Source organism: Triturus cristatus, chromosome 1_1 (genome assembly GCF_964204655.1).
Source record: "Triturus cristatus chromosome 1_1, aTriCri1.1, whole genome shotgun sequence".
In the NCBI taxonomy this organism is placed as follows: Eukaryota; Metazoa; Chordata; class Amphibia; order Caudata; family Salamandridae; genus Triturus; species Triturus cristatus.
In genome coordinates, this window is record NC_140579.1 from 1,225,614,712 (window position 1) to 1,225,686,800 (window position 72,089).

A 72,089-nucleotide genomic window follows, 5' to 3' on the forward strand; every position below is an offset into this window, starting at 1 on the left:
TGTTGACAACCTACTCAGCAAACCCCACATTTGAAAGACTGTAATCTCTACTGATGACGGTTAAAGAACCAGAAACACGTGTCTAGAGATCAGCACTATCTGCGCCAACTGTGGCTAAACACTCTTGAAGCAAGAAAGTAACTGAAACTGCATTTACCACAATGTCAGGGGCGAACCGTGCTGGGAGGTGAAGCGGTGTGCTCCCACTCCTGTTCCTGCTTAATAGTAGTGCCGTGAGTCATTGAGCAGACAGGCTCGTGGATGAAGCACCCGCATGCCTGTGAGAGGTACCTGACCTGACAAAGATGTTGGCAGCCTACTCAGCAAACCCCCCATTTGAAAGACTGTAATCTCTACTGATGACGGTTAAAGAACCAGAAACACATGTCTAGAGATCAGCACTATCTGCGCCAACTGTGGCGAAACACTCGAACACTCTTGAAGCAAGCAAGTAACTGAAACTGCATTTACCACAATGGCAGGGGTGAACCTTGCTGGGAGGTGAAGCGGTGTGCTCACACCCCTGTTCCTGTTTAATAGTACTGCCGTGAGTCATTGAGCTGACGAGATCGTGAATGAAGCACCCACATGCCTGTGAGAGGTACCTGACCTGAGAATTATGTTGGCAGCATACTCAGCAAACCCCAAAATTGAAAGACTGTAATCTCTACTGATGACGGTTAAAGAACCAGAAACACGTGTCTAGAGATCAGCACTATCTGCGCCAACTGTGGCGAAACACTCAAACACTCTTGAAGCAAGCAAGTAACTGAAATTGCATTTACCACAATGCCAGGGTTGAAACTTGCTGGGAGGTGAAGCGGTGTGCTCCCACCCCTATTCCTGTTTAATAGTACTCCTGTGACTCATTGAGCCGACAAGCTCATGGATGAAGCACCCGCATGCCTGTGAGAGGTACCTGACCTGACAAAGATGTTGGCAGCCTACTCAGCAAACCCCACATTTGAAAGACTGTAATCTCTACTCATGACGGTTAAAGAACCAGAAACACGTGTCTAGAGATCAGCACTATCTGCGCCAACTGTGGCGAAACACTCGAACACTCTTGAAGCAAGCAAGTAACCGAAACTGCTTTTACCACAATGCCAGGGACGAACCTTGCTGGGAAGTGAAGCGGTGTGCTCCCACCCCTGTTCCTGTTTAATAGTACTCCCGTGAGTCACTGAGCTGGCGAGCTCGTGGATGAAGCACCCGCATGCCATTGAGAGGTACCTGACCTGAGAAAGATGTTGACAGCCTACTCAGCAAACCCCAAAATTGAAAGACTGTAATCTCTACTGATGACGGTTAAAGAACCAGAAACACGTGTCTAGAGATCAGCACTATCTGCGCCAACTGTGGCGAAACACACGAACACTCTTGAAGCAAGGAAGTAACCGAAACTGCATTTACCACAATGCCAGGGACGAACCTTGCTGGGAAGTGAAGCGGTGTGCTCCCACCCCTGTTCCTGCTTAATAGTAGTGCTGTGAGTCATTGCGCAGACAAGCTCATGCATGAAGCACCCACATGACTGTGAGAGGTACCTGACCTGAGAAAGATGTTGGCAGCCTACTCAGCAAACCCCAAATGTGAAAGACTGTAATCTCTACTGATGACGGTTAAAGAACCAGAAACTCGTGTCTAGAGATCAGCACTATCTGCGCCAACTGTGGCTAAACACTCTTGAAGCAAGAAAGTAACTGAAAGTGCATTTACCACAATGCCAGGGGCGAACCGTGCTGGGAGGTGAAGCGGTGTGCTCCCACTCCTGTTCCTGCTTAATAGTAGTGCTGTGAGTCATTGCGCAGACAAGCTCATGCATGAAGCACCCACATGACTGTGAGAGGTACCTGACCTGAGAAAGATGTTGGCAGCCTACTCAGCAAACCCCAAATGTGAAAGACTGTAATCTCTACTGATGACGGTTAAAGAACCAGAAACTCGTGTCTAGAGATCAGCACTATCTGCGCCAACTGTGGCAAAACACTCGAACACTCTTGAATCAAGCAAGTAACTGAATCTGCATTTACCACAATGCCAGGGGCAACCCTTGCTGTGAGGTAAAGCCGTGTGCTCCCACCCCTGTTCCTGATTAATAGTACTCCCGTGAATCATTGACTTGACGAGTTCGTGGATGAAGCACCCACATGCCTGTGAGAGGTACCTGACCTGACAAAGATGTTGGCAGCCTCCTCATCAAACCCCAAATTTCAAAGAGTGTAAACTCTACTGATGAGGGTTAAAGATCCAGAAACACATGTCTAGAGATCAGCATTATCTGCGCCAACTGTGGCGAAACACTCAAACACTGTTGAAGGAAGCAAGTAACTGAAAGTGCATTTACCGCAATGCCAGGGGAGAACCTTGCTGGGAGGTGAAGCGTTGTGCTCCCAACCCTGTTCCTGTTTAATAGTACTCCCGTGAGTCATTGAGCTGACAAGCTCGTGGATGAAGCACCCGCATGCCTGTGAGAGGTACCTGGCCTGAGAAAGATGTTGACAGCCTACTCAGAAAACCCCACATTTGAAAGACAGTAATCTCTACTTATGACGGTTAAAGAACCAGAAACACGTGTCCAGAGATCAGCAATATCTACGCGAACTGTGGCGAAACACTCGAACACTTTTGAAGCAAGCAAGTAACTGAAACTGCATTTACCACAATGCCAGGGGCGAACCTTGCTGGGAGGTGAAGTGGTGTGCTCCCACCCCTGTTCCTGCTTAATAGTGCTCTTGTGAGTCATTGAGCTGACGAGCTCGTGGATGAAGCACCCACATGCCTGTTAGAGGTACCTGACCTGAGAAAAATGTTGGCAGCCTACTCTGCAAACCCCAAATTTGAAAGACTGTAATCTCTACTGATGACGGTTAAAGAACAAGAAACACGTGTCTAGAGATCAGCACTATCTGCGCCAACTGTGGGGAAACACTCGAACACTCTTGAAGCAAGCAAGTAACTGAAACTGCATTTACCACAATGCCAGGGGCGAACCTTGCTGGGAGGTGAAGCGGTGTGCTCCCACCCCTGTTCCTGTTTAATAGTACTCCAGTGAATCATTGAGCTGACGAGCTCGTGGATGAAGCACCCGCATGCCCGAGAGAGGTACCTGACCTGACAAAGATGTTGGCAGCCTACTCAGCAAACCCCACATTTGAAAGACTGTAATCTCTACTGATGACGGTTAAAGAACCAGAAACACGTGTCTAGAGATCGTCACTATCTGCGCCAACTGTGGCGAAAGACTCGAACACTCTTGAAGCAAGCAAGTAACCGAAACTGCATTTACCACAATGCCAGGGGCGAACCTTGCTGGGATTTCAAGCGGTGTGCTCCCACCCCTGTTCCTGTTTAATAGTACTGCCGTGAGTCATTGAGCTGACGAGCTCGTGGATGAAGCACAAGCATGCCTGTGAGAGGTACCTCACCAGAGAAAGATGTTGGCAGCCTACTCATCAAACCCCAAATTTCAAAGACTGTAAAATCTACTGATAAGGGTTACAAAACCCAGAAACACATGTCTAGTGATCAGCACTATCTGCACCAACTGAGGCAAAACACTCGAACACTTTTGAAGGAAGCAAGTAACTGAAACTGAATTTACCACAATGCCAGGGGCGAACCTTGCTGGGAGGTGAAGTGGTGTGCTCCCACCCGTGTTCCTGCTTAATAATACTCTTGTGAGTCATTGAGCTGACGAGCTCGTGGATGAAGCACGCGCATGCCTGTGAGAGGTACGTGACCTGAGAAAGATGTTGGCAGCCCACTCAGCAAACCCCACATTTGAAAGACTGTAATCTCTACTGATGACGGTTAAAGAACCATAAACAGGTGTCTACAGATCAGCACTATCTGCGCCAACTGTCGCAAAACACTCGAACACTCTTGAAGCAAGCAAGTAACCGAAACTGCATTTACCACAAAGCCAAGGGCGAACCTTGTTGGGAGGTGAAGCGGTGTGCTCCCACCTCTGTTCCTGTTTAATAGTACTCCCGTGAGTCATTGAGCTGACAAGCTCGTGGATGAAGCACCCGCATGCCTGTGAGAGGTACCTGGCCTGAGAAAGATGTTGACAGCCTACTCAGCAAACCGCACATTTGAAACACTGTAAACTCTACTGATGACGGTTAAAGAACCAGAAACACGTGTCTAGAGATCAGCACTATCTGCGCCAACTGTGGCGAGACACTCGAACACTCTTGAAGCAAGCAAGAAACTGAAACTGCATTTACCACAATGCCAGGGGCGAACCTTGCTGGGAGGTGAAGCGGTGTGCTCCCACTCCTGTTCCTGCTTATTGAGCTGACAAGCTCGTGGATGAAGCACCCGCATGCCTGTGAGAGGTACCTGACCTGAGAAAGATGTTGGCAGCCTGCTCATCAAACCCCAAATTTCAAAGAGTGTAAACTCTACTGATGAGGGTTAAAGAACCAGAAACACATGTCTAGAGATCAGCAGTATTTGCGCCAACTGTGGCGAAACACTCAAACACTTTTGAAGGAAGCAAGTAACTGAAAGTGCATTTACCGCAATGCCAGGGGAGATCCTTGCTGGGAAGTGAAGCGTTGTGCTCCCAACCCTGTTCCTGTTTAATAGTACTCCTGTGAGTCATTGAGCTGACGAGCTTGTGGATGAAGCACCCGCATGTCTGTGAGAGGTACCCGACCTGAGAAAGATGTTGGCAGCCTACTCAGAAAACCCCACATTTGAAAGACTGTAATCTCTACTCATGACGGTTAAAGAACCAGAAACACGTGTCTAGAGATCAGCACTATCTGCGCCAACTGTGGCGAAACACTCGAATACTCTTGAAGCAAGCAAGTAAACGAAACTGCATTTACCACAAAGCCAGGGGCGAACCTTGCTGGGAGGTGAAGCGGTGTGCTCCCACCCCTGTTCCTGTTTAATAGTACTCTCGTGAGTCATTGAGCTGACAAGCTCGTGGATGAAGCACCCGCATGCCTGTGAGAGGTACCTGGCCTGAGAAAGATGTTGACAGCCTACTCAGAAAACCCCACATTTGAAAGACAGTAATCTCTACTGATGACGGTTAAAGAACCAGAAACACGTGTCTAGAGATCAGCAATATCTACGCGAACTGTGGCGAAACACTCGAACACTTTTGAAGCAAGCAAGTAACTGAAACTGCATTTACCACAATGCCAGGGGCGAACCTTGCTGGGAGGTGAAGCGGTGTGCTCCCACCCCTGTTCCTGTTTAATAGTAATCCAGTGAATCATTGAGCTGACGAGCTCGTGGATGAAGCACCCGCATGCCCGAGAGAGGTACCTGAACTGACAAAGATGTTGGCAGCCTACTCAGCATACCCCACATTTGAAAGACTGTAATCTGTACTGATGACGGTTAAAGAACCAGAAACACGTGTCTAGAGATCAGCACTATCTGTGCCAACTGTAGCGAAACACTCGAACACTCTTGAAGTAAGCAAGTAACTGAAAGTGCATTTACCACAATGCCAGTGGTGAACCTTGCTGGGAGGTGAAGCGGTGTTCTCCCACCCCTGTTCCTGTTTAATAGTACTCCCGTGAGCCATTGAGCTGACAAGCTCCTGGATGAAGCACAAGCATGCCTGTGAGAGGTACCTGACCTGAGAAAGATGTTGGCAGCCTACTCATCAAACCCCAAATTTCAAAGACTGTAAACTCTACTGATGAGGGTTAAAGAACCAGAAACACATGACTAGTGACCAGCACTATCTGCGCCAACTGTGGCAAAACACTCGAACACTTTTGAATGAAGCAAGTAACTGAAACTGCATTTACCACAATGCCAGGGGGGAACCTTGCTGGGAGGTGAAGCGGTGTTCTCCCACCCCTGTTCCTGTTTAATAGTACTCCTGTGAGTCATTGAGCTGACAAGCTCCTGGATGAAGCACAAGCATGCCTGTGAGAGGTACCTGGCCTGAGAAAGATGTTGACAGCCTACTCAGCAAACCCCACATTTGAAAGACTGTAATCTCTACTGATGACGGTTAAAGAACCAGAAACACTTGTCTAGAGATCAGCACTATCTGCGCCAACTGTGGGGAAACACTTGAACACTCTTGAAGCAAGCAAGTAACTGAAACTGCATTTACCACAATGCCAGGGGCGAACCTTGCTGGGAGGTGAAGCGGTGTGCTTCCACCCCTGTTCCTGTTTAATAGTACTCCAGTGAATCATTGAGCTGACGAGCTCCTGGATGAAGCACCCGCATGCCCGTGAGAGGCACCTGACCTGAGAAAGATGTTGGCAGCCTACTCAGCAAACCCCACATTTGAAAGACTGTAATCTCGACTGATGACGATTAAAGAACCAGAAACACTTGTCTAAAGATCAGCACTATCTGCGCCAACTGTGGCGAAACACTCGAACACTCTTGAAGCAAGCAAGTATCCCAAACTGCATTTACCACAATGCCAGGGGCGAACCTTGCTGGGATGTGAAGCGGTGAGCTCCCACTCCTGTTCCTGTTTAATAGTACTCCTATGGGTCATTGAGCTGACAAGCTCGTGGATGAAGCACCCGCATGCCTGTGAGAGGTACCTGGCCTGAGAAAGATGTTGACAGCCTTTCTCAGCAAACCCCACATTTGAAAGACTGTAATCTCTACTGATGATGATTAAAGAACCAGAAACACGTGTCTAAAGATCAGCACTATCTGCGCCAACTGTGGCGAAACACTCGAACACTCTTGAAGCAAGCAAGTATCCCAAACTGCATTTACCACAATGCCAGGGGCGAACCTTGCTGGGATGTGAAGCGGTGAGCTCCCACTCCTGTTCCTGTTTAATGGTACTCCTGTGAGTCATTGAGGTGACAAGCTCGTGGATGAAGCAACCGCATGCCTGTGAGAGGTACCTGGCCTGAGAAAGATGTTGACAGCCTACTCAGCAAACCCCACATTTGAAAGACTGTAATCTCTACTGATGACGATTAAAGAACCAGAAACACGTGTCTACAGATCAGCACTATCTGCGCCAACTGTGGCGAAACAGTCGAACACTCTTGAAGCAAGCAAGTGACTGAAACTGCATTTACCACAATGCCAGGGGCGGACCTTGCTAGGAGGTGAAGCGGTGTGCTCTCACCCCTGTTTCTGCTTAATAGTAGTGCCGTGAGTCATTGAGCAGACAAGCTCGTGGATGAAGCACCGGCATGCCCGTGAGAGGTACATGACCTGAGAAAGATGTTGGCAGCCTACTCAGCAAACCCCAAATTTGAAAGACTGTAATCTCTACTGATGACGGTTAAAGAACCAGAAACACGTGTCTAGAGATCAGCACTATTTGCGCCAACTGTGGCGAAACACTCGAACACTTTTGAAGGAAGCAAGTAACTGAAACTGCATTTACCGCAATGCCAGGGGAGAACCTTGCTGGGAGGTGAAGCGTTGTGCTCCCAACCCTGTTCCTGTTTAATAGTACTCCCGTGAGTCATTGAGCTGACGAGCTCGTGGATGAAGCACAAGCATGCCTGTGAGAGGTACCTGACCTGAGAAAGATGTTGCCAGCCTACTCATCAAACCCCAAATTTCAAAGACTGTAATCTCTACTGATGACGGTTAAAGAACCATAAACACGTGTCTAGAGATCAGCTCTATCTTCGTCAACTGTGGCTAAACACTCGAACACTCTTGAAGCAAGCAAGAAACTGAAACTGCATTTACCACAATGCCAGGGGCGAACCTTGCTGGGAGGTGAAGCGGTGTGCTCCCAACCCTGTTCCTGTTTAATAGTACTCCCATGAGTCATTGAGCTGACGAGCTCGTGGATGAAGCACAAGCATGCCTGTGAGAGGTACCTGACCTGAGAAAGATGTTGGCAGCCTACTCATCAAACCCCAAATTTAAAAGACTGTAAACTCTACTGATGAGGGTTAAAGAACCAGAAACACATGACTAGTGACCAGCACTATCTGCGCCAACTGTGGCAAAACACTCGAACACTTTTGAATGAAGCAAGTAACTGAAACTGCATTTACCACAATGCCAGGGGGGAACCTTGCTGGGAGGTGAAGCGGTGTTCTCCCACCCCTGTTCCTGTTTAATAGTACTCCTGTGAGTCATTGAGCTGACAAGCTCGTGGATGAAGCACCCACATGCCTGTGAGAGGTACCTTGCCTGAGAAAGATGTTGACAGCCTACTCAGCAAACCCCACATTTGAAAGACTGTAATCTCTACTGATGACGGTTAAAGAACCAGAAACACGTGTCTAGAGATCAGCACTATCTGCGCCAACTGTGGGGAAACACTCGAACACTCTTGAAGCAAGCAAGTAACTGAAACTGCATTTACCACAATGCCAGGGGCGAACCTTGCTGGGAGGTGAAGCGGTGTGCTCCCACCCCTGTTCCTGTTTAATAGTACTCCAGAGAATCATTGAGCTGACGAGCTCGTGGATGAAGCACCCGCATGCCCGAGAGAGGTACCTGACCTGACAAAGATGTTGGCAGCCTACTCAGCAAACTCCAAATTTGAAAGACTGTAATCTCTACTGATGACGGTTAAAGAACCAGAAACACGTGTCTAGAGATCAGCAATATCTGCGCCACTGTGGGGAAACACTCGAACACTCTTGAAGCAAGCAAGTAACTGAAACTGCATTTACCACAATGCCAGGGGCGAACCTTGCTGGGAGGTGAAGCGGTGTGCTCCCACCCCTGTTCCTGTTTAATAGTACTCCAGTGAATTATTGAGCTGACGAGCTCGTGGATGAAGCACCCACATGCCCGAGAGAGGTACCTGACCTGACAAAGATGTTGGCAGCCTACTCAGCAAACCCCACATTTGAAAGACTGTAATCTCTACTGATGACGGTTAAAGAACCAGAAACACGTGTCTAGAGATCAGCACTATCTGCGCCAACTGTGGCGAAACACTAGAACACTCTTGAAGCAAGCAAGTAACCGAAACTGCATTTACCACAATGCCAGGGGCGAACTTTGCTGGGAGGTGAAGTGGTGTGCTCCCACCCCTGTTCCTGTTTAATAGTACTGCCGTGAGTCATTAAGCTGACGAGCTCGCGGATGAAGCACCCACATGCCTGTTAGAGGTACCTGACCTGAGAAAAATGTTGGCAGCCTACTCAGCAAACCCCAGATTTGAAATACTGTAATCTCTACTGATGACGGTTAAAGAACCAGAAACACGTGTCTAGAGATCAGCACTATCTGCGCCAACTGTCGCAAAACACTCGAACACTCTTGAAGCAAGCAAGTAACCGAAACTGCATTTACCACAAAGCCAAGGGCGAACCTTGTTGGGAGGTGAAGCGGTGTGCTCCCACCTCTGTTCCTGTTTAATAGTACTCCCGTGAGTCATTGAGCTGACAAGCTCGTGGATGAAGCACCCGCATGCCTGTGAGAGGTACCTGGCCTGAGAAAGATGTTGACAGCCTACTCAGCAAACCGCACATTTGAAAGACTGTAAACTCTACTGATGACGGTTAAAGAACCAGAAACACGTGTCTAGAGATCAGCACTATCTGCGCCAACTGTGGCGAAACACTCGAACACTCTTGAAGCAAGCAAGTATCCGAAACTGCATTTACCACAATGCCAGGGGCGAACCTTGCTGGGATGTGAAGCGGTGTGCTCCCACTCCTGTTCCTGTTTAATAGTACTCCTGTGAGTCATTGAGCTGACAAGCTCGTGGATGAAGCACCCGCATGCCTGTGAGAGGAACCTGGCCTGAGAATGATGTTGGCAGCCTACTCAGCAAACCCCACATTTGAAAGACTGTAATCTCTACTGATGACGATTAAAAAACCAGAAACACGTGTCTAGAGATCAGCAATATCTACGCCAACTGTGGCGAAATACTCAAACACTTTTGAAGCAAGCAAGTAACTGAAACTGCATTTACCACAATGCCAGGGGCGACCCTTGCTGGGAGGTGAAGTGGTGTGCTCCCACCCCTGTTCCTGCTTAATAGTACTCTTGTGAGTCATTGAGCTGACGAGCTCATGGAAGAAGCACCCACATGCCTGTTAGAGGTACCTGACCTGAGAAAAATGTTGGCAGCCTACTCAGCAAACCCCAAATTTGAAAGACTGTAATCTCTACTGATGACGGTTAAAGAACCAGAAACACGTGTCTAGAGATCAGCACTATCTGCGCCAACTGTGGGGAAACACTCGAACACTCTTGAAGCAAGCAAGTAACTGAAACTGCATTTACCACAATGCCAGGGGCGAACCTTGCTGGGAGGTGAAGCGGTGCGCTCCCACTCCTGTTCCTGCTTAAGAGTACTGCCGTGAGTCATTGAGCTGACAAGTTCGTGGATGAAGCACCCACATGCCTGTTAGAGGTACCTGACCTGAGAAAGATGTTGGCAGCCTACTCAGCAAACCCTCAATTTGAAAGACTGTAATCTCTATTGATGACGGTTAAAGAACCAGAAACACGTGTCTAGAGATCAGCACTATCTGCGCCAACTGTGGCGAAACACTCAAACACTCTTGAAGCAAGCAAGTAGCTGAAACTGCATTTACAACAATGCCAGGGGCGAACCTTGCTGGGAGGTGAAGCGGTGTGCTCCCACCCCTGTTCCTGTTTAATAGTACTCCAGTGAATCATTGAGCTGACGAGCTCGTGGATGACGCACCCGCATGCCCGTGAGAGGTACCTGACCTGACAAAGATGTTGGCAGCCTACTCAGCATACCCCACATTTGAAAGACTGTAATCTGTACTGATGACGGTTAAAGAACCAGAAACACGTGTCTAGAGATCAGCACTATCTGCGCCAACTGTAGCGAAACACTCGAACACTCTTGAAGTAAGCAAGTAACTGAAAGTGCATTTACCACAATCCCTGTGGTGAACCTTGCTGGGAGGTGATGCGGTGTGCTCCCACCCCTGTTCCTGTTTAATAGTACTGCCGTGAGTCATTGAGCTGACGAGCTCGTGGATGAAGCACCCACATGCCTGTGAGAGGTACCTGACCTGAGAAAGATGTTGGCAGCCTACTCATCAAACCCCAAATTTCAAAAACTGTAAACTCTACTGATGAGGGTTAAAGAACCAGAAACACATGACTAGTGACCAGCACTATCTGCGCCAACTGTGGCAAAACACTCGAACACTTTTGAATGAAGCAAGTAACTGAAACGGCATTTACCACAATGCCAGGTGGGAACCTTGCTGGGAGGTGAAGCGATGTTCTCCCACCCTTGTTCCTGTTTAATAGTACTCCTGTGAGTCATTGAGCTGACAAGCTCGTGGATGAAGCACAAGCATGCCTGTGAGAGGTACCTGGCCTGAGAAAGATGTTGACAGCCTACTCAGCAAACCCCACATTTGAAAGACTGTAATCTCTACTGATGACGGTTAAAGAACCAGAAACACGTGTCTAGAGATCAGCACTATCTGAGCCAACTGTGGGGAAACACTCGAACACTCTTAAAGCAAGCAAGTTACTGAAACTGCATTTACCACAATGCCAGGGGCGAACCTTGCTGGGAGGTGAAGCGGTGAGCTCCCACTCCTGTTCCTGTTTAATAGTACTCCTGTGAGTCATTGAGCTGACAAGCTCGTGGATGAAGCACCCGCATGCCTGTGAGAGGTACCTGGCCTGAGAAAGATGTTGACAGCCTACTCAGCAAACCCCACATTTGAAAGACTGTAATCTCTACTGATGACGGTTAAAGAACCAGAAACACGTGTCTAGAGATCAGCACTATTTGCGCCAACTGTGGCGAAACACTCAAACACTTTTGAAGGAAGCAAGTAACTGAAACTGCATTTACCGCAATGCCAGGGGAGAACCTTGCCTGGGAGGTGAAGCGTTGTGCTCCCAGCCCTGTTCCTGTTTAATAGTACTCCCGTGAGTCATTGAGCTGACGAGCTCGTGGATGAAGCACAAGCATGCCTGTGAGAGGTACCTGACCTGAGAAAGATGTTGGCAGCCTACTCATCAAACCCCAAATTTCAAAGACTGTAAACTCTACTGATGAGGGTTAAAGAACCAGAAACACATGACTAGTGACCAGCACTATCTGCGCCAACTGTGGCAAAACACTCGAACACTTTTGAATGAAGCAAGTAACTGAAACTGCATTTACCACAATGCCAGGGGGGAACCTTGCTGGGAGGTGAAGCGGTGTTCTCCCACCCCTGTTCCTGTTTAATAGTACTCCAGTGAATCATTGAGCTGACGAGCTCGCGGATGAAGCACCCGCATGCCCGAGAGAGGTACCTGAACTGACAAAGATGTTGGCAGCCTACTCAGCAAACTCCAACTTTGAAAGACTGTAATCTCTACTGATGACGGTTAAAGAACCAGAAACACGTGTCTAGAGATCAGCAATATCTGCGCCAACTGTGGGGAAACACTCGAACACTCTTGAAGCAAGCAAGTAACTGAAACTGCATTTACCACAATGCCAGGGGCGAACCTTGCTGGGAGGTGAAGCGGTGTGCTCCCACCCCTGTTCCTGTTTAATAGTACTCCAGTGAATCATTGAGCTGACGAGCTCGTGGATGAAGCACCCACATGCCCGAGAGAGGTACCTGACCTGACAAAGATGTTGGCAGCCTACTCAGCAAGCCCCACATTTGAAAGACTGTAATCTCTACTGATGACGGTTAAAGAACCAGAAACACGTGTCTAGAGATCAGCACTATCTGCGCCAACTGTGGCGAAACACTAGAACACTCTTGATGCAAGAAAGTAACCGAAACTGCATTTACCACAATGCCAGGGGCGAACTTTGCTGGGAGGTGAAGTGGTGTGCTCCCACCCCTGTTCCTGTTTATTAGTACTGCCGTGAGTCATTAAGCTGACGAGCTCGTGGATGAAGCACCCACATGCCTGTTAGAGGTACCTGACCTGAGAAAAATGTTGGCAGCCTACTCAGCAAACCCCAAATTTGAAAGACTGTAATCTCTACTATTGACGGTTAAAGAACCAGAAACACGTGTCTAGAGATCAGTACTATCTGCGCCAACTGTGGGGAAACACTCGAACACTCTTGAAGCAAGCAAGTAACTGAAACTGCATTTACCACAATGCCAGGGGCGAACCTTGCTGGGAGGTGAAGCGGTGTGCTCCCACCCCTGTTCCTGTTTAATAGTACTCCAGTGAATCATTGAGCTGACGAGCTCGTGGATGAAGCACCCGCATGCCCGAGAGAGGTACCTGACCTGACAAAGATGTTGGCAGCCTACTCAGCAAACCCCTCATCTGAAAGACTGTAATCTCTACTGATGACGGTTAAAGAACCAGAAACACGTGTCTAGAGATCGTCACTATCTGCGCCAACTGTGGCGAAAGACTCGAACACTCTTGAAGCAAGCAAGAAACCGAAACTGCATTTACCACAATGCCAGGGGCGAACCTTGGTGGGAGGTGAAGCGGTGTGCTCCCACCCCTGTTCCTGTTTAATAGTACTCCAGTGAATCATTGAGCTGACGAGCTCGTGGATGAAGCACCCGCATGCCCGAGAGAGGTACCTTACCTGACAAAGATGTTGGCAGCCTACTCAGCAAACCCCACATTTGAAAGACTGTAATCTCTACTGATGACGGTTAAAGAACCAGAAACACGTGTCTAGAGATCGTCACTATCTGCGCCAACTGTGGCGAAAGACTCGAACACTCTTGAAGCAAGCAAGTAACCGAAACTGCATTTACCACAATGCCAGGGGCGAACCTTGCTGGGATTTGAAGCGGTGTGCTCCCACCCCTGTTCCTGTTTAATAGTACTGCCGTGAGTCATTGAGCTGACGAGCTCGTGGATGAAGCACAAGCATGCCTGTGAGAGGTACCTCACCAGAGAAAGATGTTGGCAGCCTACTCATCAAACCCCAAATTTCAAAGACTGTAAACTCTACTGATAAGGGTTACAGAACCCAGAAACACATGTCTAGTGATCAGCACTATCTGCACCAACTGTGGCAAAACACTCGAACACTTTTGAAGGAAGCAAGTAACTGAAACTGAATTTACCACAATGCCAGGGGCGAAACTTGCTGGGAGGTGAAGTGGTGTGCTCCCACCCGTGTTCCTGCTTAATAATACTCTTGTGAGTCATTGAGCTGACGAGCTCGTGGATGAAGCACCCGCATGCCTGTGAGAGGTACGTGACCTGAGAAAGATGTTGGCAGCCCACTCAGCAAACCCCACATTTGAAAGACTGTAATCTCTACTGATGACGGTTAAAGAACCATAAACACGTGTCTACAGATCAGCACTATCTGCGCCAACTGTCGCAAAACACTCGAACACTCTTGAAGCAAGCAAGTAACCGAAACTGCATTTACAACAAAGCCAAGGGCGAACCTTGTTGGGAGGTGAAGCGGTGTGCTCCCACCTCTGTTCCTGTTTAATAGTACTCCCGTGAGTCATTGAGCTGACAAGCTCGTGGATGAAGCACCCGCATGCCTGTGAGAGGTACCTGGCCTGAGAAAGATGTTGACAGCCTACTCAGCAAACCGCACATTTGAAAGACTGTAAACTCTACTGATGACGGTTAAAGAACCAGAAACACGTGTCTGGAGATCAGCACTATCTGCGCCAACTGTGGCGAATCACTCGAACACTCTTGAAGCAAGCAAGTATCCGAAACTGCATTTACCACAATGCCAGGGGTGAACCTTGCTGGGAGGTGAAGCGTTGTGCTCCCAACCCTGTTCCTGTTTAATAGTACTCCCGTGAGTCATTGAGCTGACGAGCTCGTGGATGAAGCACCCGCATGCCTGTGAGAGGTACCCCACCTGAGAAAGATGTTGGCAGCCTACTCAGAAAACCCCACATTTGAAAGACTGTAATCTCTACTGATAACGGTTAAAGAACCATAAACACGTGTCTACAGATCAGCACTATCTGCGCCAACTGTCGCAAAACACTCGAACACTCTTGAAGCAAGCAAGTAACCGAAACTGCATTTACAACAAAGCCAAGGGCGAACCTTGTTGGGAGGTGAAGCGGTGTGCTCCCACCTCTGTTCCTGTTTAATAGTACTCCCGTGAGTCATTGAGCTGACGAGATCGTGGATGAAGCACCCGCATGCCTGTGAGAGGTACCCGACCTGAGAAAGATGTTGGCAGCCTACTCAGAAAACCCCACATTTGAAAGACTGTAATCTCTACTCATGACGGTTAAAGAACCAGAAACACGTGTCTAGAGATCAGCACTATCTGCGCCAACTGTGGCGAAACACTCGAATACTCTTGAAGCAAGCAAGTAAACAAAACTGCATTTACCACAATGCCAGGGGCGAACCTTGCTGGGAGGTGAAGCGGTGTGCTCCCACCCCTGTTCCTGTTTAATAGTACTCTCGTGAGTCATTGAGCTGACAAGCTCGTGGATGAAGCACCCGCATGCCTGTGAGAGGTACCTGGCCTGAGAAAGATGTTGACAGCCTACTCAGCAAACCCCACATTTGAAAGACAGTAATCTCTACTGATGACGGTTAAAGAACCAGAAACACGTGTCTAGAGATCAGCAATATCTACGCGAACTGTGGCGAAACACTCGAACACTTTTGAAGCAAGCAAGTAACTGAAAGTGCATTTACCGCAATGCCAGGGGAGAACCTTGCTGGGAGGTGAAGCGTTGTGCTCCCAACCCTGTTCCTGTTTAATAGTACTCCCGTGAGTCATTGAGCTGACGAGATCGTGGATGAAGCACCCGCATGCCTGTGAGAGGTACCCGACCTGAGAAAGATGTTGGCAGCCTACTCAGAAAACCCCACATTTGAAAGACTGTAATCTCTACTCATGACGGTTAAAGAACCAGAAACACGTGTCTACAGATCAGCACTATCTGCGCCAACTGTCGCAAAACACTCGAACACTCTTGAAGCAAGCAAGTAACTGAAACTGCATTTACCACAATGCCAGGGGCGAACCTTGCTGGGAGGTGAAGTGGTGTGCTCCCACCCCTGTTCCTTCTTAATAGTACTCTTGTGAGTCATTGAGCTGACGAGCTCGTGGATGAAGCACCCACATGCCTGTTAGAGGTACCTGACCAGAGAAAAATGTTGGCGAACCTTGCTGGGATGTGAAGCGGTGAGCTCCCACTCCTGTTCCTGTTAAATAGTACTCCTGTGAGTCATTGAGCTGACAAGCTCGTGGATGAAGCACCCGCATGCCTGAGAGAGGTACCTGGCCTGAGAAAGATGTTGACAGCCTACTCAGCAAACCCCACATTTGAAAGACTGTAATCTCTACTGATGACGGTTAAAGAACCAGAAACACTTGTCTAGAGATCAGCACTATCTGCGTCAACTGTGGCGAAACAGTCGAACACTCTTGAAGCAAGCAAGTAACTGAAACTGCATTTACCACAATGCCAGGGTCGAACCTTGCTGGGAGGTGAAGCAGTGTGCTCCCACTCCTGTTCCTGCTTAAGAGTACTGCGTGAGTCATTGAGCTGACAAGCTCGTGGATGAAGCACCCACATGCCTGTTAGAGGTACCTGACCTGAGAAAGATGTTGGCAGCCTACTCAGCAAACCCCCAATTTGAAAGACTGTAATCTCTACTGATGACGGTTAAAGAACCAGAAACACGTGTCTAGAGATCAGCACTATCTGCGCCAACTGTGGCGAAACACTCGAACACTCTTGAAGCAAGCAAGTAGCTGAAACTGCATTTACCACAATGCCAGGGCCGAACCTTGCTGGGAGGTGAAGCGGTGTGCTCCCACCTCTGTTCCTGTTTAATAGTACTCCCGTGAGTCATTGAGCTGACGAGATCGTGGATGAAGCACCCGCATGCCTGTGAGAGGTACCCGACCTGAGAAAGATGTTGGCAGCCTACTCAGAAAACCCCACATTTGAAAGACTGTAATCTCTACTCATGACGGTTAAAGAACCAGAAACACGTGTCTAGAGATCAGCACTATCTGCGCCAACTGTGGCGAAACACTCGAATACTCTTGAAGCAAGCAAGTAAACAAAACTGCATTTACCACAATGCCAGGGGCGAACCTTGCTGGGAGGTGAAGCGGTGTGCTCCCACCCCTGTTCCTGTTTAATAGTACTCTCGTGAGTCATTGAGCTGACAAGCTCGTGGATGAAGCACCCGCATGCCTGTGAGAGGTACCTGGCCTGAGAAAGATGTTGACAGCCTACTCAGCAAACCCCACATTTGAAAGACAGTAATCTCTACTGATGACGGTTAAAGAACCAGAAACACGTGTCTAGAGATCAGCAATATCTACGCGAACTGTGGCGAAACACTCGAACACTTTTGAAGCAAGCAAGTAACTGAAAGTGCATTTACCGCAATGCCAGGGGAGAACCTTGCTGGGAGGTGAAGCGTTGTGCTCCCAACCCTGTTCCTGTTTAATAGTACTCCCGTGAGTCATTGAGCTGACGAGATCGTGGATGAAGCACCCGCATGCCTGTGAGAGGTACCCGACCTGAGAAAGATGTTGGCAGCCTACTCAGAAAACCCCACATTTGAAAGACTGTAATCTCTACTCATGACGGTTAAAGAACCAGAAACACGTGTCTACAGATCAGCACTATCTGCGCCAACTGTCGCAAAACACTCGAACACTCTTGAAGCAAGCAAGTAACTGAAACTGCATTTACCACAATGCCAGGGGCGAACCTTGCTGGGAGGTGAAGTGGTGTGCTCCCACCCCTGTTCCTTCTTAATAGTACTCTTGTGAGTCATTGAGCTGACGAGCTCGTGGATGAAGCACCCACATGCCTGTTAGAGGTACCTGACCAGAGAAAAATGTTGGCGAACCTTGCTGGGATGTGAAGCGGTGAGCTCCCACTCCTGTTCCTGTTAAATAGTACTCCTGTGAGTCATTGAGCTGACAAGCTCGTGGATGAAGCACCCGCATGCCTGAGAGAGGTACCTGGCCTGAGAAAGATGTTGACAGCCTACTCAGCAAACCCCACATTTGAAAGACTGTAATCTCTACTGATGACGGTTAAAGAACCAGAAACACTTGTCTAGAGATCAGCACTATCTGCGTCAACTGTGGCGAAACAGTCGAACACTCTTGAAGCAAGCAAGTAACTGAAACTGCATTTACCACAATGCCAGGGTCGAACCTTGCTGGGAGGTGAAGCAGTGTGCTCCCACTCCTGTTCCTGCTTAAGAGTACTGCGTGAGTCATTGAGCTGACAAGCTCGTGGATGAAGCACCCACATGCCTGTTAGAGGTACCTGACCTGAGAAAGATGTTGGCAGCCTACTCAGCAAACCCCCAATTTGAAAGACTGTAATCTCTACTGATGACGGTTAAAGAACCAGAAACACGTGTCTAGAGATCAGCACTATCTGCGCCAACTGTGGCGAAACACTCGAACACTCTTGAAGCAAGCAAGTAGCTGAAACTGCATTTACCACAATGCCAGGGCCGAACCTTGCTGGGAGGTGAAGCGGTGTGCTCCCACCCCTGTTCCTGTTTAATAGTACTGCCGTGAGTCATTGAGCTGACGAGCTCGTGGATGAAGCACAAGCATGCCTGTGAGAGGTACCTGACCTGAGAAAGATGTTGGCAGCCTACTCATCAAACCCCAAATTTCAAAGACTGTAAACTCTACTGATGAGGGTTAAAGAACCAGAAACACATGACTAGTGACCAGCACTATCTGCACCAATTGTGGCAAAACACTCTAACACTTTTGAATGAAGCAAGTAACTGAAACTGCATTTACCACAATGCCAGGGGGGAACCTTGCTGGGAGGTGAAGCGGTGTTCTCCCACCCCTGTTCCTGTTTAATAGTACTCCCGTGAGTCATTGAGCTGACGAGCTCGTGGAGGAAGCACAAGCATGCCTGTGAGAGGTACCTGACCTGAGAAAGATGTTGGCAGCCTACTCATCAAACCCCAAATTTCAAAGACTGTAAACTCTACTGATAAGGTTTAAAAAACCAGAAACACATGTCTAGTGATCAGCACTATCTGCACCAACTGTGGCAAAACACTCGAACACTTTTGAAGGAAGCAAGTAACTGAAACTGAATTTACCACAATGCCAGGGGCGAACCTTGCTGGGAGGTGAAGCGGTGTGCTCTCACTCCTGTTCCTGCTTAATAGTACAGCCATGAGTAATTGAGCTGACAAGCTCGTGGATGAAGCACCCGCATGCCTGTGAGAGGTACCTGACCTGAGAAAGATGTTGGCAGCCTGCTCATCATACCCCAAATTTCAAAGAGTGTAAACTCTACTGATGAGGGTTAAAGAACCAGAAACACATGTCTAGAGATCAGCATTATCTGCGCCAACTGTGGGGAAACACTCGAACACTCTTGAAGCAAGCAAGTAACTGAAACTGCATTTACCATAATGCCAGGGGAGAACCTTGCTGGGAGGTGAAGCGTTGTGCTCCCAACCCTGTTCCTGTTTAATAGTACTCCCGTGAGTCATTGAGCTGACAAGCTCGTGGATGAAGCACCCGCATGCCTGTGAGAGGTACCCGACCTGAGAAAGATGTTGGCAGCCTACTCAGAAAACCCCACATTTGAAAGACTGTAATCTCTACTCATGACGGTTAAAGAACCAGAAACACGTGTCTAGAGATCAGCACTATCTGCGCCAACTGTGGCGAAACACTTGAATACTCTTGAAGCAAGCAAGTAAACGAAACTGCATTTACCACAATGCCAGGGGCGAACCTTGCTGGGAGGTGAAGCGGTGTGCTCCCACCCCTGTTCCTGTTTAATAGTACTCTCGTGAGTCATTGAGCTGACGAGCTCGTGGATGAAGCACCCGCATGCCTGTGAGAGGTACCTGGCCTGACAAAGATGTTGACAGCCTACTCAGCAAACCCCACATTTGAAAGACTGTTATCTCTACTGATGACGGTTAAAGAACCAGAAACACTTGTCTAGAGATCAGCACTATCTGCGCCAACTGTGGAAAAACACTCTTGAAGCAAGCAAGTAACTGAAACTGCATTTATCACAATGCCAGGGGCGAACCGTGCTGGGAGCTGAAGCGGTGTGCTCCCACTTCTGTTCCTGCTTAATAGTAGTGCCGTGAGTCATTGAGCAGACAAGCTCGTGGATGAAGCACGCGCATGCCTATGAGAGGTACCTGACCTGAGAAAAATTTAGGCAGCCTACTCAGCAAACCCTAAATTTGAAAGACATTAATCTTTACTGATGACGGTTAAAGAACCTGACACACATGTCTAGAGATCAGCACTATTTGCGCCAACGGTGGCAAAACACTCAAACACTCTTGAAGCAAGCAAGTAACTGAATCTGCATTTACCTCAATGCCATTGGCGAACCTTGCTGGGAGGTGAAGTGGTGTGCTCCCACCCCTGTTCCTGTTTAATAGTACTCCCGTGAATCATTGAGCTGACGAGCTCGTGGATGAAGCACCCGCATGCCTGTGAGAGTTACCTGACCTGCAAAGATGTTGGCAGCCTACTCAGCAAACCCCACATTTGAAAGACTGTAATCTCTACTGATGATGGTTAAAGAACCAGAAACATGTGTCTAGAGATAAGCACTATCTGCGCCAACTGTGGCAAAACACTTGAACACTCTTGAAGCAAGCAAGTAACCAAAACGGCATTTACCACAATACCAGGGGCGAATCTTGCTGGGAGGTGAAGCGGTGTGCTCCCACTCCTGTTTCTGCTTAATAGTACTGCCGCAAGTCATTGAGCTGACGAGCTCGTGGATGAAGCACCCGCATGCCTGTGAGAGGTACCTGACCTGCAAAGATGTTGGCAGCCTACTAAGCAAACCCCACATTTGAAAGACTGTAATCTCTACTGATGACGGTTAAAGAACCAGAAACACGTGTCTAGAGATAAGCACTATCTGCGCCAAATGTGGCGAAACACTCGAACACTCTTGAAGCACGCAAGTAACTGAATCTGCATTTACCACAATGCCATTGGCGAACCTTGCTCGGAGGTGAAGCGGTGTGCTCCCACCCCTGTTCCTGTTTAATAGTACTCCCGTGAATCATTGAGCTGACGAGCTCGTGGATGAAGCACCCGCATGCCTGTGAGAGTTACCTGACCTGCAAAGATGTTGGCAGCCTACTCAGCAAACCCCACATTTGAAAGACTGTAATCTCTACTGATGATGGTTAAAGAACCAGAAACATGTGTCTAGAGATAAGCACTATCTGCGCCAACTGTGGCAAAACACTCGAACACTCTTGAAGAAAGCAAGTAACCAAAACTGCATTTACCACAATACCAGGGGCGAATCTTGCTGGGAGGTGAAGCGGTGTGCTCCCACTCCTGTTTCTGCTTAATAGTACTGCCGCAAGTCATTGAGCTGACGAGCTCGTGGATGAAGCACCCGCATGCCTGTGAGAGGTACCTGACCTGCAAAGATGTTGGCAGCCTACTAAGCAAACCCCAAATTAGAAAGACTGTAATATCTACTGATGATAGTTAAAGAACCAGAAACACATGTCTAGAGATAAGCACTATCTGCGCCAAATGTGGCGAAACACTCGAACACTCTTGAAGCAAGCAAGTAACCAAAACTGCATTTACCATAATGCCAGGGGCGAACCTTGATGGGAGGTGAAGCGGAGTGCCCCCACTCCTGTTCCTGCTTAATAGTACAGCCGTGAGTCATTGAGCTGACAAGCTCGTGGATGAAGCACCCGCATGCCTGTGAGAGGTACCTCAAATTTGAAAGACTGTAATCTCTACTGATGACGGTTAAAGAACCAGAAACACGTGTCTAGATATCAGCACTATCTGCGCCAACTGTGGCGAAACACTCGAACACTCTTGAACCAAGCAAGTAACTGAAACTGCATTTACCACAATGCCAGGGTTGAACCTTGCTGGGAGGTGAAGCGGTGTGCTCCCACCCCTATTCCTGTTTAATAGTACTCCCGTGTCTCATTGAGCTGACGAGCTCGTGGATGAAGCACTCGCATGCCAGTGAGAGGTACCTGACCTGAGAAAGATGTTCACAGCCTACTCAGCAAACCCCACATTTGAAAGACTGTAATCTCTACTGATGACAGTTAAAGAACCAGAAACACGTGTCTACAGATCAGCACTATCTGAATCAATTGTGGCGAAACATTCAGACACTCTTGAAGCAAGCAAGTAACTGAAACTGCATTTGCCACAATGCCAGGGGCGAACCTTGCTGGGAGGTGAAGCGGTGTGCTCCCACTCCTGTTTCTGCTTAATAGTACTGCCGTACGTCATTGAGCTGAGAAGCTTGTGGATGAAGAACCCGCATGCCTGTGAGAGGTACCTGACGTGAGAAAGATGTTGGCAGCCTACTCAGCAAACCCCAATTTTGAAAGACTGTAATCTCTACTGATGTCGGTTAAAGAACCAGAAACACGTGTCTAGAGATCAGCACTATCTGCGCCAACTGTAGCGAAACACTCGAACACTCTTGAAGCAAGCAAGTCACTGAAACTGCATTTACCACAATGCCAGGGGCGAACCTTGCCAGGAGGTGAAGCGGTGTGCTCTCACCCCTGTGCCTGTTTAATAGTACTCCCGTGAATCATTGAGCCGACGAGCTCGTGGATGAAGCATCCACATGCCTGTGAGAGGTACCTGACCTGAGAAAGATGTTGACAACCTTCTCAGCAAACCCCACATTTGAAAGATTGTAATCTCTACTGATGATGGTTAAAGAACTAGAAACACGTGTCTAGAGATCAGCACTATCTGTGCCAACTGTGGCTAAACACTATTGAAACAAGCAAGTTACTGAATCTGCATTTACCACAATGCCAGGGGCGAACCGTGCTGGGAGGTGAAGCGGTGTGCTCCCACCCCTGTTCCTGCTTAATAGTAGTGCCATGAGTCATTGAGCAGACAAGCTCGTGGATGAATCACCCGCATGCCTCTGAGAGGTACCTGACCTGAGAAAGTTGTTGGCAGCCTACTCAGCAAACCCCAATTTTGAAAGACTGTAATCTCTACTGATGACGGTTAAAGAACCAGAAACAGGTGTCTACAGATCAGCACTATCTGCGCCAACTGTGGCGAAACACTCGAACACTCTTGAAGCAAGCAAATAACTGAAACTGCATTTACCACAATGCCAGGGGCAAACCTTGCTAGGAGGTGAAGCGGTGTGCTCCCACCCTTGTTCCTGTTTAATAGTACTCCCGTGAATCATTGAGCCGACGAGTTCGTGGATGAAGCACCCGCATGCCTGTGAGAGGTACCTGACCTGAGAAAGATGTTGACAGCCTACTCAGCAAACCCCACATTTGAAAGACTGTTATCTCTACTGATGACGGTTAAAAAACCAGAAACACGTGTCTAGAGATCAGCACTATCTGCGCCAACTGTGGGAAAACACTCTTGAAGCAAGCAAGTAACTGAAACTGCATTTACCACAATGCCAGGGGCAATCCTTGCAAGGAGGTGAAGTGGTGTGCTCCCACCCTTGTTCCTGTTTAATAGTACTCCCATGAATCATTGTGCCGACGAGCTCGTGGATGAAGAACCCACATGCCTGTGAGAGGTACCTGACCTGAGAAAGATGTTGACAGCCTACTCAGCAAACCCCACATTTGAAAGACTGTTATCTCTACTGATGACGGTTAAAAAACCAGAAACACGTGTCTAGAGATCAGCACTATCTGCGCCAACTGTGGGAAAACACTCTTGAAGCAAGCAAGTAACTGAAACTGCATTTATCACAATGCCAGGGGCGAAGCTTGCTGGGAGCTGAAGCGGTGTGCTCCCACTTCTGTTCCTGCTTAATAGTAGTGCCGTGAGTCATTGAGCAGACAAGCTCGTGGATTAAGCACGCGCATGCCTGTGAGAGGTCCCTGACCCGAGAAAGATTTTGGCAGCCTACTCAGCAAACCCCAAAATTGAAAGACTGTAATCTCTACTGATGACGGTTAAAGAACCAGAAACACGTGTCTAGAGATCAGCACTATTTGCGCCAACTGTGGCAAAATACTCAAACACTCTTGAAGCAAGCAAGTAACTGAATCTGCATTTACCACAATGCCAGTGGCGAACCTTGCTGGGAGGTGAAGTGGTGTGCTCCCACCCCTGTTCCTGTTTAATAGTACTCCCTTGAATCCTTGAGCTGACGAGCTCGTGGTTGAAGCACCCGCATGCCTGTGAGAGGTACCTGACCTGCAAAGATGTTGGCAGCCTACTCAGCAAACCCCACATTTGAAAGACTGTAATCTCTACTGATGACGGTTAAAGAACCAGAAACACGTGTCTAGAGAAAAGCACTATCTGCGCCAACTGTGGCGAAACTCTCGAAAACTCTTGAAGCAAGCGAGTAACTGAAACTGTATTTGCCACAATGCCTGGGGCGAACCTTGCTGGGAGGTGAAGCGGTGTGCTCCCACTCCTGTTTCTGCTTAATAGTACTGCCGCAAGTCATTGAGCTGACAAGCTAGTGGATGAAGCACCCGCATGCCTGTGAGAGGTACATGACCTGAGTAAGATGTTGGCAGCCTACTCAGCAAACCCCAAATTTGAAAGACTGTAATCTCTACTGATGATAGTTAAAGAACCAGAAACACGTGTCTAGAGATAAGCACTATCTGCGCCAACTGTGGCAAAACACTCGAACACTCTTGAAGCAAGCAAGTAACTGAATCCGCATTTACCACAATGCCAGTGGCGAACCTTGCTGGGAGGTGAGGCGGTGTGCTCCCACCCCTGTTCCTGTTTAATAGTACTCCCGTGAATCACTGAGCTGACGAGCTTGTGGGTGAAGCACACGCATTCCTGTGAGAGGTACCTGACCTGACAAAGATGTTGGCAGCCTCCTCAGCAAACCCCACATTTGAAAGACTGTAATCTCTACTGATGATAGTTAAAGAACCAGAAAACCGTGGCTAGAGATAAGCACTATCTGCGCAAACTGTGGCGAAACACTCGAACACTCTTGAAGCAAGCAAGTAACCGAAACTGCATTTACCACAACGACAGGGACGAACCTTGCTGGGAGGTGAAGCGGTGTACTTCCACTCCTGTTGCTGCTTAATAGTACTGCCGTGAGTCATTGAGCTGACAAGCTTGTGGATGAAGCACCCGCATGCCTGTGAGAGGTACCTGACCTGAGAAAGATGTTGGCAGCCTAATCAGCAAACCCCAATTTTGAAAGACTGTAATCTCTACGGATGACGGTTAAAAAACCAGAAACAGGTGTCTACAGATCAGCACTATCTGCGCCAACTGTGGCGAAACACTCGAACACTCTTGAAGCAAGCAAATAACTGAAACTGCATTCACCACAATGCCAGGGGCAAACCTTGCTAGGAGGTGAAGCGGTGTGCTCCCACCCTTGTTCCTGTTTAATAGTACTCCCGTGAAACATTGAGCCGACGAGTTCGTGGATGAAGCACCCGCATGCCTGTGAGAGGTACCTGACCTGAGAAAGATGTTGACAGCCTACTCAGCAAACCCCACATTTGAAAGACTGTTATCTCTACTGATGACGGTTAAAGAACCAGAAACACTTGTCTAGAGATCAGCACTATCTGCGCCAACTGTGGAAAAACACTCTTGAAGCAAGCAAGTAACTGAAACTGCATTTATCACAATGCCAGGGGCGAACCGTGCTGGGAGCTGAAGCGGTGTGCTCCCACTTCTGTTCCTGCTTAATAGTAGTGCCGTGAGTCATTGAGCAGACAAGCTCGTGGATGAAGCACGCGCATGCCTATGAGAGGTACCTGACCTGAGAAAAATTTAGGCAGCCTACTCAGCAAACCCTAAATTTGAAAGACATTAATCTTTACTGATGACGGTTAAAGAACCTGACACACATGTCTAGAGATCAGCACTATTTGCGCCAACGGTGGCAAAACACTCAAACACTCTTGAAGCAAGCAAGTAACTGAATCTGCATTTACCTCAATGCCATTGGCGAACCTTGCTGGGAGGTGAAGTGGTGTGCTCCCACCCCTGTTCCTGTTTAATAGTACTCCCGTGAATCATTGAGCTGACGAGCTCGTGGATGAAGCACCCGCATGCCTGTGAGAGTTACCTGACCTGCAAAGATGTTGGCAGCCTACTCAGCAAACCCCACATTTGAAAGACTGTAATCTCTACTGATGATGGTTAAAGAACCAGAAACATGTGTCTAGAGATAAGCACTATCTGCGCCAACTCTGGCAAAACACTTGAACACTCTTGAAGCAAGCAAGTAACCAAAACTGCATTTACCACAATACCAGGGGCAAATCTTGCTGGGAGGTGAAGCGGTGTGCTCCCACTCCTGTTTCTGCTTAATAGTACTGCCGCAAGTCATTGAGCTGACGAGCTCGTGGATGAAGCACCCGCATGCCTGTGAGAGGTACCTGACCTGCAAAGATGTTGGCAGCCTACTAAGCAAACCCCACATTTGAAAGACTGTAATCTCTACTGATGACGGTTAAAGAACCAGAAACACGTGTCTAGAGATAAGCACTATCTGCGCCAAATGTGGCGAAACACTCGAACACTCTTGAAGCACGCAAGTAACTGAATCTGCATTTACCACAATGCCATTGGCGATCCTTGCTCGGAGGTGAAGCGGTGTGCTCCCACCCCTGTTCCTGTTTAATAGTACTCCCGTGAATCATTGAGCTGACGAGCTCGTGGATGAAGCACCCGCATGCCTGTGAGAGTTACCTGACCTGCAAAGATGTTGGCAGCCTACTCAGCAAACCCCACATTTGAAAGACTGTAATCTCTACTGATGATGGTTAAAGAACCAGAAACATGTGTCTAGAGATAAGCACTATCTGCGCCAACTGTGGCAAAACACTCGAACACTCTTGAAGCAAGCAAGTAACCAAAACTGCATTTACCACAATACCAGGGGCGAATCTTGCTGGGAGGTGAAGCGGTGTGCTCCCACTCCTGTTTCTGCTTAATAGTACTGCCGCAAGTCATTGAGCTGACGAGCTCGTGGATGAAGCACCCGCATGCCTGTGAGAGGTACCTGACCTGCAAAGATGTTGGCAGCCTACTAAGCAAACCCCAAATTTGAAAGACTGTAATATCTACTGATGATAGTTAAAGAACCAGAAACACATGTCTAGAGATAAGCACTATCTGCGCCAAATGTGGCGAAACACTCGAACACTCTTGAAGCAAGCAAGTAACCAAAACTACATTTACCACAATGCCAGGGGCGAACCTTGATGGGAGGTGAAGCGGAGTGCCCCCACTCCTGTTCCTGCTTAATAGTACAGCCGTGAGTCATTGAGCTGACAAGCTCGTGGATGAAGCACCCGCATGCCTGTGAGAGGTACCTCAAATTTGAAAGACTGTAATCTCTACTGATGACGGTTAAAAAACCAGAAACACGTGTCTAGAGATCAGCACTATCTGCGCCAACTGTGGCGAAACACTCGAACACTCTTGAACCAAGCAAGTAACTGAAACTGCATTTACCACAATGCCAGGGTTGAACCTTGCTGGGAGGTGAAGCGGTGTGCTCCCACCCCTATTCCTGTTTAATAGTACTCCCGTGAGTCATTGAGCTGACGAGCTCGTGGATGAAGCACTCGCATGCCAGTGAGAGGTACCTGACCTGAGAAAGATCTTCACAGCCTACTCAGCAAACCCCACATTTGAAAGACTGTAATCTCTACTGATGGCAGTTAAAGAACCAGAAACACGTGTCTACAGATCAGCACTATCTGAATCAATTGTGGCGAAACATTCAGACACTCTTGAAGCAAGCAAGTAACTGAAACTGCATTTGCCACAATGCCAGGGGCGAACCTTGCTGGGAGGTGAAGCGGTGTGCTCCCACTCCTGTTTCTGCTTAATAGTACTGCCGTACGTCATTGAGCTGACAAGCTTGTGGATGAAGAACCCGCATGACTGTGAGAGGTACCTGACGTGAGAAAGATGTTGGCAGCCTACTCAGCAAACCCCAATTTTGAAAGACTGTAATCTCTACTGATGTCGGTTAAAGAACCAGAAACACGTATCTAGAGATCAGCACTATCTGCGCCAACTGTAGCGAAACACTCGAACACTCTTGAAGCAAGCAAGTAACTGAAACTGCATTTACCACAATGCCAGGGGCGAACCTTGCTAGGAGGTGAAGCGGTGTGCTCTCATCCCTGTGCCTGTTTAATAGTACTCCCGTGAATCATTGAGCCGACGAGCTCGTGGATGAAGCATCCACATGCCTGTGAGAGGTACCTGACCTGAGAAAGATGTTGACAACCTTCTCAGCAAACCCCACATTTGAAAGATTGTAATCTCTACTGATGATGGTTAAAGAACTAGAAACACGTGTCTAGAGATCAGCACTATCTGTGCCAACTGTGGCTAAACACTATTGAAACAAGCAAGTTACTGAAACTGCATTTACCACAATGCCAGTGGCGAACCGTGCTGGGAGGTGAAGCGGTGTGCTCCCACCCCTGTTCCTGATTAATAGTAGTGCCATGAGTCATTGAGCAGACAAGCTCGTGGATGAATCACCCGCATGCCTCTGAGAGGTACCTGACCTGAGAAAGTTGTTGGCAGCCTACTCAGCAAACCCCAATTTTGAAAGACTGTAATCTCTACTGATGACGGTTAAAGAACCAGAAACAGGTGTCTACAGATCAGCACTATCTGCGCCAACTGTGGCGAAACACTCGAACACTCTTGAAGCAAGCAAATAACTGAAACTGCATTTACCACAATGCCAGGGGCAAACCTTGCTAGGAGGTGAAGCGGTGTGCTCCCACCCTTGTTCCTGTTTAATAGTACTCCCGTGAATCATTGAGCCGACGAGTTCGTGGATGAAGCACCCGCATGCCTGTGAGAGGTACCTGACCTGAGAAAGATGTTGACAGCCTACTCAGCAAACCCCACATTTGAAAGACTGTAATCTCTACTGATGACGGTTAAAGAACTCAGAAACACTTGTCTAGAGATCAGCACTATCTGCGCCAACTGTGGAAAAACACTCTTGAAGCCAGCAAGTAACTGAAACTGCATTTATCACAATGCCAGGGGCGAACCGTGATGGGAGCTGAAGCGGTGTGCTCCCACTTCTGTTCCTGCTTAATAGTAGTGCCGTGAGTCATTGAGCAGACAAGCTCGTGGATGAAGCACGCGCATGCCTATGAGAGGTACCTGACCTGAGAAAAATTTAGGCAGCCTACTCAGCAAACCCTAAATTTGAAAGACATTAATCTTTACTGATGTCGGTTAAAGAACCAGAAACAGGTGTCTACAGATCAGCACTATCTGCGCCAACTGTGGCGAAACACTTGAACACTCTTGAAGCAAGCAAATAACTGAAACTACATTTACCACAATGCCAGGGGCAAACCTTACTAGAAGGTGAAGCGGTGTGCTCCCACCCCTGTTCCTGTTTAATAGTACTCCCGTGAATCATTGAGCTGACGAGCTCGTGGATGAAGCACCCGCATGCCTGTGAGAGGTACCTGATCTGCAAAGATGTTGGCAGCCTACTCAGCAAACCCCACATTTGAAAGACTGCAATCTCTACTGATGACGGTTAAAGAACCAGAAACACGTGTCTAGAGATAAGCACTATCTGCGCCAACTGTGGCGAAACACTCGAACACTCTTGAGGCAAGCAAGTAACCAAAACTGCATTTACCACAATGCCAGGGGCTAATCTTGCTGGGAGGTGAAGCGGTGTGCTCCCACTCCTGTTTCTGCTTAATAGTACTGCGCAAGTCATTGAGCTGACGAGCTCGTGGATGAAGCACCCGCATACCTGTGAGAGGTACCTGACCTGCAAAGATGTTGGCAGCCTACTAAGCAAACCCCACATTTGAAAGACTGTAATCTCTACTGATGACGGTTAAAGAACCAGAAACACGTGTCTAGAGATAAGCACTATCTGCGCCAAATGTGGCGAAACACTCGAACACTCTTGAAGCAAGCAAGTAACCAAAACTGCATTTACCACAATGACAGGGACGAACCTTGCTGGGAAGTGAAGTGGTGTGCTCCCACCCCTGTTCCTGTTTAATAGTACTCCCGTGAGTCATTTTGCTGGCAAGCTCGTGGATGATGCACCCGCATGCCAGTGAGAGGTACCTGACCTGAGAAAGATGTTGACAGCCTACTCAGCAAACCCCACATTTGAAAGACTGTAATCTCTACTGATGACGGTTGAAGAACCAGAAACACGTGTCTAGAGATGAGCACTATCTGCATCAACTGTGGCGAAACATTCAGACACTCTTGAAGCAAGCAAGTAACTGAAACTGCATTTGCCACAATGCCAGGGGCGAACCTTGCTGGGAGGTGAAGCGGTGTGCTCCCACTCCTGTTTCTGCTTAATAGTACTGCCGTACGTCATTGAGCTGAGAAGCTTGTGGATGAAGAACCCGCATGCCTGTGAGAGGTACCTGACGTGAGAAAGATGTTGGCAGCCTACTCAGCAAACCCCAATTTTGAAAGACTGTAATCTCTACTGATGTCGGTTAAAGAACCAGAAACACGTGTCTAGAGATCAGCACTATCTGCGCCAACTGTAGCGAAACACTCGAACACTCTTGAAGCAAGCAAGTCACTGAAACTGCATTTACCACAATGCCAGGGGCGAACCTTGCCAGGAGGTGAAGCGGTGTGCTCTCACCCCTGTGCCTGTTTAATAGTACTCCCGTGAATCATTGAGCCGACGAGCTCGTGGATGAAGCATCCACATGCCTGTGAGAGGTACCTGACCTGAGAAAGATGTTGACAACCTTCTCAGCAAACCCCACATTTGAAAGATTGTAATCTCTACTGATGATGGTTAAAGAACTAGAAACACGTGTCTAGAGATCAGCACTATCTGTGCCAACTGTGGCTAAACACTATTGAAACAAGCAAGTTACTGAAACTGCATTTACCACAATGCCAGGGGCGAACCGTGCTGGGAGGTGAAGCGGTGTGCTCCCACCCCTGTTCCTGCTTAATAGTAGTGCCATGAGTCATTGAGCAGACAAGCTCGTGGATGAATCACCCGCATGCCTCTGAGAGGTACCTGACCTGAGAAAGTTGTTGGCAGCCTACTCAGCAAACCCCAATTTTGAAAGACTGTAATCTCTACTGATGACGGTTAAAGAACCAGAAACAGGTGTCTACAGATCAGCACTATCTGCGCCAACTGTGGCGAAACACTCGAACACTCTTGAAGCAAGCAAATAACTGAAACTGCATTTACCACAATGCCAGGGGCAAACCTTGCTAGGAGGTGAAGCGGTGTGCTCCCACCCTTGTTCCTGTTTAATAGTACTCCCGTGAATCATTGAGCCGACGAGTTCGTGGATGAAGCACCCGCATGCCTGTGAGAGGTACCTGACCTGAGAAAGATGTTGACAGCCTACTCAGCAAACCCCACATTTGAAAGACTGTTATCTCTACTGATGACGGTTAAAAAACCAGAAACACGTGTCTAGAGATCAGCACTATCTGCGCCAACTGTGGGAAAACACTCTTGAAGCAAGCAAGTAACTGAAACTGCATTTACCACAATGCCAGGGGCAATCCTTGCAAGGAGGTGAAGTGGTGTGCTCCCACCCTTGTTCCTGTTTAATAGTACTCCCATGAATCATTGTGCCGACGAGCTCGTGGATGAAGAACCCACATGCCTGTGAGAGGTACCTGACCTGAGAAAGATGTTGACAGCCTACTCAGCAAACCCCACATTTGAAAGACTGTTATCTCTACTGATGACGGTTAAAAAACCAGAAACACGTGTCTAGAGATCAGCACTATCTGCGCCAACTGTGGGAAAACACTCTTGAAGCAAGCAAGTAACTGAAACTGCATTTATCACAATGCCAGGGGCGAAGCTTGCTGGGAGCTGAAGCGGTGTGCTCCCACTTCTGTTCCTGCTTAATAGTAGTGCCGTGAGTCATTGAGCAGACAAGCTCGTGGATTAAGCACGCGCATGCCTGTGAGAGGTCCCTGACCCGAGAAAGATTTTGGCAGCCTACTCAGCAAACCCCAAAATTGAAAGACTGTAATCTCTACTGATGACGGTTAAAGAACCAGAAACACGTGTCTAGAGATCAGCACTATTTGCGCCAACTGTGGCAAAATACTCAAACACTCTTGAAGCAAGCAAGTAACTGAATCTGCATTTACCACAATGCCAGTGGCGAACCTTGCTGGGAGGTGAAGTGGTGTGCTCCCACCCCTGTTCCTGTTTAATAGTACTCCCTTGAATCCTTGAGCTGACGAGCTCGTGGTTGAAGCACCCGCATGCCTGTGAGAGGTACCTGACCTGCAAAGATGTTGGCAGCCTACTCAGCAAACCCCACATTTGAAAGACTGTAATCTCTACTGATGACGGTTAAAGAACCAGAAACACGTGTCTAGAGAAAAGCACTATCTGCGCCAACTGTGGCGAAACTCTCGAAAACTCTTGAAGCAAGCGAGTAACTGAAACTGTATTTGCCACAATGCCTGGGGCGAACCTTGCTGGGAGGTGAAGCGGTGTGCTCCCACTCCTGTTTCTGCTTAATAGTACTGCCGCAAGTCATTGAGCTGACAAGCTAGTGGATGAAGCACCCGCATGCCTGTGAGAGGTACATGACCTGAGTAAGATGTTGGCAGCCTACTCAGCAAACCCCAAATTTGAAAGACTGTAATCTCTACTGATGATAGTTAAAGAACCAGAAACACGTGTCTAGAGATAAGCACTATCTGCGCCAACTGTGGCAAAACACTCGAACACTCTTGAAGCAAGCAAGTAACTGAATCCGCATTTACCACAATGCCAGTGGCGAACCTTGCTGGGAGGTGAGGCGGTGTGCTCCCACCCCTGTTCCTGTTTAATAGTACTCCCGTGAATCACTGAGCTGACGAGCTTGTGGGTGAAGCACACGCATTCCTGTGAGAGGTACCTGACCTGACAAAGATGTTGGCAGCCTCCTCAGCAAACCCCACATTTGAAAGACTGTAATCTCTACTGATGATAGTTAAAGAACCAGAAAACCGTGGCTAGAGATAAGCACTATCTGCGCAAACTGTGGCGAAACACTCGAACACTCTTGAAGCAAGCAAGTAACCGAAACTGCATTTACCACAACGACAGGGACGAACCTTGCTGGGAGGTGAAGCGGTGTACTTCCACTCCTGTTGCTGCTTAATAGTACTGCCGTGAGTCATTGAGCTGACAAGCTTGTGGATGAAGCACCCGCATGCCTGTGAGAGGTACCTGACCTGAGAAAGATGTTGGCAGCCTAATCAGCAAACCCCAATTTTGAAAGACTGTAATCTCTACGGATGACGGTTAAAAAACCAGAAACAGGTGTCTACAGATCAGCACTATCTGCGCCAACTGTGGCGAAACACTCGAACACTCTTGAAGCAAGCAAATAACTGAAACTGCATTTACCACAATGCCAGGGGCAAACCTTGCTAGGAGGTGAAGCGGTGTGCTCCCACCCTTGTTCCTGTTTAATAGTACTCCCGTGAAACATTGAGCCGACGAGTTCGTGGATGAAGCACCCGCATGCCTGTGAGAGGTACCTGACCTGAGAAAGATGTTGACAGCCTACTCAGCAAACCCCACATTTGAAAGACTGTTATCTCTACTGATGACGGTTAAAGAACCAGAAACACTTGTCTAGAGATCAGCACTATCTGCGCCAACTGTGGAAAAACACTCTTGAAGCAAGCAAGTAACTGAAACTGCATTTATCACAATGCCAGGGGCGAACTGTGCTGGGAGCTGAAGCGGTGTGCTCCCACTTCTGTTCCTGCTTAATAGTAGTGCCGTGAGTCATTGAGCAGACAAGCTCGTGGATGAAGCACGCGCATGCCTATGAGAGGTACCTGACCTGAGAAAAATTTAGGCAGCCTACTCAGCAAACCCTAAATTTGAAAGACATTAATCTTTACTGATGACGGTTAAAGAACCTGACACACATGTCTAGAGATCAGCACTATTTGCGCCAACGGTGGCAAAACACTCAAACACTCTTGAAGCAAGCAAGTAACTGAATCTGCATTTACCTCAATGCCATTGGCGAACCTTGCTGGGAGGTGAAGTGGTGTGCTCCCACCCCTGTTCCTGTTTAATAGTACTCCCGTGAATCATTGAGCTGACGAGCTCGTGGATGAAGCACCCGCATGCCTGTGAGAGTTACCTGACCTGCAAAGATGTTGGCAGCCTACTCAGCAAACCCCACATTTGAAAGACTGTAATCTCTACTGATGATGGTTAAAGAACCAGAAACATGTGTCTAGAGATAAGCACTATCTGCGCCAACTCTGGCAAAACACTTGAACACTCTTGAAGCAAGCAAGTAACCAAAACTGCATTTACCACAATACCAGGGGCAAATCTTGCTGGGAGGTGAAGCGGTGTGCTCCCACTCCTGTTTCTGCTTAATAGTACTGCCGCAAGTCATTGAGCTGACGAGCTCGTGGATGAAGCACCCGCATGCCTGTGAGAGGTACCTGACCTGCAAAGATGTTGGCAGCCTACTAAGCAAACCCCACATTTGAAAGACTGTAATCTCTACTGATGACGGTTAAAGAACCAGAAACACGTGTCTAGAGATAAGCACTATCTGCGCCAAATGTGGCGAAACACTCGAACACTCTTGAAGCACGCAAGTAACTGAATCTGCATTTACCACAATGCCATTGGCGATCCTTGCTCGGAGGTGAAGCGGTGTGCTCCCACCCCTGTTCCTGTTTAATAGTACTCCCGTGAATCATTGAGCTGACGAGCTCGTGGATGAAGCACCCGCATGCCTGTGAGAGTTACCTGACCTGCAAAGATGTTGGCAGCCTACTCAGCAAACCCCACATTTGAAAGACTGTAATCTCTACTGATGATGGTTAAAGAACCAGAAACATGTGTCTAGAGATAAGCACTATCTGCGCCAACTGTGGCAAAACACTCGAACACTCTTGAAGCAAGCAAGTAACCAAAACTGCATTTACCACAATACCAGGGGCGAATCTTGCTGGGAGGTGAAGCGGTGTGCTCCCACTCCTGTTTCTGCTTAATAGTACTGCCGCAAGTCATTGAGCTGACGAGCTCGTGGATGAAGCACCCGCATGCCTGTGAGAGGTACCTGACCTGCAAAGATGTTGGCAGCCTACTAAGCAAACCCCAAATTTGAAAGACTGTAATATCTACTGATGATAGTTAAAGAACCAGAAACACATGTCTAGAGATAAGCACTATCTGCGCCAAATGTGGCGAAACACTCGAACACTCTTGAAGCAAGCAAGTAACCAAAACTACATTTACCACAATGCCAGGGGCGAACCTTGATGGGAGGTGAAGCGGAGTGCCCCCACTCCTGTTCCTGCTTAATAGTACAGCCGTGAGTCATTGAGCTGACAAGCTCGTGGATGAAGCACCCGCATGCCTGTGAGAGGTACCTCAAATTTGAAAGACTGTAATCTCTACTGATGACGGTTAAAAAACCAGAAACACGTGTCTAGAGATCAGCACTATCTGCGCCAACTGTGGCGAAACACTCGAACACTCTTGAACCAAGCAAGTAACTGAAACTGCATTTACCACAATGCCAGGGTTGAACCTTGCTGGGAGGTGAAGCGGTGTGCTCCCACCCCTATTCCTGTTTAATAGTACTCCCGTGAGTCATTGAGCTGACGAGCTCGTGGATGAAGCACTCGCATGCCAGTGAGAGGTACCTGACCTGAGAAAGATCTTCACAGCCTACTCAGCAAACCCCACATTTGAAAGACTGTAATCTCTACTGATGGCAGTTAAAGAACCAGAAACACGTGTCTACAGATCAGCACTATCTGAATCAATTGTGGCGAAACATTCAGACACTCTTGAAGCAAGCAAGTAACTGAAACTGCATTTGCCACAATGCCAGGGGCGAACCTTGCTGGGAGGTGAAGCGGTGTGCTCCCACTCCTGTTTCTGCTTAATAGTACTGCCGTACGTCATTGAGCTGACAAGCTTGTGGATGAAGAACCCGCATGACTGTGAGAGGTACCTGACGTGAGAAAGATGTTGGCAGCCTACTCAGCAAACCCCAATTTTGAAAGACTGTAATCTCTACTGATGTCGGTTAAAGAACCAGAAACACGTATCTAGAGATCAGCACTATCTGCGCCAACTGTAGCGAAACACTCGAACACTCTTGAAGCAAGCAAGTAACTGAAACTGCATTTACCACAATGCCAGGGGCGAACCTTGCTAGGAGGTGAAGCGGTGTGCTCTCATCCCTGTGCCTGTTTAATAGTACTCCCGTGAATCATTGAGCCGACGAGCTCGTGGATGAAGCATCCACATGCCTGTGAGAGGTACCTGACCTGAGAAAGATGTTGACAACCTTCTCAGCAAACCCCACATTTGAAAGATTGTAATCTCTACTGATGATGGTTAAAGAACTAGAAACACGTGTCTAGAGATCAGCACTATCTGTGCCAACTGTGGCTAAACACTATTGAAACAAGCAAGTTACTGAAACTGCATTTACCACAATGCCAGTGGCGAACCGTGCTGGGAGGTGAAGCGGTGTGCTCCCACCCCTGTTCCTGATTAATAGTAGTGCCATGAGTCATTGAGCAGACAAGCTCGTGGATGAATCACCCGCATGCCTCTGAGAGGTACCTGACCTGAGAAAGTTGTTGGCAGCCTACTCAGCAAACCCCAATTTTGAAAGACTGTAATCTCTACTGATGACGGTTAAAGAACCAGAAACAGGTGTCTACAGATCAGCACTATCTGCGCCAACTGTGGCGAAACACTCGAACACTCTTGAAGCAAGCAAATAACTGAAACTGCATTTACCACAATGCCAGGGGCAAACCTTGCTAGGAGGTGAAGCGGTGTGCTCCCACCCTTGTTCCTGTTTAATAGTACTCCCGTGAATCATTGAGCCGACGAGTTCGTGGATGAAGCACCCGCATGCCTGTGAGAGGTACCTGACCTGAGAAAGATGTTGACAGCCTACTCAGCAAACCCCACATTTGAAAGACTGTAATCTCTACTGATGACGGTTAAAGAACTCAGAAACACTTGTCTAGAGATCAGCACTATCTGCGCCAACTGTGGAAAAACACTCTTGAAGCCAGCAAGTAACTGAAACTGCATTTATCACAATGCCAGGGGCGAACCGTGATGGGAGCTGAAGCGGTGTGCTCCCACTTCTGTTCCTGCTTAATAGTAGTGCCGTGAGTCATTGAGCAGACAAGCTCGTGGATGAAGCACGCGCATGCCTATGAGAGGTACCTGACCTGAGAAAAATTTAGGCAGCCTACTCAGCAAACCCTAAATTTGAAAGACATTAATCTTTACTGATGTCGGTTAAAGAACCAGAAACAGGTGTCTACAGATCAGCACTATCTGCGCCAACTGTGGCGAAACACTTGAACACTCTTGAAGCAAGCAAATAACTGAAACTACATTTACCACAATGCCAGGGGCAAACCTTACTAGAAGGTGAAGCGGTGTGCTCCCACCCCTGTTCCTGTTTAATAGTACTCCCGTGAATCATTGAGCTGACGAGCTCGTGGATGAAGCACCCGCATGCCTGTGAGAGGTACCTGATCTGCAAAGATGTTGGCAGCCTACTCAGCAAACCCCACATTTGAAAGACTGCAATCTCTACTGATGACGGTTAAAGAACCAGAAACACGTGTCTAGAGATAAGCACTATCTGCGCCAACTGTGGCGAAACACTCGAACACTCTTGAGGCAAGCAAGTAACCAAAACTGCATTTACCACAATGCCAGGGGCTAATCTTGCTGGGAGGTGAAGCGGTGTGCTCCCACTCCTGTTTCTGCTTAATAGTACTGCGCAAGTCATTGAGCTGACGAGCTCGTGGATGAAGCACCCGCATACCTGTGAGAGGTACCTGACCTGCAAAGATGTTGGCAGCCTACTAAGCAAACCCCACATTTGAAAGACTGTAATCTCTACTGATGACGGTTAAAGAACCAGAAACACGTGTCTAGAGATAAGCACTATCTGCGCCAAATGTGGCGAAACACTCGAACACTCTTGAAGCAAGCAAGTAACCAAAACTGCATTTACCACAATGACAGGGACGAACCTTGCTGGGAAGTGAAGTGGTGTGCTCCCACCCCTGTTCCTGTTTAATAGTACTCCCGTGAGTCATTTTGCTGGCAAGCTCGTGGATGATGCACCCGCATGCCAGTGAGAGGTACCTGACCTGAGAAAGATGTTGACAGCCTACTCAGCAAACCCCACATTTGAAAGACTGTAATCTCTACTGATGACGGTTGAAGAACCAGAAACACGTGTCTAGAGATGAGCACTATCTGCATCAACTGTGGCGAAACATTCAGACACTCTTGAAGCAAGCAAGTAACTGAAACTGCATTTGCCACAATGCCAGGGGCGAACCTTGCTGGGAGGTGAAGCGGTGTGCTCCCACTCCTGTTTCTGCTTAATAGTACTGCCGTACGTCATTGAGCTGAGAAGCTTGTGGATGAAGAACCCGCATGCCTGTGAGAGGTACCTGACGTGAGAAAGATGTTGGCAGCCTACTCAGCAAACCCCAATTTTGAAAGACTGTAATCTCTACTGATGTCGGTTAAAGAACCAGAAACACGTGTCTAGAGATCAGCACTATCTGCGCCAACTGTAGCGAAACACTCGAACACTCTTGAAGCAAGCAAGTCACTGAAACTGCATTTACCACAATGCCAGGGGCGAACCTTGCCAGGAGGTGAAGCGGTGTGCTCTCACCCCTGTGCCTGTTTAATAGTACTCCCGTGAATCATTGAGCCGACGAGCTCGTGGATGAAGCATCCACATGCCTGTGAGAGGTACCTGACCTGAGAAAGATGTTGACAACCTTCTCAGCAAACCCCACATTTGAAAGATTGTAATCTCTACTGATGATGGTTAAAGAACTAGAAACACGTGTCTAGAGATCAGCACTATCTGTGCCAACTGTGGCTAAACACTATTGAAACAAGCAAGTTACTGAAACTGCATTTACCACAATGCCAGGGGCGAACCGTGCTGGGAGGTGAAGCGGTGTGCTCCCACCCCTGTTCCTGCTTAATAGTAGTGCCATGAGTCATTGAGCAGACAAGCTCGTGGATGAATCACCCGCATGCCTCTGAGAGGTACCTGACCTGAGAAAGTTGTTGGCAGCCTACTCAGCAAACCCCAATTTTGAAAGACTGTAATCTCTACTGATGACGGTTAAAGAACCAGAAACAGGTGTCTACAGATCAGCACTATCTGCGCCAACTGTGGCGAAACACTCGAACACTCTTGAAGCAAGCAAATAACTGAAACTGCATTTACCACAATGCCAGGGGCAAACCTTGCTAGGAGGTGAAGCGGTGTGCTCCCACCCTTGTTCCTGTTTAATAGTACTCCCGTGAATCATTGAGCCGACGAGTTCGTGGATGAAGCACCCGCATGCCTGTGAGAGGTACCTGACCTGAGAAAGATGTTGACAGCCTACTCAGCAAACCCCACATTTGAAAGACTGTTATCTCTACTGATGACGGTTAAAAAACCAGAAACACGTGTCTAGAGATCAGCACTATCTGCGCCAACTGTGGGAAAACACTCTTGAAGCAAGCAAGTAACTGAAACTGCATTTACCACAATGCCAGGGGCAATCCTTGCAAGGAGGTGAAGTGGTGTGCTCCCACCCTTGTTCCTGTTTAATAGTACTCCCATGAATCATTGTGCCGACGAGCTCGTGGATGAAGAACCCACATGCCTGTGAGAGGTACCTGACCTGAGAAAGATGTTGACAGCCTACTCAGCAAACCCCACATTTGAAAGACTGTTATCTCTACTGATGACGGTTAAAAAACCAGAAACACGTGTCTAGAGATCAGCACTATCTGCGCCAACTGTGGGAAAACACTCTTGAAGCAAGCAAGTAACTGAAACTGCATTTATCACAATGCCAGGGGCGAAGCTTGCTGGGAGCTGAAGCGGTGTGCTCCCACTTCTGTTCCTGCTTAATAGTAGTGCCGTGAGTCATTGAGCAGACAAGCTCGTGGATTAAGCACGCGCATGCCTGTGAGAGGTCCCTGACCCGAGAAAGATTTTGGCAGCCTACTCAGCAAACCCCAAAATTGAAAGACTGTAATCTCTACTGATGACGGTTAAAGAACCAGAAACACGTGTCTAGAGATCAGCACTATTTGCGCCAACTGTGGCAAAATACTCAAACACTCTTGAAGCAAGCAAGTAACTGAATCTGCATTTACCACAATGCCAGTGGCGAACCTTGCTGGGAGGTGAAGTGGTGTGCTCCCACCCCTGTTCCTGTTTAATAGTACTCCCTTGAATCCTTGAGCTGACGAGCTCGTGGTTGAAGCACCCGCATGCCTGTGAGAGGTACCTGACCTGCAAAGATGTTGGCAGCCTACTCAGCAAACCCCACATTTGAAAGACTGTAATCTCTACTGATGACGGTTAAAGAACCAGAAACACGTGTCTAGAGAAAAGCACTATCTGCGCCAACTGTGGCGAAACTCTCGAAAACTCTTGAAGCAAGCGAGTAACTGAAACTGTATTTGCCACAATGCCTGGGGCGAACCTTGCTGGGAGGTGAAGCGGTGTGCTCCCACTCCTGTTTCTGCTTAATAGTACTGCCGCAAGTCATTGAGCTGACAAGCTAGTGGATGAAGCACCCGCATGCCTGTGAGAGGTACATGACCTGAGTAAGATGTTGGCAGCCTACTCAGCAAACCCCAAATTTGAAAGACTGTAATCTCTACTGATGATAGTTAAAGAACCAGAAACACGTGTCTAGAGATAAGCACTATCTGCGCCAACTGTGGCAAAACACTCGAACACTCTTGAAGCAAGCAAGTAACTGAATCCGCATTTACCACAATGCCAGTGGCGAACCTTGCTGGGAGGTGAGGCGGTGTGCTCCCACCCCTGTTCCTGTTTAATAGTACTCCCGTGAATCACTGAGCTGACGAGCTTGTGGGTGAAGCACACGCATTCCTGTGAGAGGTACCTGACCTGACAAAGATGTTGGCAGCCTCCTCAGCAAACCCCACATTTGAAAGACTGTAATCTCTACTGATGATAGTTAAAGAACCAGAAAACCGTGGCTAGAGATAAGCACTATCTGCGCAAACTGTGGCGAAACACTCGAACACTCTTGAAGCAAGCAAGTAACCGAAACTGCATTTACCACAACGACAGGGACGAACCTTGCTGGGAGGTGAAGCGGTGTACTTCCACTCCTGTTGCTGCTTAATAGTACTGCCGTGAGTCATTGAGCTGACAAGCTTGTGGATGAAGCACCCGCATGCCTGTGAGAGGTACCTGACCTGAGAAAGATGTTGGCAGCCTAATCAGCAAACCCCAATTTTGAAAGACTGTAATCTCTACGGATGACGGTTAAAAAACCAGAAACAGGTGTCTACAGATCAGCACTATCTGCGCCAACTGTGGCGAAACACTCGAACACTCTTGAAGCAAGCAAATAACTGAAACTGCATTTACCACAATGCCAGGGGCAAACCTTGCTAGGAGGTGAAGCGGTGTGCTCCCACCCTTGTTCCTGTTTAATAGTACTCCCGTGAAACATTGAGCCGACGAGTTCGTGGATGAAGCACCCGCATGCCTGTGAGAGGTACCTGACCTGAGAAAGATGTTGACAGCCTACTCAGCAAACCCCACATTTGAAAGACTGTTATCTCTACTGATGACGGTTAAAGAACCAGAAACACTTGTCTAGAGATCAGCACTATCTGCGCCAACTGTGGAAAAACACTCTTGAAGCAAGCAAGTAACTGAAACTGCATTTATCACAATGCCAGGGGCGAACTGTGCTGGGAGCTGAAGCGGTGTGCTCCCACTTCTGTTCCTGCTTAATAGTAGTGCCGTGAGTCATTGAGCAGACAAGCTCGTGGATGAAGCACGCGCATGCCTATGAGAGGTACCTGACCTGAGAAAAATTTAGGCAGCCTACTCAGCAAACCCTAAATTTGAAAGACATTAATCTTTACTGATGACGGTTAAAGAACCTGACACACATGTCTAGAGATCAGCACTATTTGCGCCAACGGTGGCAAAACACTCAAACACTCTTGAAGCAAGCAAGTAACTGAATCTGCATTTACCTCAATGCCATTGGCGAACCTTGCTGGGAGGTGAAGTGGTGTGCTCCCACCCCTGTTCCTGTTTAATAGTACTCCCGTGAATCATTGAGCTGACGAGCTCGTGGATGAAGCACCCGCATGCCTGTGAGAGTTACCTGACCTGCAAAGATGTTGGCAGCCTACTCAGCAAACCCCACATTTGAAAGACTGTAATCTCTACTGATGATGGTTAAAGAACCAGAAACATGTGTCTAGAGATAAGCACTATCTGCGCCAACTCTGGCAAAACACTTGAACACTCTTGAAGCAAGCAAGTAACCAAAACTGCATTTACCACAATACCAGGGGCAAATCTTGCTGGGAGGTGAAGCGGTGTGCTCCCACTCCTGTTTCTGCTTAATAGTACTGCCGCAAGTCATTGAGCTGACGAGCTCGTGGATGAAGCACCCGCATGCCTGTGAGAGGTACCTGACCTGCAAAGATGTTGGCAGCCTACTAAGCAAACCCCACATTTGAAAGACTGTAATCTCTACTGATGACGGTTAAAGAACCAGAAACACGTGTCTAGAGATAAGCACTATCTGCGCCAAATGTGGCGAAACACTCGAACACTCTTGAAGCACGCAAGTAACTGAATCTGCATTTACCACAATGCCATTGGCGATCCTTGCTCGGAGGTGAAGCGGTGTGCTCCCACCCCTGTTCCTGTTTAATAGTACTCCCGTGAATCATTGAGCTGACGAGCTCGTGGATGAAGCACCCGCATGCCTGTGAGAGTTACCTGACCTGCAAAGATGTTGGCAGCCTACTCAGCAAACCCCACATTTGAAAGACTGTAATCTCTACTGATGATGGTTAAAGAACCAGAAACATGTGTCTAGAGATAAGCACTATCTGCGCCAACTGTGGCAAAACACTCGAACACTCTTGAAGCAAGCAAGTAACCAAAACTGCATTTACCACAATACCAGGGGCGAATCTTGCTGGGAGGTGAAGCGGTGTGCTCCCACTCCTGTTTCTGCTTAATAGTACTGCCGCAAGTCATTGAGCTGACGAGCTCGTGGATGAAGCACCCGCATGCCTGTGAGAGGTACCTGACCTGCAAAGATGTTGGCAGCCTACTAAGCAAACCCCAAATTTGAAAGACTGTAATATCTACTGATGATAGTTAAAGAACCAGAAACACATGTCTAGAGATAAGCACTATCTGCGCCAAATGTGGCGAAACACTCGAACACTCTTGAAGCAAGCAAGTAACCAAAACTGCATTTACCACAATGCCAGGGGCGAACCTTGATGGGAGGTGAAGCGGAGTGCCCCCACTCCTGTTCCTGCTTAATAGTACAGCCGTGAGTCATTGAGCTGACAAGCTCGTGGATGAAGCACCCGCATGCCTGTGAGAGGTACCTCAAATTTGAAAGACTGTAATCTCTACTGATGACGGTTAAAGAACCAGAAACACGTGTCTAGAGATCAGCACTATCTGCGCCAACTGTGGCGAAACACTCGAACACTCTTGAACCAAGCAAGTAACTGAAACTGCATTTACCACAATGCCAGGGTTGAACCTTGCTGGGAGGTGAAGCGGTGTGCTCCCACCCCTATTCCTGTTTAATAGTACTCCCGTGAGTCATTGAGCTGACGAGCTCGTGGATAAAGCACTCGCATGCCAGTGAGAGGTACCTGACCTGAGAAAGATCTTCACAGCCTACTCAGCAAACCCCACATTTGAAAGACTGTAATCTCTACTGATGACAGTTAAAGAACCAGAAACACGTGTCTACAGATCAGCACTATCTGAATCAATTGTGGCGAAACATTCAGACACTCTTGAAGCAAGCAAGTAACTGCAACTGCATTTGCCACAATGCCAGGGGCGAACCTTGCTGGGAGGTGAAGCGGTGTGCTCCCACTCCTGTTTCTGCTTAATAGTACTGCCGTACGTCATTGAGCTGACAAGCTTGTGGATGAAGAACCCGCATGACTGTGAGAGGTACCTGACGTGAGAAAGATGTTGGCAGCCTACTCAGCAAACCCCAATTTTGAAAGACTGTAATCTCTACTGATGTCGGTTAAAGAACCAGAAACACGTATCTAGAGATCAGCACTATCTGCGCCAACTGTAGCGAAACACTCGAACACTCTTGTAGCAAGCAAGTAACTGAAACTGCATTTACCACAATGCCAGGGGCGAACCTTGCTAGGAGGTGAAGCGGTGTGCTCCCACTCCTGTTTCTGCTTAATAGTACTGCCGCAAGTCATTGAGCTGACGAGCTCGTGGATGAAGCACCCGCATGCCTGTGAGAGGTACCTGACCTGCAAAGATGTTGGCAGCCTACTCAGCAAACCCCACATTTGAAAGACTGTTATCTCTACTGATGACGGTTAAAGAACCAGAAACACTTGTCTAGAGATCAGCACTATCTGCGCCAACTGTGGAAAAACACTCTTGAAGCAAGCAAGTAACTGAAACTGCATTTATCACAATGCCAGGGGCGAACCGTGCTGGGAGCTAAAGCGGTGTGCTCCCACTTCTGTTCCTGCTTAATAGTAGTGCCGTGAGTCATTGAGCAGACAAGCTCGTGGATGAAGCACGCGCATGCCTATGAGAGGTACCTGACCTGAGAAAAATTTAGGCAGCCTACTCAGCAAACCCTAAATTTGAAAGACATTAATCTTTACTGATGACGGTTAAAGAACCTGACACACATGTCTAGAGATCAGCACTATTTGCGCCAACGGTGGCAAAACACTCAAACACTCTTGAAGTAAGCAAGTAACTGAATCTGCATTTACCACAATGCCATTGGCGAACCTTGCTGGGAGGTGAAGCGGTGTGCTCCCACCCCTGTTCCTGTTTAATAGTACTCCCGCAAACCCCACATTTGAAAGACTGTAATCTCTACTGATGACGGTTAAAGAACCAGAAACACGTGTCTAGAGATAAGCACTATCTGCGCCAAATGTGGCGAAACACTCGAACACTCTTGAAGCAAGCAAGTAACCAAAACTGCATTTACCACAATGACAGGGTAGAACCTTGCTGGGAAGTGAAGCGGTGTGCTCTCACCCCTGTTCCTGTTTAATAGTACTCCTGTGAGTCATTTTGCTGGCGAGCTCGTGGATGATGCACCCGCATGCCAGTGAGAGGTACCTGACCTGAGAAAGATGTTGACAGCCTACTCAGCAAACCCCACATTTAAAAGACTGTAATCTCTACCGATGACGGTTAAAGAGCCAGAAACACGTGTCTAGAGATCAGCACTATCTGCGCCAACTGTGGCGAAACACTCAAACACTCTTGAAGCAAGCAAGTAACTGAAACTGCATTTACGACTATGCCAGGGGTGAACCTTGCTGGGAGGTTAAGCGGTGTGCTCCCACCCCTGTTCCTGCTTAATAGTAGTGCTGTGAGTCATTTGGCAGACAAGCTCGTGGATGAAGCACCCGCATGCCTGTGAGAGGTACCTGACCTGAGTAAGATGTTGGCAGCCTACTCAGCAAACCCCAAATTTGAAAGACTGTAATATCTACTGATGATAGTTAAAGAACCAGAAACACATGTCTAGAGATAAGCACTATCTGCGCCAACTGTGGCGAAACACTCGAACACTCTTGAAGCAAGCAAGTAACTTTATCTACATTTACCACAATGCCAGGGGCGAACCTTGCTGGGAGGTGAAGTGGAGTGCCCCCACTCCTGTTCCTGCTTAATAGTACAGCCGTGAGTCATTGAGCTGACAAGCTCGTGGATGAAGCACCCGCATGCCAGTGAGAGGTACCTGACCTGAGAAAGATGTTGACAGCCTACTCAGCAAACCCCACATTTGAAAGACTGTAATCTCTACTGATGACGGTTAAAAAACCAGAAACACGTGTCTAGAGCTCAGCACTATCTGTGCCAACTGTGGCAAAACACTCGAACACTCTTGAACCAAGCAAGTAACTGAAACTGCATTTACCACAATGCCAGGGTTGAACCTTGCTGGGAGGTGAAGCCGTGTGCTCCCACCACTATTGCTGTTTAATAGTACTCCCGTGAATCATTGAGCTGACGAGCTCGTGGATGAAGCACTCGCATGCCAGTGAGAGGTACCTGACCTGAGAAAGATGTTGACAGCCTACTCAGCAAACCCCACATTTGAAAGACTGTAATCTCTACTGATGACGGTTAAAGAACCAGAAACACGTGTCTACAGATCAGCACTATCTGAATCAACTGTGGCGAAACATTCAGACACTCTTGAAGCAAGCAAGTAACTGAAACTGCATTTGCCACAATGCCAGGGGCGAACGTTGCTGGGAGGTGAAGCGGTGTGCTCCCACTCCTGTTTCTGCTTGATAGTACTGCCGTAAGTCATTGAGCTGACAAGCTTGTGGATGAAGCACCCGCATGCCTGTGAGAGGTACCTGACCTGAGAAAGATGTTGGCAGCCTACTCAGCAAACCCCAATTTCGAAAGACTGTAATCTCTACTGATGACGGTTAAAGAACCAGAAACAGGTGTCTACAGATCAGCACTATCTGCGCCAACTGTGGTGAAACACTTGAACACTCTTGAAGCAAGCAAATACCTGAAACTACATTTACCACAATGCCAGGGGCAAACCTTACTAGGAGGTGAAGCGGTGTGCTCCCACCCCTGTTCCTGTTTAATAGTACTCCCGTGAATCATTGAGCTGACGAGCTCGTGGATGAAGCACCCGTATGCCTGTGAGAGGTACCTGATCTGCAAAGATGTTGACAGCCTACTCAGCAAACCGCACATTTGAAAGACTGCAATCTCTACTGATGACGGAAAGAACCAGCAACACGTGTCTAGAGATAAGCACTATCTGCGCCAACTGTGGCGAAACACTCGAACACTCTTGAAGCAAGTTAGTAACCAAAACTGCATTTACCACAATGACAGGGACGAACCTTGCTGGGAAGTGAAGCGGTGTGCTCCCACCCATGTTCCTATTTAATAGTGCTCCCCTGAGTCATTTTGCTGGCGAGCTCGTGGATGATGCACCCGCATGCCAGTGAGAGGTACCTGACCTGAGAAAGATGTTGACAGCCTACTCAGCAAACCCCACATTTGAAAGACTGTAATCTCTACTGATGACGTTTAAAGAACCAGAAACACGTGTCTAGAGATCAGCACTATATGCATCAAATGTGGCGAAACACTCGAACACTCTTAAAGCAAGCATGTAACTGAAACTGCATTTGCCACAATGACAGGGACGAACCTTGTTTGGAAGTGAAGTGGTGTGCTCCCACCCCTGTTCCTGTTTAATAGTACTCCCGTGAGTCATTTTGCTGGCGAGCTCGTGGATGATGCACCCGCATGCCAGTGAGAGGTACCTGACCTGAGAAAGATGTTGACAGCCTACTCAGCAAACCCCACATTTGAAAGACTGTAATCTCTACTGATGACGGTTAAAGAACCAGAAACACGTGTCTAGAGATCAGCACTATCTGCATCAACTGTGGTGAAACACTCGAACACTCTTGAAGCAAGCAAGTAACTGAAACTGCATTTGCCACAATGCCAGGGGCAAACCTTGCTGGGAGGTGAAGCGGTGTGCTCCCACTCCTGTTTCTGCTTAATAGTACTGCCGCAAGTCATTGAGCTGACAAGCTGTTGGATGAAGCACCCGCATGCCTGTGAGAGGTACCTGACCTGAGTAAGATGTTGGCAGCTTACTCAGAAAACCCCAAATTTGAAAGACTGTAATCTCTACTGATGACGGTTAAACAACCAGAAACAAGTGTCTACAGATCAGCACTATCTGCGCCAACTGTGGCGAAACACTCGAACACTCTTGAAGCAAGCAAGTAACTGAAACTGCATTTACCACAATGCCAGGGGCGAACCTTGCTAGGAGGTGAAGCGGTGTGCTCTCACCCCTGTGCCTGTTTAATAGTACTCCCGTGAATTATTGAGCCCACGAGCTCGTGGATAAAGCATCCACATGCCTGTGAGAGGTACCTGACCTGAGAAAGATGTTGACAACCTTCTCAGCAAACCCCACATTTGAAAGACTGTAATCTCTACTGATGATGGTTAAAGAACTAGAGACACGTGTCTAGAGATCAGCACTATCTGTGCCAACTGTGGCTAAACACTATTGAAACAAGCAAGTTACTGAAACTGCATTTACCACAATGCCAGGGGCGAACCGTGCTCGGAGGTGAAGCGGTGTGCTCCCACCCCTGTTCCTGCTTAATAGTAGTGCCGTGAGTCATTGAGCAGACAAGCTCATGGATGAATCACCCGCATGCCTCTGAGAGGTACCTGACCTGGGAAAGATGTTGGCAGCCTACTCAGCAAACCCCAAATTTGAAAGAATGTAATCTCTACTGATCACGGTTAAAGAACCAGAAACACGTGTCTAGAGATCAGCACTATCTGCGCCAACTGTGGCGCAACACTCGAACGCTCTTGAAGCAAGCAAGTAACTGAATCTGCATTTTCCACAATGCCAGGGGCGAACCTTGCGGTGAGGTAAAGCGGTGTGCTGCCACCCCTGTTCCTGTTTAATAGTACTCGCGTGAATCATTGACCTTACGAGTTCGTGGATGAAGCACCCACATGCCTGTGAGAGGTACCTGACCTGACAAAGATGTTGGCAGCCTACTAAGGAAACCCCACATTTGAAAGACTGTAATCTCTACTGATGACGGTTAAAGAACCAGAAATACATGTCTAGAGATCAGCATTATCTGCGCCAACTGTGGCGAAACACTCGAACACTCTTGAAGCAAGCAAGTAACTGAAACTGCATTTACCACAATGCCAGGGGTGAACCTTGCTGGGAGGTGAAGCGGTGTGCTCCCACCCCTGTTCCTGCTTAATAGTAGTGCTGTGAGTCATTGAGCAAAGAAGCTCGTGGATGAAGCACCCGCATGCCAGTGAGAGGTACCTGACCTGACAAAGATGTTGGCAGCCTACTAAGGAAACCCCACATTTGAAAGACTGTAATCTCTACCGATGACGGTTAAAGAGCCAGAAACACGTGTCTAGAGATCAGCACTATCTGCGCCAACTGTGGCGAAACACTCGAACACTCTTGAAGCAAGCAAGTAACTGAAACTGCATTTACCACAATGCCAGCGGTGAACCTTGCTGGGAGGTGAAGCGAGGTGCTCCCACCCCTGTTCCTGTTTAATAGTACTGCCGTGAGTCATTGAGCTGACGAGCTCGTGGATGAAGCACCCGCATGCATGTGAGAGGTACCTGTCTGAGAAAGATGTTGGCAGCCTACTCATCAAACCCCAAATTTCAAAGACAGTAATCTCTACTGATGACGGTTACAGAACCAGAAACACATGTCTAGAGATCAGCACTATCTGCGTCAACTGTGGCGAAACACTCGAACACTTTTGAAGCAAGCAAGTAACTGAAACTGCATTTTCCACAATGCCAGGGGTGAACCTTGCTGGGAGGTGAGGAGGTGTGCTCACAACCCTGTTCCTGTTTAATAGTAGTCCTGTGAGTCATTGAGCTGACGAGCTCGTGGATGAAGCACTCACATGCCCGTGAGAGCTACCTGACCTGACAAAGATGTTGGCAGCCTTCTCAGCAAACCCCACATTTGAAAGACTGTAATCTCTACTGATGACGGTTAAAGAACCAGAAACACGTGTACAGAGATCAGCACTATCTGCGCCAACTGTGGCGAAACACAAGAAGCCTCTTGAAGCAAGCAAGTAACTGAAACTGCATTTACCACAATGCCAGGGGTGAACCTTGCTGGGAGGTGAAGCGGTGTGCTCCCACCCCTGTTCCTGTTTAATAGTACTACCATGAGTCATTGAGCTGACGAGCTCGTAGATGAAGCACAAGCATGCCTGTGAGAGGTACCTGACCTCAGAAAGATGTTGGCAGCCTACTCATCAAACCCCAAATTTCAAAGACTGTAAACTCTACTGATGAGGGTTAAAGAACCAGACACACATGTCTAGAGATCAGCACTATCTGCGCCAAGTGTGGCGAAACACTCAAACACTTTTGAAGGAAGCAAGTAACTGAAACTGCATTTACCACAATGCCAGGGGCGAAACTTGCTAGGAGGTGAAGTGGTGTGCTCCCAACTCTGTTCCTGTTTAATAGTACTCCTGTGAGTCATTGGGCTGACAAGCTCGTGGATGAAGCACCCGCATGCCTGTGAGAGGTACCTGACCTGAGAAAGTTGTTGGCAGCCTACTTAGCAAACCCCACATTTGAAAGACTGTAATCTCTACTGATCATGGTTAAAGAACCAGAAACACGTGTCTGGAGATCAGCAATATCTGCGCCAACTGTGGGGAAACACTCAAACACTTTTGAAGCAAGCAAGTAACTGCAACTGCATTTACCACAATGCCAGTGGCGAACCTTGCTGGGTGGTGAAGCGGTGTGCTCCCACCCCTGTTCCTGTTTAATAGTACTTCCGTGAATCATTGAGCTGACGAGCTCGTGGATGAAGCACCCCCATGCCTGTGAGAAGTACCTGACCTGACAAAGATGTTGGCAGCCTACTCAGCAAACCCCACATTTGAAAGACTGTAATCTCTACTGATGACGGTTAAAGAACCAGAAACACATGTCTAGAGATCAGCACTATCTGCGCCAACTGTGGCGAAACACTCGAACACCCTTGAAGCAAGCAAGTAACTGAAACTGCATTTACCACAATGCAAGGGGTGATCCTTGCTGGGAGGTTAAGCGGTGTGCTCCCACCCCTTTTCCTGTTTAATAGTCCTGCCGTGAGTCATTGAGCTGACGAGCTCGTGAATGAAGCACCCGCATGCCTGTGAGAGGTACCTGACCTGAGAAAGATGTTGGCAGCCTACTCAGCAAACCCCACATTTGAAAGACTGTAATCTCTACTGATGACTGTTAAAGAACCAGAAACACATGTCTAGAGATCAGCACTATCTGCGCCAACTGTGGCGAAACACTCGGACAATCTTGAAGCAAGCAAGTAACTGAAATTGCATTTACCACAATGCCAGGGGTGAACCTTGCTGGGAAGTGAAGTGGTGTGCTCCCACCACTGTTCCTGTTTAATAGTACTGACGTGAGTCATTGAGCTGACGAGCTCGTGAATGAAGCACCCGCATGCCTGTGAGAGGCACCTGACCTGAGAAAGATGTTGGCAGCCTACTCAGCAAACCCCAAATTTGAAAGACTGTAATCTCTACTGATGACGGTTAAAGAACCAGAAACACGTGTCTAGAGATCAGCACTATCTGCGCCAACTGTAGCGAAACACAAGAACACTCTTGAAGCAAGCAAGTAACTGAAACTGCATTTACCACAATGCCAGGGGTGAACCTTGCTGGGAGGTGAAGCAGTGTGCCTCCACACCTGTTCCTGCTTAATAGTACCGCCGTGAGTCATTGAGCTGACAAGCTCGTGGATGCAGCACCCGCATGCCTGTGAGAGGTACCTGACCTGAGAATGATGTTAGCAGCCTACTCAGCAAACCCCAAAATTGAAAGACTGTAATCTCTACTGATGACGGTTAAAGAACCAGAAACACGTGTCTAGAGATCAGCACTATCTGAGCCAACTGTGGCGAAAGACCCAAACACTCTTGAAGCAAGCAAGTAACTGAAACTCCATTTACCACAATGCCAGGGGCAAACCTTGCTGGGAGGTGAAGCGGTGTGCTCCCACCCCTGTTCCTGTTTAATAGTACTCCCGTGAATCATTGAGCTGACGAGCTCGTGGATGAAGCACCCGCATGCCTGTGAGAGGTACCTGACCTGAGAAAGATGTTGGCAGGCTACTCAGCAAACCCCATATTTGAAAGAATGTAATCTCTACTGATGACGGTTAAAGAACCAGAAACACATGTCTAGAGATCAGCACTATCTGCACCAACTGTGGCGAAACACTTGAACACTCTTGAAGCAAGCAAGTAACTGAAACTGCATTTACCACAATGCCAGGGGCGAACCGTGCTGGGAGGTGAAGCGGTGTGCTCCCACCCCTGTTCCTGTTTAATAGTACTCCCGTGAATCATTGAGCTGACAAGCTTGTGGATGAAGCACCAGCATGCCTGTGAGAGGTACCTGACCTGAGAAAGATGTTGGCAGGCTACTCAGCAAACCCCATATTTGAAAGAATGTAATCTCTACTGATGACGGTTAAAGAACCAGAAACACATGTCTAGAGATTAGCACTATCTGAGCCAACTGTGGCGAAACACTCGAACACTCTTGAAGCAAGCAAGTAACTGAATCTGCATTTACCACAATGCCAGGCGTGAACCTCGCTGGGAGGTGAAGCGGTGTGCTCCCACTCCTGTTCCTGCTGAAAAGTACTGCCGAAAGTCTTTGAGCTGACAAGCTTGTGGATGAAGCACCAGCATGCCTGTGAGAGGTACCTGACCTGAGAAAGATGTTGGCAGCCTACTCAGCAAACCCCAAATTTGAAAGACTGTAATCTCTACTGATGCCGGTTAAAGAACCAGAAACACATGTCTACTGATCAGCACTATCTGCGCCAACTGTGGCGAAACACTCGAACACTCTTGAAGCAAGCAAATAACTGAAACTGCATTTACCACAATGCCACGTGCGAACCTTACTAGGAGGTGAAGCGGTGTGCCCCCACTCCTGTTCCTGCTTAATATTAGTGCCGTGAGTCATTGAGCAGACAAGCTCGTGGATGAAGCACCTGCATGAATGTGAGAGGTACCTGACCTGAGAAAGATGTTGGCAGCCTACTCAGCAAACCCCTAATTTGAAACACTGTAATCTCTACTGATGACGGTTAAAGAACCAGAAACACATGTCTAGAGATCAGCACTATTTGCGCCAACTGTGGCAAAACACTCAAACACTCTTGAAGAAAGCAAGTAACTGAATCTGCATGTACCACAATGCCAATGGCGAACCTTGGTGGGAGGTGAAGCGGTGTGCTCCCCCCCCCTGTTCCTGTTTAATAGTACTCCTGTGAATCATTGAGCTGACGAACTCCACATTTGAAAGACTGTAATCTCTACTGATCACGGTTAAAGAACCAGAAACATATGTCTAGAGATCAGCACGATCTGCGCCAACTGTGGCAAAACACTCGAACACTCTTGAAGCAAGCAAGTAACTGAATCTGCATTTGCCACAATGCCAGGGGCGAACCTTGCGGTGAGTTAAAGCGGTGTGCTGCCACCCCTGTTCCTGTTTAATAGTACTCCCGTGAATCATTGACCTTTACGAGTTCGTGGATGAAGCACCCACATGCATGTGAGAGGTACCTGACCTGACAAAGATGTTGGCAGCCTACTAAGGAAACCCCACATTTGAAAGACTGTAATCTCTTCCGATGACGGTTAAAGAGCCAGAAACACGTGTCTAGAGATCAGCACTATCTGCGCCAACTGTGGCGAAACACTCGAACACTCTTGAAGCAAGCAAGTAACTGAAACTGCATTTACCACAATGCCAGGGGTGAACCTTGCTGGGAGGTGAAGCGGTGTGCTCCCACCCCGGTTCCTCTTTAATAGTACTGCTGTGAGTCATTGAGCTGACGAGCTCGTGGATGAAGCACCCGCATGCTTGTGAGAGGTACCTGCCTGAGAAAGATGTTGGCAGCCTACTCATCAAACCCCAAATTTCAAAGACAGTAATCTCTACTGATGACGGTTACAGAACCAGAAACACATGTCTAGAGATCAGCACTATCTGCGCCAACTGTGGCGAAACACTCGAACACTTTTGAAGCAAGCAAGTAACTGAAACTGCATTTACCAGAATGCCAGGGGTGAACCTTGCTGGGAGGTGAGGAGGTGTGCTCACAACCCTGTTCCTGTTTAATAGTAGTCCTGTGAGTCATTGAGCTGACAAGCTCGTGGATGAAGCACCGCATGCCTGTGAGAGGTACCTGACTTGACAAAGATGTTGGCAGCCTACTCAGCAAACTCCAAACTTGAAAGACTGTAATCTCTACTGATGACGGTTAAAGAACCAGAAACACGTGTCTAGAGATTAGCACTATCTGAGCCAACTGTGGCGAAACACTCGAACACTCTTGAAGCAAGCAAGTAACTGAATCTGCATTTACCACAATGCCAGGGGTGAACCTCGCTGGGAGGTGAAGCGGTGTGCTCCCACTTCTGTTCCTGCTGAAAAGTACTGCCGAAAGTCTTTGAGCTGACAAGCTTGTGGATGAAGCACCAGCATGCCTGTGAGAGGTACCTGACCTGAGAAAGATGTTGGCAGCCTACTCAGCAAACCCCAAATTTGAAAGACTGTAATCTCTACTGATGCCGGTTAAAGAACCAGAAACACATGTCTACTGATCAGCACTATCTGCGCCAACTGTGGCGAAACACTCGAACACTCTTGAAGCAAGCAAATAACTGAAACTGCATTTACCACAATGCCACGTGCGAACCTTACTAGGAGGTGAAGCGGTGTGCCCCCACTCCTGTTCCTGCTTAATATTAGTGCCGTGAGTCATTGAGCAGACAAGCTCGTGGATGAAGCACCTGCATGAATGTGAGAGGTACCTGACCTGAGAAAGATGTTGGCAGCCTACTCAGCAAACCCCTAATTTGAAACACTGTAATCTCTACTGATGACGGTTAAAGAACCAGAAACACATGTCTAGAGATCAGCACTATTTGCGCCAACTGTGGCAAAACACTCAAACACTCTTGAAGAAAGCAAGTAACTGAATCTGCATGTACCACAATGCCAATGGCGAACCTTGGTGGGAGGTGAAGCGGTGTGCTCCCCCCCCTGTTCCTGTTTAATAGTACTCCTGTGAATCATTGAGCTGACGAACTCCACATTTGAAAGACTGTAATCTCTACTGATCACGGTTAAAGAACCAGAAACATATGTCTAGAGATCAGCACGATCTGCGCCAACTGTGGCAAAACACTCGAACACTCTTGAAGCAAGCAAGTAACTGAATCTGCATTTGCCACAATGCCAGGGGCGAACCTTGCGGTGAGTTAAAGCGGTGTGCTGCCACCCCTGTTCCTGTTTAATAGTACTCCCGTGAATCATTGACCTTTACGAGTTCGTGGATGAAGCACCCACATGCATGTGAGAGGTACCTGACCTGACAAAGATGTTGGCAGCCTACTAAGGAAACCCCACATTTGAAAGACTGTAATCTCTTCCGATGACGGTTAAAGAGCCAGAAACACGTGTCTAGAGATCAGCACTATCTGCGCCAACTGTGGCGAAACACTCGAACACTCTTGAAGCAAGCAAGTAACTGAAACTGCATTTACCACAATGCCAGGGGTGAACCTTGCTGGGAGGTGAAGCGGTGTGCTCCCACCCCGGTTCCTCTTTAATAGTACTGCTGTGAGTCATTGAGCTGACGAGCTCGTGGATGAAGCACCCGCATGCTTGTGAGAGGTACCTGCCTGAAAAAGATGTTGGCAGCCTACTCATCAAACCCCAAATTTCAAAGACAGTAATCTCTACTGATGACGGTTACAGAACCAGAAACACATGTCTAGAGATCAGCACTATCTGCGCCAACTGTGGCGAAACACTCGAACACTTTTGAAGCAAGCAAGTAACTGAAACTGCATTTACCAGAATGCCAGGGGTGAACCTTGCTGGGAGGTGAGGAGGTGTGCTCACAACCCTGTTCCTGTTTAATAGTAGTCCTGGGAGTCATTGAGCTGACAAGCTCGTGGATGAAGCACCGCATGCCTGTGAGAGGTACCTGACTTGACAAAGATGTTGGCAGCCTACTCAGCAAACTCCAAACTTGAAAGACTGTAATCTCTACTGATGACGGTTAAAGAACCAGAAACACGTGTCTGGAGATTAGCACTATCTGAGCCAACTGTGGCGAAACACTCGAACACTCTTGAAGCAAGCAAGTAACTGAATCTGCATTTACCACAATGCCAGGGGTGAACCTCGCTGGGAGGTGAAGCGGTGTGCTCCCACTTCTGTTCCTGCTGAAAAGTACTGCCGAAAGTCTTTGAGCTGACAAGCTTGTGGATGAAGCACCAGCATGCCTGTGAGAGGTACCTGACCTGAGAAAGATGTTGGCAGCCTACTCAGCAAACCCCAAATTTGAAAGACTGTAATCTCTACTGATGCCGGTTAAAGAACCAGAAACACATGTCTACTGATCAGCACTATCTGCGCCAACTGTGGCGAAACACTCGAACACTCTTGAAGCAAGCAAATAACTGAAACTGCATTTACCACAATGCCACGTGCGAACCTTACTAGGAGGTGAAGCGGTGTGCCCCCACTCCTGTTCCTGCTTAATATTAGTGCCGTGAGTCATTGAGCAGACAAGCTCGTGGATGAAGCACCTGCATGAATGTGAGAGGTACCTGACCTGAGAAAGATGTTGGCAGCCTACTCAGCAAACCCCTAATTTGAAACACTGTAATCTCTACTGATGACGGTTAAAGAACCAGAAACACATGTCTAGAGATCAGCACTATTTGCGCCAACTGTGGCAAAACACTCAAACACTCTTGAAGAAAGCAAGTAACTGAATCTGCATGTACCACAATGCCAATGGCGAACCTTGGTGGGAGGTGAAGCGGTGTGCTCCCCCCCCTGTTCCTGTTTAATAGTACTCCTGTGAATCATTGAGCTGACGAACTCCACATTTGAAAGACTGTAATCTCTACTGATCACGGTTAAAGAACCAGAAACATATGTCTAGAGATCAGCACGATCTGCGCCAACTGTGGCAAAACACTCGAACACTCTTGAAGCAAGCAAGTAACTGAATCTGCATTTGCCACAATGCCAGGGGCGAACCTTGCGGTGAGTTAAAGCGGTGTGCTGCCACCCCTGTTCCTGTTTAATAGTACTCCCGTGAATCATTGACCTTTACGAGTTCGTGGATGAAGCACCCACATGCATGTGAGAGGTACCTGACCTGACAAAGATGTTGGCAGCCTACTAAGGAAACCCCACATTTGAAAGACTGTAATCTCTTCCGATGACGGTTAAAGAGCCAGAAACACGTGTCTAGAGATCAGCACTATCTGCGCCAACTGTGGCGAAACACTCAAACACTCTTGAAGCAAGCAAGTAACTGAAACTGCATTTACCACAATGCCAGGGGTGAACCTTGCTGGGAGGTGAAGCGGTGTGCTCCCACCCCGGTTCCTCTTTAATAGTACTGCTGTGAGTCATTGAGCTGACGAGCTCGTGGATGAAGCACCCGCATGCTTGTGAGAGGTACCTGCCTGAGAAAGATGTTGGCAGCCTACTCATCAAACCCCAAATTTCAAAGACAGTAATCTCTACTGATGACGGTTACAGAACCAGAAACACATGTCTAGAGATCAGCACTATCTGCGCCAACTGTGGCGAAACACTCGAACACTTTTGAAGCAAGCAAGTAACTGAAACTGCATTTACCAGAATGCCAGGGGTGAACCTTGCTGGGAGGTGAGGAGGTGTGCTCACAACCCTGTTCCTGTTTAATAGTAGTCCTGTGAGTCATTGAGCTGACAAGCTCGTGGATGAAGCACCGCATGCCTGTGAGAGGTACCTGACTTGACAAAGATGTTGGCAGCCTACTCAGCAAACTCCAAACTTGAAAGACTGTAATCTCTACTGATGACGGTTAAAGAACCAGAAACACGTGTCTAGAGATTAGCACTATCTGAGCCAACTGTGGCGAAACACTCGAACACTCTTGAAGCAAGCAAGTAACTGAATCTGCATTTACCACAATGCCAGGGGTGAACCTCGCTGGGAGGTGAAGCGGTGTGCTCCCACTTCTGTTCCTGCTGAAAAGTACTGCCGAAAGTCTTTGAGCTGACAAGCTTGTGGATGAAGCACCCGCATGCCTGTGAGAGGTACCTGACCTGAGAAAGATGTTGGCAGCCTACTCAGCAACCCCCAAATTTGAAAGACTGTAATCTCTACTGATGACGGTTAAAGAACCAGAAACACGTGTCTACTGATCAGCACTATCTGCGCCAACTGTGGCGAATCACTCAAACACTCTTGAAGCCAGCAAGTAACTGAAACTGCATTTACCACAATGCCACGGGCGAACCTTACTAGGAGGTGAAGCGGTGTGCTCCCACTCCTGTTCCTGCTTAATAGTAGTGCCGTGAGTCATTGAGCAGACAAGCTCATGGATGAAGCACCCGCATGCCTGTGAGAGGTACCTGACCTTTGAAAGATGTTGGCAGCCTTCTCAGCAAACCCCAAATTTGAAACACTGTAATCTCTACTGATGACGGTTAAAGAACCAGAAACACGTGTCTAGAGATCAGCACTATTTGCGCCAACTGTGGCAAAACACTCAAACACTCTTGAAGAAAGCAAGTAACCGAATCTGCATTTACCACAAGGCCAGTGGCGAACCTTGGTGGAAGGTGAAGCGGTGTGCTCCCCCCCTGTTCCTGTTTAATAGTACTCCCGTGAATCATTGAGCTGACGAACTCCACATTTGAAAGACTGTAATCTCTACTGATGACGGTTAAAGAACCAGAAACACGTGTCTACTGATCAGCACTATCTGCGCCAACTGTGGCGAAACACTCGAACACTCTTGAAGCAAGCATGTAACTGAAACTGCATTTGCCACAATGCCAGGGGCGAACCTTGCTGGGAGGTGAAGCGGTGTGCTCCCACTCCTGTTGCTGCTTAAAGGTACTGCCGTAAGTCATTGAGCTGACAAGCTTGTGGATGAAGCACCCGCATGCCTGTGAGAGGTACCGGACGTGCAAAGATGTTGGCAGCCTACTCAGCTAACCCCACATTTGAAAGACTGTAATCTCTACTGATGACGGTTAAAGAACCAGAAACACGTGTCTAGAGATAAGCACTATCTGCACCAACTGTGGCGAAACACTCGATCACTCTTGAAGCAAGCAAGTAACTGAAACTGCAATTACCACAATGCCAGGGGCGAATCTTGCTAGGAGGTGAAGCGGTGTGCTCTCACCCCTGTGCCTGTTTAACAGTACTCCCGTGAATTATTGAGCCGACGAGCTCGTGGATGAAGCATCCACATGCCTGTGAGAGGTACCTGACCTGAGAAAGATGTTGACAGCCTTCTCAGCAAACCCCACATTTGAAAGACTGTAATCTCTACTGATGATGGTTAAAGAACTAGAAACACGTGTCTAGAGATAAGCACTATCTGTGCCAACTGTGGCTAAACACTATTGAAGCAAGCAAGTTACTGAAACTGCATTTACCACAATGCCAGGGGCGAACCGTGCTGGGAGGTGAAGCGGTGTGCTCCCACCCCTGTTCCTGCTTAATAGTAGTGCCGTGAGTCATTGAGCAGACAAGCTCGTGGATGAAGCACCCGCATGCCTCTGAGAGGTACCTGACCTGAGAAAGATGTTGGCAGCCCACTCTGCAAACCCCAAATTTGAAAGACTGTAATCTCTACTGATCACGGTTAAAGAACCAGAAACACGTGTCTAGAGATTAGCACTATCTGCGCCAACTGTGGCGAAACACTCGAACACTCTTGAAGCAAGCAAGTAACTGAATCTGCATTTGCCACAATGCCAGGGACGAACCTTGCGGTGAGGTAAAGCGGTGTGCTGCCACCCCTGTTCCTGTTTAATAGTACTCCCATGAATCATTGACCTTACGAGTTCGTGGATGAAGCACCCACATGCCTGTGAGAGGTACCTGACCTGACAAAGATGTTGGCAGCCTACTAAGGAAACCCCACATTTGAAAGACTGTAATCTCTACCGATGACGGTTAAAGAGCCAGAAACACGTGTCTAGAGATCAGCACTATCTGCGCCAACTGTGGCGAAACACTCGAACACTTTTGAAGCAAGCAAGTAACTGAAACTGCATTTACCAGAATGCCAGGGGTGAACCTTGCTGGGAGGTGAGGAGGTGTGCTCACAACCCTGTTCCTGTTTAATAGTAGTCCTGTGAGTCATTGAGCTGACAAGCTCGTGGATGAAGCACTCACATGCCTGTAAGATGTACCTGACCTGAAAAAGATGTTGGTATCCTACTCAGCAAACCCCACATTTGAAACACTGTAATCTCTACTGATGATGGTTAAAGAACCAGAAACACGTGTCTAGAGATCAGCACTATCTGCGCCAACTGTGGCAAAACACTTGAACACTCTTAAGGAAGTAAGTAACTGAAACTGCATTTACCACAATGCCAGGGGCGAACCTCGCTGGGAGGTGAAGCGGTGTGCTCCCACCCCAGTTCCTGTTTAATAGTACTCCAGTGAATCATTGAGCTGATGAGGTAGTGGATGAAGCACCCGCATGCCTGTGAGAGGTACCAGACCTGAGAAAGATGTTGACAGCTTACTCAGCAAACCCCACATTTGAAAGACTGTAATCTCTACTGATGATGGTTAAAGAACCAGAAGCACATGTCTAGAGATCAGCACTATCTGCGCCAACTGTGGCGAAACACTCGAACACTCTTGAACCAAGCAAGTAACTGAAACTGCATTTACCACAATGCCAGTGGCGAACCTTGCTGGGAGGTGAAGCCGTGTGCTCCCACCCCTGTTCCTGTTTAATAGTACTCCCGTGACTAATTGAGCTCACAAGCTTGTGGATGAAGCACCCGCATGCCTGTGAGAGGTACCTGACCTGACAAAGATATTGGCAGCCTACTCAGGAAACCCCACATTTGAAAGACTGTAATCTCTACTGATGACGATTATAGAACCAGAAACACGTGTCTAGAGATCAGCACTATCAGCGCCAACTGTGGCGAAGCACTCGAACACTCTTGAAGCAAGGAAGTAACTGAAACTGCATTTACCACAATGCCAGGGGCGAACCTTGCTGGGAGGTGAAGCGGTGTGCTCCCACCCCTGTTCCTGTTTAATAGTACTCCCGTGAATCATTGAGCTGACGAGCTTGTGGAGGAAGCACCCGCATGCCTGTGAGAGGTACCTGACCTGAGAAAGATGTTGGCAGGCTACTCAGCAAACCCCATATTTGAAAGACTGTAATCTCTACTGGTGACGGTTAAAGAACCAGAAACACGTATCTAGAGATAAGCACTATCTGCACCAACTGTGGCGAAACACTCGAACACTCTTGAAGCAAGCAAGTAACTGAAACTGCATTTACCACAATGCCAGGGGCGAACCCTGCTGGGAGGTGAAGCGGTATGCTCCCACCCCTGTTCCTGTTTAATAGTACTCCCGTGAATCATTGAGCTGACAAGCTCGTGGATGAAGCACCGCATGCCTGTGAGAGGTACCTGACCTGACAAAGATGTTGGCAGCCTACTCAGCAAACTCCAAATTTGAAAGACTGTAATCTCTACTGATGACAGTTAAAGAACCAGAAACACGTGTCTAGAGATTAGCACTATCTGAGCCAACTGTGGCGAAACACTCGAACACTCTTGAAGCAAGCAAGTAACTGAATCTGCATTTACCACAATGCCAGGGGTGAACCTCGCTGGGAGGTGAAGCGGTGTGCTCCCACTCCTGTTCCTGCTGAAAAGTACTGCCGAAAGTCTTTGAGCTGACAAGCTTGTGGATGAAGCACCCGCATGCCTGTGAGAGGTACCTGACCTGAGAAAGATGTTGGCAGCCTACTCAGCAACCCCCAAATTTGAAAGACTGTAATCTCTACTGATGACTGTTAAAGAACCAGAAACACGTGTCTACTGATCAGCACTATCTGCGCCAACTGTGGCTAAACACTCAAACACTCTTGAAGCAAGCAAGTAACTGAAACTGCATTTACCACAATGCCACGGGCGAACCTTACTAGGAGGTGAAGCGGTGTGCTCCCACTCCTGTTCCTGCTTAATAGTAGTGCCGTGAGTCATTGAGCAGACAAGCTCATGGATGAAGCACCCGCATGCCTGTGAGAGGTACCTGACCTTTGAAAGATGTTGGCAGCCTTCTCAGCAAACCCCAAATTTGAAACACTGTAATCTCTACTGATGACGGTTAAAGAACCAGAAACACGTGTCTAGAGATCAGCACTATTTGCGCCATCTGTGGCAAAACACTCAAACACTCTTGAAGAAAGCAAGTAACCGAATCTGAATTTACCACAATGCCAGTGGCGAACCTTGGTGGGAGGTGAAGCGGTGTGCTCCCCCCCCTGTTCCTGTTTAATAGTACTCCCGTGAATCATTGAGCTGACGAACTCCAAATTTGAAAGACTGTAATCTCTACTGATGACGGTTAAAGAACCAGAAACACGTGTCTACTGATCAGCACTATCTGCGCCAACTGTGGCGAAACACTCGAACACTCTTGAAGCAAGAAAGTAACTGAAACTGCATTTACCACAATGCCAGGGGTGAACCTTGCTGGGAGGTGAAGCAGTGTGCTCCCAACCCTGTTCCTGTTTAATAGTCGTGCCTTGAGTCATTGAGCTGACGAGCACGTGAATGAAGCACCCGCATGCCTGTGAGAGGTACGTGACCTGAGAAAGACGTTGGAAGCCTACTCAGCAAACCTCAAATTTGAAAGACTGTAATCTCTACTGATGACGGTTAAAGAACCAGAAACACGTGTCTAGAGATCAGCACTATCTGCGCCAACTGTGCCGAAACACTCGAACACTCTTGAAGCAAGCAAGTAACTGTTTTTACCACAATGCCAGGGGTGAACCTTGCTTGGAGGTGAAGCGGTGTGCCCCCACTCCTGTTCCTGCTCAATAGTACTGCCGTGAGTCATTGAGCTGACGAGCTCGTGGATGAAGCACCCGCATGCCTGTGAGAGGTACCTGACCTGACAAAGATGTTGGCAGCCTACTCAGCAAACCCCACATTTGAAAGACTGTAATCTCTAATGATGACGGTTAAACAACCAGACACACATATCTAGAGAACAGCACTATCTGCGCCAACTGTGGCGAAACACTCAAACACTCTTGAAGCAAGCAAATAACTGAAACTGCATTTACCACAATGCCATGGGCGAACTTTACTATGAGGTGAAGCGGTGTGCTCCCACTCCTGTTCCTGCTTAATAGTAGTGTCGTGAGTCATTGAGCAGACAAGCTCGTGGATGAAGCACCCGCATGCCTGTGAGAGGTACCTGACCTGAGAAAGATGTTGGCAGCCTACTCAGCAAACCCCAAATTTGAAACACTGTAATCTCTACTGATGACGGATAAAGAACCAGAAACACGTGTCTAGAGATCAGCACTATTTGCGCAAACTGTGGCAAAACACTCAAACACTCTTGAACAAAGCAAGTAACTGAATCTGCATTTACCATAATGCCAGTGGCGAACCTTGCTGGGAGGTGAAGCGGTGTGCTCCCCCCCTGTTCCTGTTTAATAGTACTCCCGTGAATCATTGAGCTGACGAGCTCGTGGATGAAGCACCCGCATGCCTGTGAGAGTACCTGACCTGACAAAGCTGTTGGCAGCCTACTCAGCAAACCCCACATTTGAAAGACTGTAATCTCTACTGATGACGGTTAAAGAACCAGAAACACGTGTCTAGAGATCAACACTATCTGCGCCAACAGTGGCGACACACTCGAACACTGTTGAAGCAAGCAAGTAACTGAAACTGCATTTACCACAATGCCAGGGGTGAACCTTGCTGGGAGGTGAAGCGGTGTGCTCCCACCCCTGTTCCTGTTTAATAGTACTACCATGAATCATTGAGCTGACGAGCTCGTGGATGAAGCACAAGCATGCCTGTGAGAGGTACCTGACCTCAGAAAGATGTTGGCAGCCTTCTCATCAAACCCCAAATTTCAAAGACTGTAAACTCTACTGATGAGGGTTAAAGAACCAGAAACACATGTCTAGAGATCAGCACTATCTGCGCCAAGTGTGGCGAAACACTCGAACACTTTTGAAGGAAGCAAGTAACTGAAACTGCATTTACCACAATGCCAGGGGCGAAACTTGGTAGGAGGAGAAGTGGTGTGCTCCCAACCCTGTTCCTGTTTAATAGTACTCCTGTGAGTCATTGAGCTGACAATCTCGTGGATGAAGCACCCGCATGCCTGTGAGAGGTTCCTGACCTGAGAAAGTTGTTGGCAGCCTACTCAGCAAACCCCACATTTGAAAGACTGTAATCTCTACTGATCATGGTTAAAGAACCAGAAACACGTGTCTGGAGATCAGCAATATCTGCGCCAACTGTGGGGAAACACTCAAACACTTTTGAAGCAAGCAAGTAACTGAAACTGCATTTACCACAATGCCAGTGGCGAACCTTGCTGGGTGGTGAAGCGGTGTGCTCCCACCCCTGTTCTTGTTTAATAGTACTCCCGTGAATCATTGAGCTGACGAGCTCGTGGATGAAGCACCCGCATGCCTGTGAGAAGTACCTGACCTGACAAAGATGTTGGCAGCCTACTCAACAAACCCCACATTTGAAAGACTGTAATCTCTACTGATGACGGTTAAAGAACCAGAAACACATGTCTAGAGATCAGCACTATCTGCGCTAACTGTGGCGAAACACTCGAACACTCTTGAAGCAAGCAAGTAACTGAAACTGCATTTACCACAATGCAAGGGGTGAACCTTGCTGGGAGGTTAAGCGGTGTGCTCCCACCCCTTTTCCTGTTTAATAGTCCTGCCGTGAGTCATTGAGCTGACGAGCTCGTGAAGGAAGCACCCGCATGCCTGTGAGAGGTACCTGACCTGAGAAAGATGTTGGCAGCCTACTCAGCAAACCCCAAATTTGAAAGACTGTAATCTCTACTGATGACTGTTAAAGAACCAGAAACACATGTCTAGAGATCAGCACTATCTGCGCCAACTGTGGCGAAACACTCGGACAATCTTAAAGCAAGCAAGTAACTGAAATTGCATTTACCACAATGCCAGGGGTGAACCTTGCTGGGAGGTGAAGTGGTGTGCTCCCACCCCTGTTCCTGTTTAATAGTACTGACGTGAGTCATTGAGCTGACGAGCTCGTGAATGAAGCACCCGCATGCCTGTGAGAGGCACCTGACCGGAGAAAGATGTTGGCAGCCTACTCAGCAAACCCCAAATTTGAAAGACTGTAATCTCTACTGATGACGGTTAAAGAACCAGAAACACGTGTCTAGAGATCAGCACTATCTGCGCCAACTGTAGCGACACACTCGAACACTCTTGAAGCAAGGAAGTAACTGAAACTGCATTTACCACTATGCCAGGGGCAAACCTTGCTGGGAGGTGAAGCGGTGTGCTCCCACCCCTGTTCCTGTTTAATAGTACTCCTGTGAATCATTGAGCTGACGAGCTCGTGGATGAAGCACCCGCATGCCTGTGAGAGGTACCTGACCTGAGAAAGATGTTGGCAGGCTACTCAGCAAACCCCATATTTGAAAGAATGTAATCTCTACTGATGACGGTTAAAGAACCAGAAACACGTGTCTAGAGATCAGCACTATCTGCACCAACTGTGGCGAAACACTTAAACACTCTTGAGGCAAGCAAGTAACTGAAACTGCATTTACCACAATGCCAGGGGTGAACCTTGCTGGGAGGTGAAGCGGTGTGCTCCCACCCCGGTTCCTGTTTAATAGTACTGCCGTGAGTCATTGAGCTGACGAGCTCGTGGATGAAGCACCCGCATGCTTGTGAGAGGTACCTGCCTGAGAAAGATGTTGGCAGCCTACTCATCAAACCCCAAATTTCAAAGACAGTAATCTCTACTGATGACGGTTACAGAACCAGAAACACGTGTCTAGAGATCAGCACTAACTGCGCCAACTGTGGCGAAACACTCGAACACTTTTGAAGCAAGCAAGTAACTGAAACTGCATTTACCAGAATGCCAGGGGTGAACCTTGCTGGGAGGTGAGGAGGTGTGCTCACAACCCTGTTCCTGTTTAATAGTAGTCCTCTGAGTCATTGAGCTGACAAGCTCGTGGATGAAGCACTCATATGCCTGTAAGATGTACCTGACCTGAAAAAGACGTTGGCATCCTACTCAGCAAACCCCACATTTGAAACACTGTAATCTCTACTGATGATGGTTAAAGAACCAGAAACACGTGTCTAGAGATCAGCACTATCTGCGCCAACTGTGGCAAAACACTCGAACACTCTTGAAGCAAGCAAGTAACTGAAACTGCATTTACCACAATGCCAGTGGCGAACCTTGCTGGGAGGTTAAGCGGTGTGCTCCCACCCCTGTTCCTGTTTAATAGTACTCCCGTGACTAATTGAGCTCACAAGCTCATGGATGAAGCACCCGCATGCCTGTGAGAGGTACCTGACCTGACAAAGATATTGGCAGCCTACTCAGCAAACCCCACATTTGAAAGACTGTAATCTTCACTAATGACGATTAGAGAACCAGAAACACGTGTCTAGAGATCAGCACTATCAGCGCCAACTGTGGCGAAACACTCGAACACTCTTGAAGCAAGGAAGTAACTGAAACTGCATTTACCACAATGCCAGGGGCGAACCTTGCTGGGAGGTGAAGCGGTGTGCTCCCACCCCTGTTCCTGTTTAATAGTACTTCCGTGAATCATTGAGCTGACGAGCTTGTGGATGAAGCACCCGCATGCCTGTGAGAGGTACCTGACCTGAGAAAGATGTTAGCAGGCTACTCAGCAAACCCCATATTTGAAAGACTGTAATCTCTACTGATGACGGTTAAAGAACCAGAAACACGTGTCTAGAGATCAGCACTATCTGCACCAACTGTGGAGAAACACTCGAACACTCTTGAAGCAAGCAAGTAACTGAAACTGCATTTACCACAATGCCAGGGGCGAACCCTGCTGGGAGGTGAAGCGGTGTGCTCCCACCCCTGTTCCTGTTTAATAGTACTCCCGTGAATCATTGAGCTGACAAGCTCGTGGATGAAGCACCGCATGCCTGTGAGAGGTACCTGACCTGACAAAGATGTTGGCAACCTACTCAGCAAACTCCAAATTTGAAAGACTGTAATCTCTACTGATGACGGTTAAAGAACCAGAAACACGTGTCTAGAGATTAGCACTATCTGAGCCAACTGTGGCGAAACACTCGAACACTCTTGAAGCAAGCAAGTAACTGAATCTGCATTTACCACAATGCCAGGGGTGAACCTCGCTGGGAGGTGAAGCGGTGTGCTCCCACTCCTGTTCCTGCTGAAAAGTACTGCCGAAAGTCTTTGAGCTAACAAGCTTGTGGATGAAGCACCCGCATGCCTGTGAGAGGTACCTGACCTGAGAAAGATGTTGGCAGCCTACTCAGCAACCCCAAAATTTGAAAGACTGTAATCTCTACTGATGACGGTTAAAGAACCAGAAACACGTGTCTACTGATCAGCACTATCTGCGCCAACTGTGGCGAAACACTCAAACACTCTTGAAGCAAGCAAGTAACTGAAACTGCATTTACCACAATGCCACGGGCGAACCTTACTAGGAGGTGAAGCTGTGTGCTCCCACTCCTGTTCCTGCTTAATAGTAGTGCCGTGAGTCATTGAGCAGACAAGCTCATGGATGAAGCACCCGCATGCCTGTGAGAGGTACCTGACCTTTGAAAGATGTTGGCAGCCTTCTCAGCAAACCCCAAATTTGAAACACTGTAATCTCTACTGATGACGGTTAAAGAACCAGAAACACGTGTCTAGAGATCAGCACTATTTGCGCCAACTGTGGCAAAACACTCATACACTCTTGAAGAAAGCAAGTAACCGAATCTGCATTTACCACAATGCCAGTGGCGAACCTTGGTGGGAGGTGAAGCGGTGTGCTCCCCCCCTGTTCCTGTTTAATAGTACTCCCGTGAATCATTGAGCTGACGAACTCCACATTTGAAAGACTGTAATCTCTACTGATGAGACGGTTAAAGAACCAGAAACACGTGTCTACTGATGAGCACTATCTGCGCCAACTGTGGCGAAACACTCGAACACTCTTGAAGCAAGAAAGTAACTGAAACTGCATTTACCGCAATGCCAGGGGTGAACCTTGCTGGGAGGTGAAGCGGTGTGCTCCCACCCCTGTTCCTGTTTAATAGTCCTGCCTTGAGTCATTGAGCTGACGAGCACGTGAATGAAGCACCTGCATGCCAGTGAGAGGTACCTGACCTGAGAAAGATGTTGACAGCCTACTAAGCAAACCCCACATTTGAAAGACTGTAATCTCTACAGATGACGTTTAAAGAACCAGAAACACGTGTCTAGAGATCAGCACTATCTGCATCCACTGTGGCGAAACACTCAAACACTCTTGAAGCAAGCATGTAACTGAAACTGCATTTGCCACAATGCCAGGGGCGAACCTTGCTGGGAGGTGAAGCGGTGTGCTCCCACTCCTGTTGCTGCTCAATAGTACTGCCGTAAGTCATTGAGCTGACAAGCTTGTGGATGAAGCACCCGCATGCCTGTGAGAGGTACCGGACGTGCAAAGATGTTGGCAGCCTACTCAGCTAACCCCACATTTGAAAGACTGTAATCTCTACTGATGACGGTTAAAGAACCAGAAACACGTGTCTAGAGATAAGCACTATCTGCGCCAACTGTGGTGAAACACTCGATCACTCTTGAAGCAAGCAAGTAACTGAAACTGCAATTACCACAATGCCAGGGGGGAATCTTGCTAGGAGGTGAAGCGGTGTGCTCTCACCCCTGTGCCTGTTTAATAGTACTCCCGTGAATTATTGAGCCGACGAGCTCGCGGATGAAGCATCCACATGCCTGTGAGAGGTACCTGACCTGAGAAAGATGTTGACAGCCTTCTCAGCAAACCCCACATTTGAAAGACTGTAATCTCTACTGATGATGGTTAAAGAACTAGAAACACGTGTCTAGAGATAAGCACTATCTGTGCCAACTGTGGCTAAACACTATTGAAGCAAGCAAGTTACTGAAACTGCATTTACCACAATGCCAGGGGCGAACCGTGCTGGGAGGTGAAGCGGTGTGCTCCCACCCCTGTTCCTGCTTAATAGCACTCCCATGAATCATTGACCTTACGAGTTCGTGGATGAAGCACCCACATGCCTCTGAGAGGTACCTGACCTGACAAAGATGTTGGCAGCCTACTAAGGAAACCCCACATTTGAAAGACTGTAATCTCTACCGATGACGGTTAAAGAGCCAGAAACACGTGTCTAGAAATCAGCACTATCTGCGCCAACTGTGGCGAAACACTCGAACACTCTTGAAGCAAGCAAGTAACTGAAACTGCATTTACCACAATGCCAGGGGTGAACCTTGCTGGGAGGTGACGCGGTGTGCTCCCACCCCGGTTCCTGTTTAATAGTACTGCCGTGAGTCATTGAGCTGACGAGCTCGTGGATGAAGCACCCGCATGCTTGTGAGAGGTACCTGCCTCAGAAAGATGTTGGCAGCCTACTCATCAAACCCCAAATTTCAAAGACAGTAATCTCTACTGATGACGGTTACAGAACCAGAAACACATGTCTAGAGATCAGCTCTCTCTGCGCCAACTGTGGCGAAACACTCGAACACTTTTAAAGCAAGCAAGTAACTGAAACTGCATTTACCAGAATGCCAGGGGTGAACCTTGCTGGGAGGTGAGGAGGTGTGCTCACAACCCTGTTCCTGTTTAATAGTAGTCCTGTGAGTCATTGAGCTGACAAGCTCGTGGATGAAGCACTCACTTGCCTGTAAGATGTACCTGACCTGAAAAAGATGTTGGCATCCTACTCAGCAAACCCCACATTTGAAACACTGTAATCTCTACTGATGATGGTTAAAGAACCAGAAACACGTGTCTAGAGATCAGCACTATCTGCGCCAACTGTGGCAAAACACTTGAACACTCTTGAAGGAAGTAAGTAACTGAAACTGCATTTACCACAATGCCAGGGGCGAACCTCGCTGGGAGGTGAAGCGGTGTGCTCCCACCCCAGTTCCTGTTTAATAGTACTCCAGTGAATCATTGAGCTGACGAGCTCGTGGATGAAGCACCCGCATGCCCGAGAGAGGTACCTGACCTGACAAAGATGTTGGCAGCTTACTCAGCAAACCCCACATTTGAAAGACTGTAATCTCTACTGATGACGGTTAAAGAACCAGAAGCACATGTCTAGAGATCAGCACTATCTGCGCCAACTGTGGCGAAACACTCGAACACTCTTGAAGCAAGCAAGTAACTGAAACTGCATTTACCACAATGCCAGTGGCGAACCTTGCTGGGAGGTGAAGCGGTGTGCTCCCACCCCTGTTCCTGTTTAATAGTACTCCCGTGACTAATTGAGCTCACAAGCTCGTGGATGAAGCACCCGCATGCCTGTGAGAGGTACCTGACCTGACAAAGATATTGGCAGCCTACTCAGTAAACCCCACATTTGAAAGACTGTAATCTCTACTGATGACGATTAGAGAACCAGAAACACGTGTCTAGAGATCAGCACTATCAGCGCCAACTGTGGCAAAACACTCGAACACTCTTGAAGCAAGGAAGTAACTGAAACTGCATTTACCACAATGCCAGGGGCGATCCTTGCTGGGAGGTGAAGCGGTGTGCTCCCACCCCTGTTCCTGTTTAATAGTACTCCCGTGAATCATTGAGCTGACAAGCTCGTGGATGAAGCACCGCATGCCTGTGAGAGGTACCTGACCTGACAAAGATGTTGGCAGCCTACTCAGCAAACTCCAAATTTGAAAGACTGTAATCTCTACTGATGACAGTTAAAGAACCAGAAACACGTGTCTAGAGTTTAGCACTATCTGAGCCAACTGTGGCGAAACACTCGAACACTCTTGAAGCAAGCAAGTAACTGAATCTGCATTTACCACAATGCCAGGGGTGAACCTCGCTGGGAGGTGAAGCGGTGTGCTCCCACTCCTGTTCCTGCTGAAAAGTACTGCCGAAAGTCTTTGAGCTGGCAAGCTTGTGGATGAAGCACCCGCATGCCTGTGAGAGGTACCTGACCTGAGAAAGATGTTGGCAGCCTACTCAGCAACCCCCAAATTTGAAAGACTGTAATCTCTACTGATGACGGTTAAAGAACCAGAAACACGTGTCTACTGATCAGCACTATCTGCGCCAACTGTGGCGAAACACTCAAACACTCTTGAAGCAAGCAAGTAACTGAAACTGCATTTACCACAATGCCACGGGCGAACCTTACTAGGAGGTGAAGCGGTGTGCTCCCACTCCTGTTCCTGCTTAATAGTAGTGCCGTGAGTCATTGAGCCGACAAGCTCATGGATGAAGCAACCGCATGCCTGTTAGAGGTACCTGACCTTTGAAAGATGTTGGCAGCCTTCTCAGCAAACCCCAAATTTGAAACACTGTAATCTCTACTGATGACGGTTAAAGAACCAGAAACACGTGTCTAGAGATCAGCACTATTCGCGCCATCTGTGGCAAAACACTCAAACACTCTTGAAGAAAGCAAGTAACTACTTGGCTGCGAAGCGGAATGGCTGCCTGAAACGGCAGCTCCGCCGATCGAGCATATCAATCCGTCAATTATCTGCATACCGGGTGCTGGACTCGGTCCACTCGACCTCCCCTCACAGTGTTCGTTGCCTGGGGGCTGCCCGACGACGCTCCTAGAGCTGTGGCTGGAGCCGCTGAGAAAAAAGAGCCGGCGGGCGGACCGCGACGGGGCGGCCTGGTGCGCCCGTGAGAGCCGGGGACTTGCGTAGAACTGAGCCCGGAGGAGTGCTGTGCTGCTGTGAGCCGGACTGCTGCCTCGCCTTGCCCATTTGGGGCGTCCGGATCTCTGGTTTCCCCTCAGTCGGGCGGTACCTGGGAGCGCTGGATGAGGATCTGGCGCTGCTGGCGGCTGCTGGCTTGGTGGGGACGGGGGGCCTGGAGGTCTCGGCGCGTACCTGAGGTCGGAGCTGTTGCGGATACTGGCGGCCGGTGAGTGCAGCGCTTAAACTTGCTGGGGTGGTGCGCCCGAGGGTGGGGCACCCGGGCCCCCTGGTGCGCCTACGGCCTCATCCCCGAGAGATACACGTGGGCCCTGAAGATCGGCGCTGGTCGGGCCGTGCCTGGCCGCAAAGGAGGAGGGCGGCCATATTGGTTAGAGGCACCATCAGGCTTCTGGCCACACTGGCGGGCCCCGCAGGGGACAGCATCGGGCGGTGAACATCAGGGGCGGCGGTTTGCTGTGGCTGGGGCGCCCCGTGTCCGAGCTCGTGTCCCTTGTGGGACGTGGGGTCCGCCTGAGGAGCAGCGCTTAAACCATTGGGAGCGTCTTGCCTTACCTGGAGATCCTTGACCGTGGGTGCCGTCGTGGAGGCGCTGGGGAGCTGGGCAGCTCTGCGAGGAGAGTTAGAGGGGGTGCTGCTGCCCCAAAGAGTCACGCTGCATCTGCCTGGTTCCGGCGTAGATCGCCTGTTGCCGCACTGCTTGGCCGGGGTGCGTCCTGGAGCCGCTGGATTGCAGCGC